The sequence below is a fragment of the Triticum urartu genome, chromosome 4 (assembly GCF_003073215.2).
Source record: "Triticum urartu cultivar G1812 chromosome 4, Tu2.1, whole genome shotgun sequence".
NCBI classification, from domain to species: Eukaryota; Viridiplantae; Streptophyta; class Magnoliopsida; order Poales; family Poaceae; genus Triticum; species Triticum urartu.
This window is the reverse complement of record NC_053025.1, coordinates 593,287,261-593,358,388: the sequence shown is the minus strand read 5'-3', so window position 1 is coordinate 593,358,388 and position 71,128 is coordinate 593,287,261. Positions and strand designations below refer to the sequence as shown.

The 71,128-nt window shown below is 45.9% G+C and overlaps 4 protein-coding genes across 5 annotated transcripts; 2 read left to right on the top strand and 2 right to left on the bottom strand.

Moving 5' to 3' along the window:
- Window positions 1-33,238: 33,238 nt before the first annotated feature.
- LOC125552975 (huntingtin-interacting protein K) lies at window positions 33,239-36,250 on the bottom strand. The gene is made up of 4 exons (XM_048716700.1): window positions 35,978-36,250; window positions 34,862-34,917; window positions 33,624-33,690; window positions 33,239-33,536 (listed from the first exon to the last, which is right to left on the bottom strand). The coding sequence occupies exons 1-4, from the start codon at window positions 36,155-36,157 to the stop codon at window positions 33,456-33,458; spliced, it is 384 nt and encodes a 127-aa protein (XP_048572657.1). The 5' UTR covers window positions 36,158-36,250; the 3' UTR covers window positions 33,239-33,455.
- A 2,334-nt stretch (window positions 36,251-38,584) lies between these two features.
- On the top strand, window positions 38,585-41,650 carry LOC125552974 (probable protein phosphatase 2C 36). The gene is made up of 4 exons (XM_048716699.1): window positions 38,585-39,096; window positions 39,271-39,638; window positions 39,752-39,988; window positions 41,042-41,650. Exons 1-4 carry the CDS (start codon window positions 38,769-38,771, stop codon window positions 41,252-41,254), a joined length of 1,146 nt encoding a protein of 381 aa, XP_048572656.1. The 5' UTR covers window positions 38,585-38,768; the 3' UTR covers window positions 41,255-41,650.
- Window positions 41,651-42,430: 780 nt separating this feature from the next.
- On the top strand, window positions 42,431-49,156 carry LOC125552973. The gene is made up of 13 exons (XM_048716698.1): window positions 42,431-42,770; window positions 43,570-43,756; window positions 44,431-44,503; window positions 44,664-44,811; window positions 45,234-45,343; window positions 45,925-46,056; window positions 46,126-46,267; window positions 46,339-46,473; window positions 47,113-47,270; window positions 47,375-47,449; window positions 47,556-47,694; window positions 47,936-48,202; window positions 48,603-49,156. Exons 1-13 carry the CDS (start codon window positions 42,534-42,536, stop codon window positions 48,747-48,749), a joined length of 1,950 nt encoding a protein of 649 aa, XP_048572655.1. The 5' UTR covers window positions 42,431-42,533; the 3' UTR covers window positions 48,750-49,156.
- A 2,547-nt stretch (window positions 49,157-51,703) lies between these two features.
- Window positions 51,704-54,971, bottom strand: LOC125552972 (B3 domain-containing protein Os03g0620400-like). Of its 2 annotated transcripts, XM_048716696.1 has the most exons (7): window positions 54,757-54,969; window positions 54,484-54,599; window positions 53,474-53,798; window positions 53,199-53,389; window positions 52,613-53,090; window positions 52,303-52,499; window positions 51,704-52,154 (listed from the first exon to the last, which is right to left on the bottom strand). In XM_048716696.1, exons 1-7 carry the CDS (start codon window positions 54,782-54,784, stop codon window positions 51,894-51,896), a joined length of 1,596 nt encoding a protein of 531 aa, XP_048572653.1. In that variant the 5' UTR covers window positions 54,785-54,969; the 3' UTR covers window positions 51,704-51,893. The 2 variants fall into 2 exon arrangements, with proteins under 2 accessions (XP_048572653.1, XP_048572654.1); XM_048716697.1 differs by lacking the exons at window positions 51,704-52,154; window positions 52,303-52,499 and having other exon boundaries at window positions 52,639-52,933; window positions 53,007-53,090; window positions 54,757-54,971.
- Between the last annotated feature and the right edge of the window lie 16,157 nt (window positions 54,972-71,128).

The window sequence follows — 71,128 nt, the reverse complement described above, 5'->3', positions numbered from 1 at the left end:
CCTTGGGATATGTGGCTGTCCCTCGGTGCACGGTAATCTTCGATGGCACCAACTATGCTGAGTTTGTGGGTTTCATGCGCATCCACATGCGCGGTCTTCTCCTGTGGGGCGTTCTCTCTGGCGAGGTCCCCTGTCCGCCATGTCATGTTGCTCCTGTGGCTCCTATCCCGCCGGTCCCGCCTGTTCTTGCTGCTGACGCTTCTCAGGCTGATCGGGATGCAGCCAAGGCCCTTGATGATGCTGCGGTGGATGCTTATGATCAGCAGGTATCCGCTTACTCAGATGCTCTTTCTGTTTACCGGGATGATCTGTCTGCTTACACTCAGTGGTGCAACGATGATGCTCGAGCGGCTCCGGTTCTCACTGCGAGTGTCTTACCCCAGTTTGCGTCTGAGTTCATGGGTCTTGGTACTGTTGCTGCGATGTGGACCTATCTTTGTCACCGATATCAGCCATCTGGTGATGCTCTCTACCTATCTGTGGTGCGTCAGGAGCATGCTCTGCAGCAGGGTGACTCTTCTATTGATGAGTTCTACTCCCAGAGCTCTGCCATCTGGCGTCAGCTTGACTCTCTCCAGACTGTGGTTTGTGGTACTTGCCGCTGTTGTCAGACTGTGCGGTCAGATTTGGAGTTTCATCGTCTCCACAAGTTCCTACCTCACCTTCGCTCAAAGTTTGAGCCTCGGCGTGCTCACCTGCTTGCTCGTGGTCGTGTTCCTATTTCGGAGGTGCTTGCCGAGCTTCGTGCTGAGGAGACACATCTCCGGTCTGCTGGTCTGCTTGTGGTTCCCACTGTTCTTGCTGCCCAAGGTCTTGTGTCACAAGAAGCGGAGAGACTTGAAGCGCTCTTCCTCTAGTGGGACTCGTGCGTTTTCCTCGACTGCGTCGCTTACTGACCAGGATATTCTGTGGCTCAAGCGCATGTTGGCCTCATCCAGTTCTTCCTCGACGGGTTCTGTTGCCGCTGTGACAACCACCACCACTCTGCCCCCGCCGGAGCCTACTCAGACAGGTACATCCTCGTGGGTTCTGGATTCTGGAGCTTCTTTTCATATGTCTTCTGATTCTTCTGTTTTATCTTCTCTTCGTCCTCCTGATTTTCCTCTTAATGTTCTCACGGCCGATGGCACACCTCTTCCTGCTGCTAGTCGTGGCATCCTTTCCACTCCATCTTTCTCGGTTCCTAGTGTTTCTCATGTTCCTCGTCTTACCATGAATCTCTTTTCCGCTGCCCAATTTACTGATTCTGGTTGTCGTGTCATTCTTGATGCCGACTCTTGTTCCGTTCAGGATCGTCGCACTCAGGCTCTGGTTGGCGCTGGCCCTCGGCGTCGTGAGTCTGAGGGCCTTTGGGAGGTTGACTGGCTTCGTGTTCCTTCCGCTGCTACCACATACGCCAGCTCCCATGCTCTTGCTGCCTCCTCTTCTGTGTCCTTCCAGCAGTGGCATCATCGACTTGGTCACATCTGTGGCTCTCGCTTATCCTCATTAGTACACCAAGGCGTCTTAGGGTCTGTCTCTGGTGATGTTTCGTTGCATTGTGATGGTTGTAGGCTTGGCAACAGACCCAGTTACCTTATCCTACCAGTGAGTCTGTATCTCAGCGTCCTTTTGACTTAGTTCATTCTGATGTATGGGGTCCTGCTCCTTTTGACTCGAAAGGGGGTCATCGCTACTATGTTCTATTTATTGATGATTTCTCTCGCTACACTTGGCTTTACTGTATGAAATCTCGCAGCGAGGTTCTTCCCATATACAGGCGTTTTGTTGCCATGGTTCGCACTCAATTTTCCACGTCTGTCTGTATCTTCCGTGCTGGCTCAGCTAGAGAGTATATCTCTCACATGTTGCGTGGTTTTCTTGCAGAGCAGGGCACTCTTGCCCAATTCTCTTGCCCTGGTGCCCATGCTCAGAATGGCGTTGCTGAATGCAAACATCGCCATTTGCTTGAGACGGCTCGGGCAATGATGATCGCCGCCTCTCTTCCACCTCATTTTTGGGCTGAGGCAGTATCCGCATCCACACACCTCATCAACATTCAGCCATCGGCTACCTTGAAGGGTGGTATTCCTATGGAGCATCTCTCTGGTCGCTCTCCTGACTACTCCGCTCTTCGTATGTTTGGGTGCGTGTGCTATGTTCTTCTTGCTCCGCGAGAACGAACCAAGTTGACTGCTCAGCCAGTTGAGTGTGTTTTCCTTGGCTACAGTGATGAGCACAAGGGCTATCGCTGTTGGGATCCTGTTGGTCGCCGACTGCGCATTTCGCGTGATGTGACTTTTGATGAGTCTCGTTTTTACTATCCGCGTCCCTCCTCCTCGAGATTTTCCGTGGAAGATATTTCCTTCCTTCTCCTTCCCGGCACATCTCCCTCTGTGCCCTCTGTTCTACCCTCTCCCAGAGGAGTCTCCCTACACCACGGGTACCACCATCCCCTCCCTCCTCCTCATCTCCCTCCCCACCTTCCTCTCCAGTCTTTCGCCCACACTCCCCTTTCCCTCACTACTACACTCGTCGTCCTCGTGCTAGCGCTGATCCTACTGCTGTGCCTCTACTTTTGGTGCACCACCTCTCACGCCTACGTCGGTCCATAACCTTCGTGTTAGGCCTTGTCCTCCTCCTGATCGCTATTCTCCTGACCGGTATGGTCTCTCTGCCATTGCTGAGCCCACCACCTATCGGGCCGGCATGACTCACCCTGAATGGCAGTTTGCGATGGTCGAGGAGCTTGCGGCGCTTGAGCGCAATGGCACATGGGATCTGGTTTCTCCTCCTTCTGGTGTTCGTCCCATCACTTGCAAGTGGGTCTACAAAGTTAAGACTCGCTCCGATTGTTCTCTTGAGCGCTACAAAGCTCGTCTTGTGGCCCGTGGTTTCCAGCAGGAGCAAGGACGTGATTATGATGAGACATTCGCTCCTGTGGCTCACATGACCACTGTCCGCACTCTCCTTGCTGTGGCTTCTGTTCGCAATTGGTCCATCTCTCAACTTGATGTCTAGAACGCCTTTCTCAATGGCGAGTTACGTGGGGAGGTGTATATGTAGCCACCACCGAGGTACTATGCTCCTGATGGCATGGTCTGTCGCCTTCGCCGCTCCCTCTATGGTCTTAAACAGGCCCCTCGCGCCTGGTTTGAGAGCTTCGCCTCTGTGGTGACTGCCGCTGGCTTTTTGCCCAGTGACCATGATCCCGCATTGTTTGTTCACACGTCTTCTCGTGGTCAGACTCTTCTCCTTCTCTATGTTGATGACATGATCATCACTGGTGACGACTCTGACTATATTGCCTTTGTCAAGGCTCGCCTTCACAACCAGTTTCTCATGTCCGATCTTGGTCTACTTCGCTATTTTCTTGGGATTGAGATCTCCTCGACCTCTGATGGCTTCTGCATCTCTCAGGAAAAATATATTCAGGATCTTCTTGCTCGCGCCACTCTCGGTGATGAGCGCACTGTTGTGACTCCTATGGAGCTCAACATTCAGCTACGTGCCTCTGATGGTGATCCTCTTCCTAATCCCACTCGCTATCATTACCTCATTGGCAGCCTTGTCTATCTTGCTGTTACACGTCCTGACATATCCCATCCTGTTCACATCTCGAGTCAGTTTCTTGCAGCCCCCACCTCTATCCACTATAGTCATCTCCTCCATGTTCTACGATATCTTCGTGGCACGATCTCTCATCGCCTTTTCCCCTCGCTCCAGTTCTCTCGAGCTCCAGGCCTACTCCGATGCTACCCAGGCTAGTGATCCCTCAGATCGACGCTTGCTGTCTGCTTACTGTGTCTTTCTTGGAGGCTCTCTTATTCCCTGGAAGACCAAGAAACAGACTGCAGTTTCTCGCTCGAGCACCGAGGCTGAGTTGCGAGCAATGGCTATGTTGACGGCTGAGGTGATCTGGTTACGATGGTTACTTGAGGATTTTGGTGTGGCTGCTTCTACTTCCACTCCATTACTGTCTGACAGTACCGGTGTTATCAGTATTGCGCGTGACCCGGTGAAGCATGAGCTCACCAAGCACATCGGTGTGGATGCCCACTTTGTGCGTGCTGCTGTGCAAGATTAGACTCTTGCTCTTCATGTGCCCTCTGAGTTACAATTGACGAACTTCTTCACGAAGGCACAAACTCGAGCGAAACATAGCTTTCTTCTCTCCAAACTCAGTGTTGTTGATCCACTATGAGTTTGAGGGGGGGGGTGTTAGATGTGTATAGTCTCTTGTCTGTATATCCCTAATGTATAGGGGGTTCTCTGCACTTTGCCACACATGTATATGTACTGGCCTCTGGCCCTCAGTGAATACTAGTTGCTCATTCATCCAACAGCGCACATTTCTTTCTTTATGCTCTCAAATAATTTTTGCGATGGGGACATCGGCTTCCAAGTCCTGTTGATTGGTTAGCACACACTCTCGAAACACGTTCTGGACGAGTTGAGGCATAATTTTTGCTACATCTTAATTACTCTTATTTAAAAATCCATTTACTTCAATTTTTTAATAAAATCCATTTACTTCGTGGATGCTAGTAAGAATTATCATGGGGGAAGAAGGATAAAACATCACACATGATCGAGAAGGGTAATTTCCTTATTCTTCTTTTTAGGGAAAAAGGGGTGTGCCTAAGTTAACGAGTTAGAGTTGTACTCTAATCAAAGCAATTACAGGTCAGGCTTATAGCCCGCTTACAGGTCATTTTTGCCTATATGGAAGGCAGAGACATTAGAAGATGACGGAAATGGTTCTCATGCAAGAGTTAACTATATGCGTACTTCTACGCAAATACAATACATATGAAGAAAGAGATAGAGAGAAGGTGAAAAGAAGTACTACTCTTGTAGCCAAACTTGTTGTATGAGTGACTATAAGTGATGATACAACATCATATAACTAGCAGTTGATTATACTATTAACCATGCTATAATCAGGGGATGGTATTCCTCTTTCTCCATATGCGGCTGTTATGATCCCGTGCTTATGTGAGCTTGGGTGAACAACAAAATTAAAAAGATAACAATTTAGAAAATTCTGATTTTTTTTGTATGAAACTTTGACAAATGTTTTGATAGCTTGCAAAATTTCATCGCCAGATGAAATTTGTGTAAAATGTGGCAAAAAAACAAAACCGATGCTCCAAAGAATATTATTTTCAAACGCATTTTGGCAATGTTAGTGTCACACCCTGCATTTTGTAACTCTTCATTTGCATTAATAAAGCATGAAAATTTGGACCAACAAAAACTTTTGCATTATTTGGCTTTTATTTGGAGTTGGTTTTCTCTCTGTGTTTTTTTTCAAGTGCTCTTTAAAGTCAACTACTCCACCTTATGTACTTCATTTCCTTGCCCCAAACTTCTGCCCAATGATCATGCCATGTGTATAGAGCAAAATAGTATTTTTCTTGCAAAAATAATTTGGCCAAATAGTATTTTCAAAAATTAGTTTTCCAAAAAACCCCGGATTGAGGTTTGCACTGCAAGTACCTGATTTGGGGTATGAAAAATATTTCAAAAAAGTATATTTGAAACCTATTAGACATAGGATTCCCATAAACCCCAAAAATATAATTTTTAAAAGTTATTTTCCTATTTTATTTAAAGGCTTCTTCTTAAGGCCAGAAATGGTCTTTAATAGGGAAAAATTATTTTAATGTTTCAAAAATATTTGAGAAAATTTAGGGAGACTCAGGGGACATATATTTCCCATATATAAGAGTTTCAACACATGGTCATGTTCAAAATATTGGACAAAACCTCCCAAAACCATTTCTGCCCATTTCAAGGATTTTAGAATATTTCTACAGGAAATATTTCCATAAAAATCCAAGAAAAATCCAGCAAGTCACAAATGCATATTGTGATGATCTTGCAAAGCCTCACTTCAATCAAGGTCATTTTGGTCCACCAAAATGCCCCATAACCCTTTCTGCTCAGAACCTAAATTGAGCAAGTTTGTACTACCAACTTTCTCTCCTTGACCCCAACTTTTGTGAGCATGTTCATATGACCAAATGAGGCCACTACACCAAGTGGTGCATCAAGGAGAAATGATTTACTCAACTAGATCTACACAAGTCCATTTCTGCTCATTTCTAGGGTTTACAAAAGTTGCATTGGCAACTTTGCCCAAATAAGCTCCAAATTGGTGGAAGGCCCTAATTATATGTGTCATTTCACCCTGTGGAGTCTCATGACAGTTGGAAATCATCTGCTGGCCCAAACCATCATCAAACACCTTCTGCCATTTTACAAAAACCACTGTTTTGACCCCTTCCACTATTCTTGATAAGCTCAACTTTTTACCAGAGCTTAATCTAGTCACCTTATACCTCCAGTAGCAATGGCAAGACCTCAGATCAATTATTTGGGGGTGAAACCCTCACTTTCTCTCTCTGGACAGCCCATGTACCCCTCTTCCTCACCTCCCTCCTCACCCCAGTGGCCATCCAGAGCATCCAATGCCCCTCCCTACTTCTTTACTCCCTCCTAGAGCTGCCAGACATCAGTGGCCGCGCCCACAAGGCATATAATATGCCATGGCATGCCATTTGGGCGCTCTGGAGCGCGCTACAGTGCGCTCCCGCACTGTAGCCGCCCCCTTCCAGCCACTTCCGGCCACCTCGGGCCTCCCCAGCACGCCCGACGAGACGCCTCGGCGTCCGGGACACGGCAGCTGGTCGGCCCCCTCCTCCTTCCCTCTCTCCTGCCCCTGCTCGCACACGCACCATGGCCGCCCGAGAGCTCCAATGATCACGCTCACACGCGCGCTGCCCTGACGCTTCCCAGCTCCTCCTCTCCCTCTCTCTGGGTGTAGACCACCCCTACAAACACCCCGGACACGCCCACGTGAGCCCCCGTGGCTTGCAGCGACGGCAACAGCCTCGCCGGCCCACGGGTCTACGGTGAGCCGTGGCTCGCCTATTTAAAGGCCTCCCCGAGCCTCCCAATCACCACCACTCGCCCTCACCTACTCCAAAAAGGCCCCCTGTGCCCTCCACTCTCCTCCAGGATCACCCGAGCTCGAGATCGAGCTCAAGCTCCGCCGCTTCGGCTCGCCGGAGTCTGCGAGGTACAGGCCTCCCCCGCTCCTCCTTTGCCCCGATCTGAAACCGCCTCCTCCCACTGATCATTTCCCCTTTCTTCCCCGCCTCGTTTGCAGCCGGAGTCGACCGGAACGACCACCACCCGAAGCCTCTCCGCCGCGAGACCTCGTCGCCGGCGAACCAGGCAACTCCGGTGACGACCACCACCTCCACCCGAACGGCGACACGACGCTGAGCCCAGCCGTGCCCTCGCCCGACCTCGCCGTGCCCTGCATCATCGCCGGTGAGCTCGCCAGCCGCCTGGACTCGGGGTTAGGGATGACAGGCGGACCCCACCTGTCAGCCTCTCCCCTCCATCGCCCCCTCTCTCTCTCGCTGACGCCTGGGCCCCGCCCGTCAGGTTTAAACCTGGCGCACGCGCGTGCACCAGTGCGCTGGGCCGCCCACAGGCTAGGGCCTGCTGCCCTGCAGCTGTTCTGGCCTGGCAGGAACAGTGCCCTTTTTCTTTTTCTTTTTTCTGTGGCTTTTCCAAAAATTCCACAGGATTAAATATTAATCCAAATGCAATAATTCCAACTCCCATATTTTTCTAAAAATCCCACCTATTTAATGGTGTAACTTTCATAAATATCCATCAAACTTTTCTGCACTGTTCAAATTTAAATTCAAATTTGAGCATTTATATTCCCCTCTGAAAATCCAGTTCTCCTATTATACAACTCCAAATCCAAAACTAGGATTTCCCCTTCTTAGTTTTCCACCTAGTATTTTACAAAAATGAGTTGACAATTTTCTGAGCACTTTGGTTTTTCTGTTTTATTATTGCCTTATTTTCTCGTTATTATTTTGCGACGATAGATTGCGTTGCTGACGAAGGAGTTCGACCAGAAGACTTTGAAGACCCAGAAGGACCTTGTTGAAGCAGGCAAGCAGCCCTTTGACCATGTCTATGAAACCCTTTTTATGCATTTCATATAGCACTTTATTATTGTTGCATCGGAATCATGATGAGAGGGTAGCCACTTTGGTGGGTTGCCTTCATTTCCTCCTTGTTGATACTTGCATTGTGCATGACCCTACCTCCTTATGAGGGTTATGCCGGTGGGAGTAGACAGATGCTAAGTAGTGCTACGCAAAAGGACGGGTATATGCATGGTGATGGAGACAAGTACTTTCAAAAGACTTTTCGAAAACCCCGTCGGGTGCCACTTATGCCCGAGGGAGACAATGAGATGGGTAACCACTTGATGACGAAGTGGTGTACCGAGGCAAGTGTGTGTGTTGTTTTCGAAAACGGATTAGATTTAAGATTTGTCGACTGTCCCAACCTTACATGCGCAACCACTCTACCCTTGTATGGGAAAGGGCATTATTGATTACCTAGGCCGATACTAGCTTGGAGCCCGCATTACTAGTGACGGGAGAGTTGTTGGTGCGCTCTCTCGGATGGGGTCGTGCCAGGTAGGGCGGCCATGACTGTTTTCACAGGGCACCGGATACACCGTTGTGTCCCCTCTCGGATGTTACGATCTCGAGTGAGTCTCGTATGATGTACATCGTGAGGATACGGAACAACGAGTGGACTCCTTGTTAGTGTCGTCTAGGGAAAGATAGTGATCGGGTGCTTACCCCGGGTACTTGAGGTACCGCGGGTCGTGGATGACACGAAAGTTCCCCGGATCTTGTGGGTAAAGTGTGCAACCTCTGCAGAGTGTAAAACTATTCGAATAGCCGTGTCCACGGTCAAGGACAGTTGGGCGGTGCTGCTTAAACTACGTCCACATGTTTTCAAACCGGTGTGTGTTTGGATAAGTGGGAAGAACTACTTGGGTCAAGTCAAAGGACCTGACATGATTGAGTTGGGTTGGTGCCCACTCTTTTTATGTTGATACCACTACTTGGGTCAAGTTAAAGGACTTGACATGATTGAGTTGGGTTGGTGCCCAATCTTTTTATGTTGATATCTGTAACCTGTCCTCGTGGTTACTTGAATTCTCCTGATGCATGTCTTACGAGTTGTTGAACATGTCATTGCACTCAAAAACTAGCTTCCCGCAAAATTTACCTATATCATGCATTGTTGTACCTTGAACCAAAACATGGGTTGCTTGCGAGTACATTCAAAGTACTCATTGGCTTGCCACTGGTTATTTAATTGGCCAGGCATGGAAGAACAGGAGTTCGAAGAAGAGTTCTTTGAAGATGAACATGCGGACTAGGACGTTTCCCAGTCAGAATGCCTGTAGGGTTAAGGCAGATGGCATGGGTTCTACTTATCGACGAAGATTTCCGCTGCTATGTTTCATTTGATGTTCAGCCCTTAAGGCTTTATCTATGTGAGACTTGACCATAATGGTCATAATTTGTGTAAGACGGTATGTATGGATGTAAGACTCTTGTTATTCAGCTTCTGTGTGTTCAGTGAGCATTGATCTCTAGGATCACTGTACACGTGCATTCGGTGATCACGACTTATGAGTCGGGGTCCCCACAGAGCTGGTATCAGAGCCATCCTGACTGTAGGAAGCCTTAGTTAGCACGGGCGTTAGTTAGCTTGAGACCATCTAAACTTCTCTTCTTTTCTAAAGCTTACCCAACCCAAGGTATATTCCCCTTATTGACCTCTCCCATTCAACCTTTGTAGATGGCTGCCGTACCTGAAGACTTCCTGACCACAGGATTTCCCGTGCTTCTCGAGGATAGCCTCAAGAAGTGCCAATTCCACCGAGCCCCCATTTACACCTACCATGAGCATTGGATCAATGACACCAAGACGGAGCATCATGTGGAAGTGATCGTGAAGGCCAATGACTCTCCAACAAGCTAGGTTTTCGAGGGACCCCAGATGGCAACACTAGTCCTTGCCGTCGAGACGGCAACCCTCAAGGCACTCACCCGCCTCCAAGACCTTCTTCGAGAGATGGCAGACGAGTTGGCAACCCGTTTCTTGCCTTATCAAAAGGAAGGTGAGGATGAGAGCATTGCACCAGCTCCACCATTAGAAGAAGGACTTCCACTCCGATTCCAGACCTACTTCAGCCTTTGTGCCGATAGTTTGGCACAACGCTTGGCCTTTGAATCTATGGAACTCCAAAAGGAACTTCATGAGACCAAGGCACTTCTTCTTCAAGCACAAGGGAAGACGGATAGGATCAAGAAGGAAGGTGCTCCCCCTGGACAACCCGCAATCGCATACAGAGGCGAAAGACCCCCAAAGGATGGAGAACCACCGCAGCAACACCGCATGAGCGCAAAGGAATACCGCAAGCTCTTCGCACCACCGGCAAAGCAACGCCGTGTTGAGCTCCTCCACTCCCCCACCCCTTCAAGTGAAGAGGGAAGTCAGGCCACCGATGACGAGGAGGAAGACCCAGAAGAGCCAGACTACGCGACCGAGCATTCCACCACTTAGGCATCATTCGCAACCCGGATATGCCCGTTAGTAACCCCTACGGTAGGATAGGTCTGTTGGAGAACGTAGTAATTTCAAAAAAAATCCTACGCACACGCAAGATCATGGTGATGCATAGCAACAAGGGGGAGAGTGTGATCTACGTACCCTTGTAGACCGACAGCGGAAGCGTTGATGCAACGTAGAGGAAGTAGTCGTACGTCTTCCCGGTCCAACCGATCCAAGCACCGTTACTCCGGTACCTCCGAGTTCTTGGCACACGTTCAGCTCGATGACGCTCCCCGGGCTCCGATCTAGCAAAGCTTCGGGGAGGAGTTCCGTCAGCACGACGGCGTGGTGATGATCTTGATGTTCAACCGTCGCAGGGCTTCGCCTAAGCACTGCTACAATATGATCGAGGTGGAATATGGTGGAGGGGGGCACCGCACACGGCTAAGAAACGATCACGAAGATCAACTTGTGTGTCTATGGGGTGCCCCTTGCCCCCGTATATAAAGGAGTGGAGGAGGGGAGGGCCGGCCCTCTCTATGGCGCACCCTAGGGGAGTCCTACTCCCACCGGGAGTAGGATTCCCCCTTTCCTAGTCCAACTAGGAGTCCTTCCATGTAGTAGGAGTAGGAAACAAGGAAGGGGCGCAGCCCCTCCCCCTAGTCCAATTCGGACTAGGCCTTGGGGGGCGCGCGGCCTGCCCTAGGCAGCCCCTCTCTCTTTCCCGTATGGCCCAATAAGGCCCAATACTTCTCCCGGCGAATTCCCGTAACTCTCCGGTACTTCCCGAAAAATACCCGAATCACTCGGAACCTTTCCGATGTCCGAATATAGTTGTCCAATATATCAATCTTTACGTCTCGACCATTTCGAGACTCCTCGTCATGTCCCCATCTCTTCCGGGACTTGAACTCCTTCGGTACATCAAAACTCATAAACTCATAATATAACTGTCATCGAAACCTTAAGCGTGCGGACCCTACGGGTTCGAGAACAATGTATACATGACCGAGACACGTCTTCGGTCAATAACCAATAGCGGGACCTAGATGCCCATATTGGTCCTACATATTCTACGAAGATCTTTATCGGTCAGACCGCATAACAACATACGTTGTTCCCTTTGTCATCGGTATGTTACTTGCCCAAGATTCGATCGTCGGTATCTTAATACCTAGTTCAATCTCGTTACTGGCAAGTCTCTTTACTCGTTCCGTAATACATCATCTCACAACTAACTCATTAGTTGCAATGCTTGCAAGGCTTATGTGATGTGCATTACCGAGAGGGCCCAGAGATACCTCTCCGACAATCGGAGTGACAAATCCTAATCTCGAAATACGCCAACCCAACAAGTACCTTTGGAGACACCTGTAGAGCACCTTTATAATCACCCAGTTACGTTGTGACGTTTGGTAGCACACAAAGTGTTCCTCCGGTAAACCGGGAGTTGCATAATCTCATAGTCATAGGAACATGTATAAGTCATGAAGAAAGCAATAGCAACATACTAAATGATCGCGTGCTAAGCTAATGGAATGGGTCATGTCAATCAGATCATTCACCTAATGATGTGATCCCGTTAATCAAATAACAACTCTTTGTCCATGGTTAGGAAACATAACCATCTTTGATTAACGAGCTAGTCAAGTAGAGGCATACTAGTGACACTCTGTTTGTCTATGTATTCACACATGTATTATGTTTCCGGTTAATACAATTCTAGCATGAATAATAAACATTTATCATGATATAAGGAAATAAATAATAACTTTATTATTGCCTCTAGGGCATATTTCCTTCAGTCTCCCACTTGCACTAGAGTCAATAATCTAGATCACATCGCCATGTGATTTAACATCAATAGTTCACATCTTTATGTGACCAACAGCCAAAGGGTTTACTAGATTCAATAATCTAGTTCACATCGCTATGTGATTAAGACCCAAAAAGTGATCATGTTTTTGCTTGTGAGAGAAGTTTAGTCAACGGGTCTGCCACATTCAGATCCGCATGTATTTTGCAAATTTCTATGTCAACAATGCTCTGCATGGAGCTACTCTAGCTAATTGCTCCCACTTTCAATATGTATCCAGATTGAGACTTAGAGTCATCTGGATCAGTGTCAAAACTTGTATCAACGTAACCCTTTACGACGAACCTTTTGTCACCTCCGTAATCGAGAAACATATCCTTATTCCAGTAAGGATAATTTTGACCGCTGTCCATTGATCTACTCCTAGATCACTATTGTACTCCCTCTCTTAACACAGTGTATGGTATACAGTAGATCTGGTACACAGCATGGCATACTTTATAGAACCTATGACTGAGGCATAGGGAATGACTTTCATTCTCTTTCTATCTTCTGCCGTGGTCGGGCTTTGAGTCTTACTCAACTTCACACCTTGTAACACAGGCAAGAAACTTTTTCTTTGACTGTTCCATTTTGAACTACTTCAAAATCTTGTCAAGGTATGTACTCATTGAAAAAACTTATCAAGCGTCTTGATCTATCTCTATAGATCTTGATACTCAATATGTAAGCAGCTTCACCGAGGTCTTTCTTTGAAAAACTCCTTTCAAACACTCCTTTATGCTTTGCAGAATAATTCTACATTATTTCCGATCAACAATATGTCATTCACATATACTTATCAGAAATGTTGTAGTGCTCCCACTCACTTTCTTGTAAATACAGGCTTCACCGCAAGTCTGTATAAAACTATATGCTTTGATCAACTTATCAAAGCGTATATTCCAACTCCGAGATGCTTGTACCAGTCCATAAATGGATCGCTGGAGCTTGCATATTTTGTTAGCACCTTTAGAATTGAAAAAACCATCTTGTTGCATCACATACAACTCTTCTTTAATAAATCCATTAGGGAATGCAGTTTTGTTTATCCATTTACCAGATTTCATAAAATGCGGCAATTGCTAACATGATTCGGACAGAATTAAGCATAGATACGAGTGAGAAACTCTCATCGTAGTCAACACCTTGAACTTGTCGAAAACCTTTTGCGACAATTCTAGCTTTGTAGATAGTAACACTACTATCCGTGTCCGTCTTCCTCTTGAAGATCCATTTATTATCAATGGCTTGCCGATCCTCGGGCAAGTCCACCAAAGTCCACACTTTGTTCTCATACATGGATCCTATCTCAGATTTCATGGCCTCAAGCCATTTATCGGAATCTGGGCTCATCATCGCTTCCTCATAGTTCATAGGTTCGTCATGGTCAAGTAACATGACCTCCAGAATAGGATTACCGTACCACTCTGGTGCGGATCTTACTCTGGTTTACCTACGAGATTCGGTAGTAACTTGATCAGAAGTTACATGATCATCATCATTAGCTTCCTCACTAATTGGTGTAGTAGTCACAGGAACAGATTTCTGTGATGAACTATTTTCCAATAAGGGAGAAGGTACAAGTTTTCTACTTTCCTCCCACTCACTTCTTTCGAGAGAAACTCCTTCTCTAGAAAGGATCCATTCTTAGCAACGAATGTCTTGCCTTCGGATCTGTGATAGAAGGTGTACCCAACTATCTCCTTTGGGTATCCTATGAAGACATATTTCTCCGATTTGAGTTTGAGCTTATCGAGATGAAACTTCTTCACATAAGCATCGTAACTCCAAACTTTAAGAAACGACAGCTTAGGTTTCTTGCCAAACCATAGTTCACATGGTGTCGTCTCAACGGATTTAGATGATGCCCTATTTAACGTGAATGCAGCTGTCTCTAATGCATAACCCCAAAACGATAGTGGTAGATTGGTAAGAGACATCATAGATTGCACTATATCCAATAAAGTACAGTTATGACGTTCGGACACACCATTATGCTGTGGTGTTCCATGTGGCATGAGTTTGTGAAACTATTCCATATTGTTTTAATTGAAGACCAAACTCGTAACTCAAATATTTGTCTCCGCGATCAGATCGTAGAAACTTTATTTTCTTGTCACGATGATTTTCCACTTCACTCTGAAATTCGTTGAACTTTTCAAATGTTTCAGACTTATGTTTCATCAAGTAGATATACCCATATCTGCTCAAATCATCTGTGAAGTTCAGAAAATAACGATACTTGCCGTGAGCCTTAACACTCATCGGACCGCATACATCAGTATGTATTATTTCCAAGAAGTCAATTGCTCGCTCCGGAGAACGGAGTCTTAGTCATCTTGTCCATGAGGCATGGTTCGCAAGCATCAAGTGATTCCAAAATCCCATCAGCATGGAGTTTCTTCATGCGCTTTACACCAATATGACCTAAACGGTAGTGCCACAAATAAGTTGCACTATCATTATTAACTTTGCATCTTTTGGTTTCAATATTATGATTATGTGTATTACTACGATCGAGATCCAACGAACTATTTTCATTGGGTGTGTAACCATATAAGGTTTTATTCATGTAAACAGAACAACAATTTATTCTCTTACTTAAATGAATAACCGTATTACAATAAACATGATCAAATCATATTCATGCTCAACGCAAACACCAAATAACACTTATTCAGGTTCAACACTAATCCCGAAAGTATAGGGAGTGTGCGATGATGATCATATCAATCTTGGAACCACTTCCAACATACATCGTCACTTCACCCTTAACTAGTCTTTATTCTGCAACTCCCGTTTCGAGTTACTAATCTTAGCAACTGAACTAGTATCAAATACTGAGGGGTTGCTATAAACATTAGTAAAGTACACATCAATAACATGTATATCAAATATACTTATGTTCACTTTGCCATCCTTCTTATCTGCCAATCACTTGGGGTAGTTCCGCTTCCAGTGACCAGTCCCTTTGCAGTAGAAGCACTTAGTCTCAGGCTTAGGATCAGACTTGGGCTTCTTCACTTGAGCAGCAACTTGCTTGCTGTTCTTTTTGAAGTTCCCCTTCTTCCCTCTGCCCTTTTCTTGAAACTAGTGGTCTTGTCTACCATCAACACTTGATGTTTTTCTCGATTTCTACCTTCATCAATTTCCGCATTACGAAGAGTTTGGGAATCGTTTCCGTTATCCCTTGCATATCATAGTTCATCACGAAGTTCTACTAACTTGGTGATGGTGACTAGAGAATTCTGTCAATCACTATCTTATCTGGAAGATTAACTCCCACTTGATTCAAGCGATTGTAGTACTTAAACAATCTGGGCACATGCTCACTAGTTGAGCGATTCTCCTCCATTTTTTAGCTATAGAACTTGTTGGAGACTTCATATCTCTCAACTCGAGTATTTGCTTGAAATATTAACTTCAACTCCTGGAACATCTCATATGTTCCATGACGTTCAAAACGTCTTTGAAGTCCCGATTCTAAGCCATTAAGCATGGTGCACTAAACTATCAAGTAGTCATCATATTGAGCTAGCCAAACATTCATAACGTCTGCATCTGCTCCTGCAATAGGTCCGTCAGCTAGCGGTGCATCAAGGACATAATTCTTCTGTGTAGCAATGAGGATAAATCTCAGATCACGGATCCAATCCGCATCATTGCTACTAACATCTTTCAACACAATTTTCTCTAGGAACATATCAAAATAAACACAGGGAAGCAACAACGCGAGCTATTGATCTACAATATAATTTGCAAAATACTACCAGGACTAAGTTCATGATAAATTTAAGTTCAATTAATCATATTACTTAAGAACTCCCACTTAGATAGACATCCCTCTAATCCTCTAAGTGATCATGTGATCCAAATCAACTAAACCATGTCCGATCATCACGTGAGATGGAGCAGTTTCATTGGTGAACATCACTATATTGATCATATCTACTATATGATTCATGCTCGACCTTTCGGTCTTCGTGTTCCGAGGCCATATCTGTATATGCTTGGCTCGTCAAGTATAACTTGAGTATTCCGCGTGTGCAACTGTTTTGCACCCGTTGTATTTGAACGTAGAGCCTATCACACCCGATCATCACGTGGTGTCTCAGCACGAAGAACTTTCGCAACGGTGCATACTCAGGGAGAACACTTCTTGATAATTAGTGAGAGATCATCTTAAAATGCTACCATCAAACTAAGCAAAATAAGATGTATAAAAGATAAACATCATATGCAATCAAAATATGTGACATGATATGGCCATCATCATCTTGCGCCTTTGATTTCCATCTCCAAAGTACTGTTATGATCTCTATCGTCACCGGCATGACACCATGATCTCCATCATCTTGATCTATATCAATGTGTCGTCACGTGGTCATCTCGCCAACAATTGCTCTTGCAACTATTGCTATCGCATAGCGATAAAGTAAAGCAGTTATTGGGCGCTTGCATCTTATGCAATAGAGAGACAACCATAAGGATTTTGCCAGTTGCCGATAACTTCAACAAAACATGATCATCTCATACAACAACTTATATTTCATCACGTCTTGACCATATCACATCACAACATGCCCTGCAAAAACAAGTTAGACGTCCTCTACTTTGTTGTTGCAAGTTTTACATGGCTACTACGGGCTCAGCAAGAACCGTTCTTACCTATGCATCAAAAACCACAACGATAGTTTGTCAAGTTGGTGATGTTTTAACCTTCGCAAGGACCGGGCGTAGCCACACTCGGTTCAACTAAAGTTGGAGAAACTGACACCCGCCAGCCACCTGTGTGCAAAGCACGTCGGTAGAACCAGTCTCGTGTAAGCGTACGCGTAATGTCGGTCCGGGCCGCTTCATCCAACAATACCGCCGAACCAAAGTGTGACATGCTGGTAAGCAGTATGACTTATATCGCCCACAACTCACCTGTGTTCTACTCGTGCACAACATCAACATATAAAACCTAGGCTCGGATGCCACTGTTGGAGAACGTAGTAATTTCAAAAAAAATCCTACGCACACGCAAGATCATGGTGATGCATAGCAACGAGGGGGAGAGTGTGATCTACGTATCCTTGTAGACCGACAGCGGAAGCGTTGATGCAACATAGAGGAAGTAGTCGTACGTCTTCCCGGTCCAACCGATCCAATCACCGTTACTCCGGTACCTCCGAGTTCTTGGCACACGCTCAGCTCGATGACGCTCCCCGGGCTCCGATCCAGCAAAGCTTCGGGGAGGAGTTCCGTCAGCACGACGGCGTGGTGACGATCTTGATGTTCAACTGTCGCAGGGCTTCGCCTAAGCACTGCTACAATATGACCGAGGTGGAATATGGTGGAGGGGGGCACCGCACACGGCTAAGGAACGATCACGAAGATCAACTTGTGTGTCTATGGGGTGCCCCCTGCCCCCGTATATAAAGGAGTGGAGGAGGGGAGGGCCGGCCCTCTCTATGGCGCACCCTAGGGGAGTCCTACTCCCACCAGGAGTAGGATTCCCCCTTTCCTAGTCCAACTAGGAGTCCTTCCATGTAGTAGGAGTAGGAAACAAGGAAGGGGCGCAGCCCCTCCCCCTAGTCCAATTCGGACTAGGCCTTGGGGGGCGCGCGGCCTGCCCTAGGCAGCCCCTCTCTCTTTCCCGTATGGCCCAATAAGGCCCAATACTTCTCCCGGCGAATTCCCGTAACTCTCCGGTACTCCGAAAAATACCCGAATCACTCGGAACCTTTCCGATGTCCGAATATAGTCGTCCAATATATCGATCTTTATGTCTCGACCATTTCGAGACTCCTCGTCATGTCCCCGATCTCATCCGGGACTCCGAACTCCTTCGGTACATCAAAACTCATAAACTCATAATATAACTGTCATCGAAACCTTAAGCGTGCGGACCCTACGGTTCGAGAACAATGTAGACATGACCGAGACACGTCTCCGGTCAATAACCAATAGCGGGACCTGGATGCCCATATTGGCTCCTACATATTCTACGAAGATCTTTATCGGTCAGACCGCATAACAACATGCGTTGTTCCCTTTGTCATCGGTATGTTACTTGCCCGAGATTCGATCGTCGGTATCTCAATACCTAGTTCAATCTCGTTACCGGCAAGTCTCTTTACTCGTTCCGTAATACATCATCTCACAACTAACTCATTAGTTGCAATGCTTGCAAGGCTTATGTGATGTGCATTACCGAGAGGGCCCAGAGATACCTCTCCGACAATCGGAGTGACAAATCCTAATCTCGAAATACGCCAACCCAACATGTACCTTTGGAGACACCTGTAGAGCACCTTTATAATCACCCAGTTACGTTGTGACGTTTGGTAGCACACAAAGTGTTCCTCCGGTAAACTGGAGTTGCATAATCTCATAGTCACAGGAACATGTATAAGTCATGAAGAAAGCAATAGCAACATACTAAACGATCGGGTGCTAAGCTAATGGAATGGGTCATGTAAATCAGATCATTCACCTAATGATGTGATCCCGTTAATCAAATAACAACTCTTTGTCCATGGTTAGGAAACATAACCATCTTTGATTAACGAGCTAGTCAAGTAGAGGCATACTAGTGACACTCTGTTTGTCTATGTATTCGCACATGTATTATGTTTCCGGTTAATACAATTCTAGAATGAATAATAAACATTTATCATGATATAAGGAAATAAATAATAACTTTATTATTGCCTCTAGGGCATATTTCCTTCAAGGTCGTGTACCCCTATGCGAAGTCGAGTCCTTGTAATGGTTCATATGAAACCATGTAGTATTGTGATTGCTTTTGATGTGTTTGATGGACGTCGTACTTTCCTTCGGGAACTTGTAAGCGACTACATCACCCATTTGGATTTTAATGAATGTGTTTGGCATTTTGGCCCTTGCATGAAAACAATTAGTGTCATACCAACCCCCTTACTAGGCATCCCATCTACATTGCTTTCCTCATCTTTCCCAATCATGAGACCTTGACCGCTCCAACAGGATGCCTGTTGTAACTCGTACTGGTACCTCTACCCAGCAGCAAGAAGCCGGAGAAGGAGCCAGTCAGGACCAAACCCAAGGACAAGCTCCGCCACCGCCACCACCTCCAAGCATGGACATGGCTTAGCTTCTCCAAGCCTTCCGAGAGGAACGCCAAGCCAACACCGCAGCCCTCCAGATGATTGCTCAAGCTATCAACCGCCAGCCGGCGGGAAACGGCAATGGACGTTCCACATTGGTGGAGTTCAAGAAACATGCACCACCCACCTTCATCGAGACTGCTGAACCCCTGGATGCAGACGACTGGGTCCGCACCATTGAGGATCTGCTGGAATTAGTCGGATGCACTGAGGACCGTGAGAAGGTGGCATATGCTGCTCACTGTCCCGGGGGAACTGCTAGAGCTTGGTGGGATGGATTCAAGGCCATGCATGTTGAGCGAAACATCACTTGGAATGACTTCAAGGCAGAATTCCGCAAGGCCCACATTCCCTCCGGGATCATGGCCATCAAGAAGCATGAGTTCCGAGCCCTGAAGCAAGGTAGTAGCACTGTCAAGGAGTACATGCAGAAGTTCAGTGTTCTCTCAAGGTATGCCCCTGAAGATGTCAGCACTGATGCTGCCAAAAGGGAGCGCTTCATGGAAGGCCTTAACCAGACTCTGCAGTACTCGCTTGTTGTGTGTGACTGCCCGACCTTTCCTGATCTGGTGAACAAGGCACTCATGCTTGAGGACAAGCGACGTGCTTTGGATGATACCCGTAGGCGCAAGATGATCAGCAAGGGTGGCTCCAGCAACCAGAAGCCTCGCCCGTGGCAGCCAACCCCGGTCAAGCCAACCTATCAGCAGCCAAGAGCTCCCGCACCCCGCACCAACTATCCACCTCAGCAGTACTCCAACCCCAGACCAGCTTACAACAACCCCAATAACAATGCCGCCAAGAGCAGCAACCCCAATCAAGTCACTTGCTTCGGATGTGGTCAGGCAGGACACTACTCCAAGTATTGCCCCAACAAGAAGCCCGACGCCCCGCGCCCCAATGCGCAAAACCCAGGACCACGCCGTGGAATGACACCAAGGAACCAAGCTCCCCGCAACCTGCCCAACAACGGCAAGGGTCGTGTGAATCATGTCACTGCAGAAGAAGCCCAGGAAGACCCGGACGTCGTGCTGGGTACGTTCCTTGTCAACTCAGCACCTGCAACTGTCTTGTTTGATTCTGGAGCCACGCATTCATTTGTCACCCAAAATTTTGCATTAAAAAGTGGCATGACCCCTACACCCCTGAATAACCCTATGGTGGTACAAACCCCCGGAGCAGAGATGAGAGCCAAGATAGGATGTAAAGGAGTCGGGATTGTCATTAATGGGGTAGACTTCCTAGCAGACCTTATCATCTTAAGATCGCAAGGCTTGGATGTGATCTTAGGAATGGATTGGCTCATCAAGCACCAAGGCTTGTTAGATTGTGCCAACCGGACCGTCACTGTGACCAATGACCAAGGAGTCGAAGTTAAATTTGCCTCCAACCCCTCCTCTGCTCAAGCCAACCAAGTCAACTCTCTGTCAGAAGTTGGATTGGAGCAAGTGCCGGTAGTATGCGAATACCCCGATGTCTTTCCTGATGAGCTACCAGGAATGCCTCCTGACCGAGACATTGAGTTCATCATCGAGCTCATACCCGGAGCAGGACCCATCTATAAGAAGCCTTATAGAATGGGATCGGAAGAGTTAGCATAATTGAAGAAGCAATTGGAAGAGCAGTTGAGGAAGGGATTTATCTGCCCTAGTGCCTCCCCTTGGGGATCACCTGTTCTGTTTGTGGCAAAGAAGGACGGTACCATCCACTTATGCATTGACTACCGCTCTCTCAATGAAGTTACAATCAAAAACAAGTATCCACTTCCCAAGATTGAAGATCTGTTTGATCAACTCAATGGGGCCAAGGTGTTCTCCAAGATTGATCTCAGATCTGGGTACTACCAGCTGAAAATCAGACCCCAAGATATTCCAAAGACGGCATTTGTAACCAGATATGGCCTGTATGAGTGCACGGTCATGTCCTTTGGATTGACCAATGCCCCAGATTACTTCATGTATCTCATGAATAAGGTCTTCATGAAATATTTGGACAAGTTTGTCGTTGTCTTCATTGATGACATTCTTGTCTTCTCGAAGACGGAAGAAGAGCACAAGCAACACTTGAGGATGGTCCTAGACAAGCTTCGAGAGCACCAACTGTATGCCAAGTTCAGCAAGTGCGAATTTTGGCTGCGCGAAGTTGGATTCTTGGGTCATGTTTTGACTGAAGAAGGATTGTCGGTCGATCCCACTAAGATTGAAGCCGTGACTGAATGGCAATCCCCAAGCAATGTGAAGGAAGTCAGAAGCTTCCTCGGACTCGCGGGATATTACCGCAAGTTCGTTGAAGGATTCTCAAGCATTGCACGACCCATGACTCAGCTCTTGAAGAAGGACAAGAAGTTTGAATGGACGCCGAAGTGTGAAGAAAGCTTCCAGAAGCTGAAGAAGAGATTGACCACCGCCCCAGTTCTGGCCACACCAGATATACACAAGGAGTTTGTGATATATTGTGATGCATCAAGAACCGGACTGGGAGGTGTTCTGATGCAAGAAGGCAGAGTCGTAGCTTACCTTTCAAGGCAACTATGGCCTCATGAAGAGAACTATGCTACTCATGACCTTGAGTTGGCAGCTGTAGTTCATGCCCTGAAAACATGGCGACATTACCTCCTAGGGAAGCGGTGTGAGATATACATGGATCACAAAAGTCTGAAGTATATTTTCACTCAGAAGGAATTGAACATGAGACAGATAAGGTGGCTAGAGTTGATCAAGGATTATGACCTCAGTGTTCAATACCACCCTGGGAAGGCTAATGTGGTAGCAGATGCATTAAGCAGGAAGGCTTGTTCCTTGAATGCTATGCATAAGGAAAGGCTACCCGCCTTGTATGAAGAACTTGAAAGCTTCGGGTTGGAACTGGTTGCACCAGGATTTTTAGCCAACCTTGAAGTTAAGCCTACCTTGATGGATGATATTAAGGAAGCTCAGAAGGGACACGAAAGTATTGAAGGCATCAAGAGGAAGATCAAGGCAGGCAAGGCCCCAGGATTCTCTGAGGATGAGCAAGGAATTGTTTGGTTTGGGAATCGCATTTGCGTACCCAACAAGATTGAGCTCAAGAATTTGATCTTGCAAGAAGCTCATGACACCCCGTATTCCATCCACCCCGGAGGAACCAAGATGTACCAAGACCTGAAGGAAAGATTCTGGTGGCATGGCATGAAGAGAGAGATAGCCACTTTCGTCGCTAAGTGTGACATATGCCAAAGGGTCAAAGCTGAACATCAGCGGCCCGCCGGATTGTTACAGCCTCTCAAGGTGCCTGAATGGAAATGGGATAAAGTCGGAATGGATTTCATCACTGGACTACCTAGGTCAAACAAGGGACATGGCTCCATCTGGGTCATAACCAACCATTTGACTAAAGTAGCCCATTTCATTCCTGTGAAGACTACCTATGATGGCAACCAGCTAGCGGCTCTATACATCAACAGAATCGTAAGTCTTCATGGTGTTCCCAAGGAGATTGTGTCAGATCGGGGAACCCACTTTACCTCAAGATTCTGGAAGAAGTTCCAAGAGGCAATGGGGACCAAGTTGTCCTTCAGCACTGCTTTCCACCCACAGACCGGAGGTCAGACAGAACGAGTGAATCAGATACTCGAAGACATGCTCCGAGCCTGTGTCTTAGCATATGGAGCTAGGTGGGAAGATTGCCTCCCTTTCGCCGAGTTCTCCTACAACAACAGTTATCAGTCAAGCCTCCAGATGGCACCATTTGAGGTATTGTACGGTCGGAAGTGCCGCACACCCCTCAATTGGTCAGAAACCGGAGAAGGACTAGTATTTGGGCCTGAAATCCTCCGTGAGGCAGAAGAGCAAGTTCAGCTAGTCAGAGAACAACTGAAGACCGCTAAGTCCAGACAGAAGAGCTATGCTGACACTCGTCGCCGACAAGTAGACTTCCAAGTCGGAGACCATGTATACCTGCGAGTAACTCCTCTCAAGGGAACCAAGCGTTTCCACGTTAAGGGAAAACTCGCACCAAGATTTATCGGCCCCTTCGAGATCACCGCACGACGCGGAGAAGTGGCTTACCAGTTGGAAATGCCACCTAAACTATCCGATGTACACAACGTATTCCATGTGTCACAACTCCGGAAGTGTCTCCAAGTTCCAGACAAACCTAATCTTTACAAGGACGTCGATCACCAAGCCATTGACCTTCAGCCTGATCTGACTTACCGTGAGAGGCCCATCTGCATTTTGGATGAGGCTGAGCGACGCACTCGAAGCCGCACTATCAAGTACTTCAAGGTCCAGTGGAGCAACCACACTGAAGCAGAAGCAACCTGGGAACGTGAAGACTACCTTAGATCCGAGTTTCCGTATCTCTTTAAAGCCTAGTTTAGGAATCTCGGGGACGAGATTCTTGTAAGGGGGAAAGGTCTGTCACACCCTACATTTTGTAACTCTTCATTTGCATTAATAAAGCATGAAAATTTGGACCAACAAAAACTTTTGCATCATTTGGCTTTTATTTGGAGTTGGTTTTCTCTCTGTGTTTTTTTTCAAGTGCTCTTTAAAGTCAACTACTCCACCTTCTGTACTCCATCTCCTTGCCCCAAACTTCTGCCCAATGATCATGCCATGTGTATAGAGCAAAATAGTATTTTCTTACAAAAATAATTTGGCCAAATAGTATTTTCAAAATTAGTTTTCCAAAAACCCCTGGATTGAGGTTTGCACTGCAAGTACCTGATTTGGGGTATGAAAAATATTTCAAAAAAGTATATTTGAAACCTATTAGACATAGGATTCCCATAAACCCCAAAAATATAATTTTTAAAAGTTATTTTCCTATTTTATTTAAAGGCTTCTTCTTAAGGCCAGAAATGGTCTTTAATAGGGAAAAATTATTTTAATGTTTCAAAAATATTTGAGAAAATTTAGGGAGACTCAGGGGACATATATTTCCCATATATAAGAGTTTCAACACATGGTCATGTTCAAAATATTGGACAAAACCTCCCAAAACCATTTCTGCCCATTTCAAGGATTTAGAATATTTCTACAGGAAATATTTCCATAAAAATCCAAGAAAAATCCAGCAAGTCACAAATGCATATTGTGATGATCTTGCAAAGCCGCACTTCAATCAAGGTCATTTTGGTCCACCAAAATGCCCCATAACCCTTTCTGCTCAAAACCTAAATTGAGCAAGTTTGTGCTACCAACTTTCTCTCCTTGACCCCAACTTTTGTGAGCATGTTCATATGACCAAATGAGGCCACTACACCAAGTGGTGCATCAAGGAGAAGTGATTTACTCAACTAGATCTACACAAGTCCATTTCTGCTCATTTCTAGGGTTTACAAAAGTTGCATTGGCAACTTTGCCCAAATAAGCTCCAAATTGGTGGAAGGCCCTAATTATATGTGTCATTTCACCCTGTGGAGTCTCATGACAGTTGGAAATCATCTGCTGGCCCAAACCATCATCAAACACCTTCTGCCATTTTACAAAAACCACTGTTTTGACCCCTTCCACTATTCTTGATAAGCTCAACTTTTTACCAGAGCTTAATCTAGTCACCTTATACCTCCAGTAGCAATGGCAAGACCTCAGATCAATTATTTGGGGGTGAAACCCTCACTTTCTCTCTCTGGACAGCCCATGTACCCCTCTTCCTCACCTCCCTCCTCACCCCAGTGGCCATCCAGAGCATCCAATGCCCCTCCCTACTTCTTTACTCCCTCCTAGAGCTGCCAGACATCAGTGGCCGTGCCCACAAGGCATATAATATGCCATGGCATGCCATTTGGGCGCTCTGGAGCGCGCTACAGTGCGCTCCCGCACTGTAGCCGCCCCCTTCCAGCCACTTCCGGCCACCTCGGGCCTCCCCAGCACGCCCGACGAGACGCCTCGGCGTCCGGGACACGACAGCTGGTCGGGCCCCTCCTCCTTCTCCCTCCTACTGCCCTTGCTTGCACGCGCGCCGGCCGCCCGAGAGCTCCAGTGAGCGGCCTCACACGCGTGGCGTCCCTGACGCTTCCCCGCTCCTTCTCCCCCTCCCTCTGGGCGTAGACCACCCCTACAAACACCCCGAACACGCCCACGTGAGCCCCCGTGGCTTGCAGCGACGACAACAGCCTCGCCGGCGCACGGGTCTACGGTGAGCCGTTGCTCGCCTATTTAAAGGCCTCCCCGAGTCTCTCCCTCACCACCACTCGCTCCTAACCACTCCAGATAGGCCCCCTGTGCCCTCCACTCTCCTCCAGAGCCGCTCGGGCTCGAGATCGAGCTCGAGCTCCGCCGCTTCGGCTCGCCGGAGTCCGCGAGGTACAGGCCTCCCCCACTCCTCTTTTGCCCCGATCTGAAACCGCCTCCTCCCACTGATCATTTCCCCTCTCTTCCCCGCCTCGTTTGCAGCCGGAGTCGACCGGAATGACCACCACCCGAAGCCTCTCCGCCGCGAGACCTCGTCGCCGGCGAACCAGGCGACTCCGGTGACGACCACCACCTCCACCCGAACGGCGACACGACGCTGAGCCCAACCGTGCCCTGCATCATCGCCGGTGAGCTCGCCGGCCGCCTGGACTCGGGGTTAGGGATGACAGGCGGGCCCCACCTGTCAGCCTCTCCCCTCTCTCTCGCTGACGCCTGGGCCCCGCCCGTCAGGTTTAAACCTGGCGCGCGCATGCACCAGTGCGCTGGGCCGCCCACAGGCTAGGGCCTGCTGCCCCGCAGCTGTTCTGGCCCGGCAGGAACAGTGCCCTTTTTCTTTTTCTTTTTTCTGTGGCTTTTCCAAAAATTCCACAGGATTAAATATTAATCCAAATGCAATAATTCCAACTCCCATATTTTTCTAAAAATCCCACCTATTTAATGGTGTAACTTTCATAAATATCCATCAAACTTTTCTGCACTGTTCAAATTTAAATTCAAATTTGAGCATTTATATTCCCCTCTGAAAATCCAGTTCTCCTATTATACAACTCCAAATCCAAAACTAGAAATTTTCCCCTTCTTAGTTTTCCACCTAGTATTTTACAAAAATGAGTTGACATTTTTCTGAGCACTTTAGTTTTTCTGTTTTATTATTGCCTTATTTTCTCGTTATTATTTTGCGACGATAGATTGCGTTGCTGACGAAGGAGTTGGACCAGAAGACTTTGAAGACCCAAAAGACCTTGTTGAGCCAGGCAAGCAGCCCTTTGACCATGTCTATGAAACCCTTTTTATGCATTTCATATAGCACTTTATTATTGTTGCATCGGAATCATGATGAGAGGGTAGCCACTTTGGTGGGTTGCCTTCATTTCCTCCTTGTTGATACTTGCATTGTGCATGACCCTACCTCCTTATGAGGGTTATGCCGGTGGGGAGTAGATAGGATGCTAAGTAGTGCTACGCAAAAGGGACGAGTATATGCATAGTGATGGAGACAAAGTATTTTTAAAGGACTTTTCGAAAACCCCGTCGGGTGCCACTTATGCCCAAGGGAGATAATGAGATGGGTAACCACTTGATGATGAAGTGGTGTACCGAGGCAAGGGTGTGTGTTGTTTTCGAAAACGGATTAGATTTAAGATTTGTCGACTGTCCCAACCTTACATGCGCAACCACTCTACCCTTGTATGGGAAAGGGCATTGTTGATTACCTAGGCCGATACTAGCTTGGAGCCCGCATTACTAGTGTCGGGAGAGTTGTTGGTGCGCTCTCTCAGGACGGGGTCGTGCCAGGTAGGGCGGCCATGACTGTTTTCACAGGGCACCGGATACACCGTTGTGTCCCCTCTCGGATGTTACGATCTCGAGTGAGTCTCGTATGATGTATATCGAGAGGATACAGAACAACGAGTGGACTCCTTGTTAGTGTCGTCTAGGGAAAGATAGTGATCGGGTGCTTACCCCGGGTACTTGGGGTACCGCGGGTCGTGGATGACACGAAAATTCCCCGGATCTTGTGGGTAAAGTGTGCAACCTCTGCAGAGTGTAAAACTATTCGAATAGCCGTGTCCACGGTCAAGGACAGTTGGGCGGTGCTGCTTAAACTACGTCCACATGTTTTCAAACCGGTGTGTGTTTGGATAAGTGGGAAGAACTACTTGGGTCAAGTCAAAGGACCTGACATGATTGAGTTGGGTTGGTGCCCACTCTTTTTATGTTGATACCACTACTTGGGTCAAGTTAAAGGACTTGACATGATTGAGATGGGTTGGTGCCCACTCTATTTATGTTGATATCTGTAACCTGTCCTCATGGTTACTTGAATTCTCCTGATGCATGTCTTACGAGTTGTTGAACATGTCATTGCACTCAAAAACTAGCTTTCCGCAAAATTTACCTATATCATGCATTGTTGTACCTTGAACCAAAACATGGGTTGCTTGCGAGTACATTCAAAGTACTCATTGGCTTGCCACTGGTTATTTAATTGGCCAGGCATGGAAGAACATGAGTTCGAAGAAAAGTTCTTTGAAGACGAACATGCGGACTAGGACGTTTCCCAGTCAGAATGCCTGTAGGGTTAAGGCAGATGGCATGGGTTCTACTTATCGACGAAGATTTCCGCTGCTATGTTTCATTTGATGTTCAGCCCTTAAGGCTTTATCTATGTGAGACTTGACCATAATGGTCATAATTTGTGTAAGACGGTATGTATGGATGTAAGACTCTTGTTATTAAACTTCTGTGTGTTCAGTGAGCATTGATCTCTGGGATCACTGTACACGTGCATTCGATGATCACGACTTATGAGTCGGGGTCCCCACGGTGAGCGAAGGAGGAGGTTGTTGAGAACTTGCGATGGAGATGAGTGCAATGAGGCATTTTTTGTTTTTTTAGGCCAGTGAGGACCAAGCAGCCACTGGCCGCTGGGACGCCACAATGGGCCTTCATCATTGGCAGGCAGGCCCATCGATTCTTTGTCCTTTTTTTTCTCTGACGTGAAACGGAGATCCAACTGGCCCATGAGACGGAAAATCTGGCGATCTTCCTTTACGGATCTGGGCGATTACCTCTGTAAACACGGCCCCCTAAACCCTTGCTCGATCTCCCCCAAATCCCAACCGGCCGATCATCATGCCGCCGTCACGGCCGCCACGTCGCCGCTGCGGCCGCCGGCGACGCCCGGCCACCGCCGCAGGGAAGGATCCCTCCGCAGGCGGGGGCAGAGGGTGGCTCGCCGCCCGCCGCAGGCCGTTCAAGCGGCACGGGCCCGAGCACGGCGACCAGGCGCTGCCCCTGTGCGACGAGACCCTGCTCCTCGTCTTCTCCGCCCTCTCCGACGCCGGGGACCTCGTCCGCTGCGCCGCCGCCTGCAGGCGCTGGCGCCGCCTCGTCTCCTCCGACGCCGCCTTCATCTGCCGCCGCGGGCCCCCGCGCTGCGACCGCTTCGCCCGCCGCCTCGCGGTCGGCGTCTTCCTGCACGGCGACGGCTTCGTGCCCTTCACCAAGCCCGACCTCTCGATCGCCGACGGCGGGGTGCCGGGCTCGTCGTCGCGCGTCGTCGCGTCCCGCAACGGCCGCGTCGTGATGGACCTCCGCCGCGCCAAGAGCGCCTGCGTGCTGCGGCTCTGCGTGTGCGACCCCATGACCGGCGACGCCGACCTGCTCCCGCCCCTGACCGGCAAGGACCGCCCGGGGCCGTACGCGTGCGCCCTGCTCACCGCCGACGACGGGCTCCACCTGTACGACGCATGCGCGGCCACGTCCACGTCCCCGTCCTCGTACCGCGTGCTGCTCCTCTACAACCACCGCAGCTACACGGCGCTCCGGCGCTACTCCTCGGAGGACGGCAGCTGGGGCCCGGAGGTGGAGGTGACTGGCGCCCGGATCGCGAGGGGGCGGCAGCTGGGCGTCAGGGCGCACGCGACGCTGGTGCGGGGCGGCGCCGTCTGCTGGTACGGGCTCGGCATCGCCGTCAACCCGGCCACGCTGCACACGTCCAGCTTTGGCTACACCGTGCAGGCCTTCGAGTCGCCGCCGCGCCGCGCCAAGGCCTCCCTCGGCAGCGAGGTGGACCGGCTGCTGGGGCTGATGCCGGACGGGAGGCTGTGCGTGCTGGAGTGCAAGGCCGACGCGGTGCGCGCCTACGTGGTCGTCTACGCCGACGCGGTGAGGAACGGCGGCGTGTCGGGGAGGAAGGAGTGGCGGTGGACGCTGAACGCGGAGCTCATGGGCCTGCAGGCGGTGAGGCTGAGGTGGTTCTGCGAGAAGAGCGGCGTGGCGCTCTTCACGGCGAGGAACAGGGGCGGCAGGACGCAGGTGTACGCGGTGGACGTGGAGACGATGCAGGTGGGCAGGGTGGACTGGTCGGGGGACGGCGACGGCGACGGCGACGGGGACATGGACGTGTGTGGGTACGAGATGGACCGGGTGGCCATGCTCGCCGAGCTCGACCGCTCCGCTGAGCTCCATCCTGCTCCTCGGCAGCTCTGATTCAACATTCTTTTCCTTATTTTCTCCTTTTTTTTCTACAAAATTTCATTGATTTCTTCAATGACTGCAAATTGTAGTATTTGTACAGGAGTATTATAATGCTTTTCGAAAAATCAGTAGTAATACTGCAACCCAAACTGGTTCGATTATCGTCACTGTCATTGCTCTCGCGAAAATTTCATCTGGATCTCCAAATGAACCAAGCATCTCATGAAGGCACATGGATTGTTTGCATATAAACATCAATGACCTCCTGACTAAAATTTTCAACTTTTAAGGGAACTGAAACCACTTTGCAGCATCGTAGAAATATAAGTTCTGCATGTACCCTCGTGAACAATTAAATTGAAACAAACAGTAACACAAAAAATAAAAAACATGATTTCTTTGCCAGCAAACATCGGTGAATATTCTACTCCCTCTATAAAGAAATATAAGAGTGTTTAAATCACTACTAAAGTGCTGATTTTATGAAAAAAATAACATTGCTAATACTCTGTCAAAAGAAAAATCAATGCTCCAGAAAGAATATTTTTGAAAGCGTTTTGAGTTGCTGATTTTGCGAAAAGAATTCTAAACCTCCACGAATGTAATTTCATCACGAAATTTGCATGCACATGGAAAACTAAGCAGTGTTGGTCGTAAAAAAATCAGACTTTTACTGTTCATAGCAGGAGCTCTTGAGCTTGAGATTAGAAGGGAAGACTTTCGCCCGGCATCGTTTACACACCAAACACAATCATCATTCATCAGCGAAGCAAGAACTGAACTGCAGCAACATCGTCGCCTTGTGTTCTCGAGGGTCCTCTCTGCAATCTTCTTGTCCTACTGCACATTCAAATACTCCCTTTGCCTCAAAGTGTAAGACATTTTTTTGACACTTGAGACGAAGCGAGTATGTTTCGGAAGGGGCATTTGGAGCATTAGAGCATCTTCATTAGAAGATGTAAAAGCAAGTGATGTATAATTTACATCAACAAAAAGTTCTTGAAGCAAACATAGTTATTAAACATAATTAAACATACTTCAAACTACTACATGCATCAAACTACTACTACTCCGAGCCTACTCGTCGTCGCTCTTGAACTGCTCCCAGAACACCTTCTTCTTGGGGTTGTCGCACTCGTCCTCCTCCGAGTTATCCCAGTCCGACGAGTCGGACTAGACGGGGATCACCGCCGAGGCGCCGGCCTCCTCCACATCCTTCCTCGCCGCCTTCTTTTGCTGCTCGGCCTCACGCTTCCTAGAGAACTCGTGCTCGGTCTGGACATACTCCGGATGCTCCCGCGTGAATCTCGCCTTTGCCGCCTCGTCACTATTGCCGGGAGCAACGATAATCACTGGCTTCTTCTTGTTCTTCTTCTCCTCATTCTCGTCCATCCGCCAAATATTGTGATTCTCCGACCCAATTAGCTCCGTGTCTGCCTGAGTCTTGATCTCCGGAAAGTTCATCTCGCGCCTCGGCCATCAGAAACGCCACATGGCGCTTTCGTACGCACGCGCGGGCATGTTGACGAAGTCAAACGTGTCGATCCAGTAGCGATAGCCATCGCACTGGAACTCCACACCGAAGTTCTGACGGCTTCTTCCGCACCCCTAAGAAGCCGGTCTTGCTCTTCGACACTTTCTTCGGCAGCATGGCGGCGGCTGAGCGTCGAGCTGAGACGGGCGCCGACGGCGGAGCTTGAATCAGGCGCCCGAGCTTCAAATCGAGACAAGGAGCGGGGCGGGGCGGCGGCAGAGCTCGAAACACGCAGGTGAAACTCGGATCGGGCGGCGGGGGAGCTTCAACTGAGGCGGGGTGGGGCGGCAGCGCTCGGCATGTTGCTATGGGGGTGGGAATCGGGTGGCGGAACGCGCGGGGGGGGGGGGGGGGGGGGGAGGCAAAATGCGACAGGACCAGCGGCGGCGAGGTGGGCTATATACATCACCAGGCGGTTGGTGATGCAAATTTTCATCTTCAAGTTTTGTATTTTACATCACTTAGAGGAGGTGATGTAAATTGTTTTACATCTATATGATCTGTTGGAGATGAGTTTTTAGGCCTCGGGGATTTAAAAGTTAGCTGTTTTTACATCTAAATTTTCTATTGGAGATGCTCTTAGGGGAAAAACGAAGGTTTCACAGGCCGCCTCAAGCTCGTTACCAAGAAAAGTGCTAAGCACCATATGTTGGTAGCTCAATAGAATTTAACTTCTCTATAGGTGCGAGCAATGTATGAAGCTAGACACATGGACGTTTTTTCAGAAGAAGTTCATATTATACCGGTAATTCAAAACGGTGCCCAGGCTCATCTACTCCCGATGAACAATAAATTCAAAAAAATAGCAATAAATTCAAAAATATCTGAAATTTTTACACATGAAAATTCAGAGAATCTTCTAGATGCGTGCAAAATTTCAAAGTGTTTGGACGTTTGATGAGCTCGTCACAAAAAAAAAACCAGTCCACACAGTGCACTTTTTGAAAGTTTCTTTGACAGGCCAAATTTGTTATTTTTGACACGAGCTCCTAAAATTTCCAAACACCTTGAAATTTGGCACGCACATAGAAGATTCTCTCAATTTTCATGTATAAAAATTTCAGGTTTTTTTATTTGTTTACTATGTTGTATTATACGCCTTTTTTACGTCAGAGACCAGGCCACCAAGTTTCAACAAGGGCAAGGTGCTCAGATCGATAGCATTCACCAGAGAAGCATGGGCAAAGTTTTTTTTTTTTGAGGTCTTGAAAGTCCCAACAAATTATTATCCCCTGAGTTTTGAAACCCCTGTCCTATTCTATGGTCAGGGCAAAATCACTGTTTTGATCTTCGGTGACAAGTTTAGCACTGAAACTATTTTACGACTGAAGTACTGAACCCCTCTAATCTATCACCGAACACCGTGGCAACAGAGTAGACGAGCTGCCATCATAGTCAACAGTGGTAGCCCATTTGATCCGTCGACGTCGACAAAAGCAAAGCATGGCAGCCTACCTCCGACGGCATCGGCGGTAGACTTCTGCCGGCGGTAGAGTCTCAAGGCTACCCTGCAACGGCGTGATAAGCACGACCACGAGAAACATGCATCCCGTGTGTGTGGGGCACGCCTGGTACCAAACTCACTGACCATTGTTCTCGGGAAGATAGCATCTGGATCTCCAAATAAACCAAGCAACTCATACGGGCACATGAATTATGGAGTCAGATTCGCCCTCGCGGAGGCATGATGACCATGACGCCAGACTGCAACCTTGACGGCCATTTTCTCCTGCATGTGCGCATTGTCCTGTATGCCTTGTTTTCACAGGCATGATGTGATGGGTTTCACCCATTTTTCGTTAATTAACCAGACAATTCTCTTGAACCATTTTTTAATGAATCGGGCCCTAAGGGACGGCGTTTTGAAAAAAATACAGGCACATCTACTGTATGGATATAAAACACCATTCGACCTATATTTTTCAACTTTCTAACTTCTTTTCCAAGGGAACAGAAACCAGTCTGCAGCACCATGGAAATATAAGTTTTGCATGAGTGACAGAAACCATAGTTTCACTGTGATACAGGAAGACAAAGTACAGCCCCATTCGCATGGTTTACAGATCAAATGAAATCACGTGCACGCAGGCAGGCGGCATGTGTCGGAATCAGCGAAGCAAGAACCGGACTGCGGCAACAGCGTCGCCCTTGTGCTCTCGGAGCGTCCTCTCTGCGATCTTCTTGTCCAGCTGCACATTCAGAGACAATGTTTTAGAAGGGACATTATTTAGAGCATTAGGGAAAAAATAGCTGCAAGCGAAGGTTTCAGATGCCACCTCAAGTTCATTGGCAATGATTTCAACGTCGGTAGGGTTGATCTTGACAGCAGCTAATTCTTTCTCCCTGGTGAAAGAGCAAAAAGAAACACCCGTTATGTTATAACAATGCCATGAGTGGGATGCAAGCGGGCGTCCCCGCATATCCTGCATAAGTAGAGAGAGTTAGTTCAATCTAAGCTCAATCTGGGTGGGAAAGTTATAACTAACGTGATCCATTTTGACTATGAAGCGGAGCGGATCAGGCGCCGCTCTGCACACCCCTAATCATGAGTTGTGAACAACATTTTCAGGAGAAGAAGGCCAAACCCATTTATCTAAAAATGAGGATACTATGTACTTCCCAAGGCCATTGTCTTTGTTTCAAATTGGAGCTGATATGTCATGGAAATACTATGGTTGAGTTTAGTTTATGCCCAAGGTTGCCCTACCAAAAAGTTTGGTGTGCGATACCCATGGATTGGTCAAGATTGGCCAGAAAAAATAACTAGAATTGGCAAATGAGCATTGGCATGCCAAACAGCTAGCAACTATCTAAACATAGAACAATTTTTGTTATGGTAAAAAAACTGGTAAGGTGCACTTTGGTAATAATCCAAACATACCATTAACCAGAAACATGGAATCCCCAACAAAATAGATCATGGGATATTGCAAACTCGAGCGCAAAAATTACAAGGTACTCCCTCCGTTCACAAATATAAGATTTTCAAACTTTTTTCTGAATCGGATGTATATACACATGTTTTACTGTGTTTGTTCACTTATTTCAGTCCGTATGTGGTCCATACTGAAATATCCAAAACATATTATATTTGTGAACGGAGTACAAAGGATCTAAGTTCCACTGCCATCATGCTAGATTTTCTTGTCTTTCCCGTTCACTTATTTATCCTTACTTGTTTTCTTTTTCTTTCATCAAGTTGAAAACCTATGTGATGACAGGATATTGAGCAAAACTGCAACCTGCCTGTGTCGCTGGTTTGTTCTCTTTTTTGTAAAATGCTAACCGATCTGTTAATGGACTCTATAAAAGAAGCTAAAATTTATAGCAGGGAAAGCTGTTATTCAAACTGAACATCACATTTAAAATTTCCATGTGCAGTTGCTAGTAACGTCTGTCATTCACTAAAGAGGTGGTAGTTGTACAGTCAGCAAAAAAAAAAAAGAACAGTGCGTTGATGTATTGCAAGTTTCTTGAGAGCAAAATAATAGCCATGAATATTTTCCACACCAACCTCAGTCTCATGGCATTCCAGTCAGCCTCTTTAGATGAAGCAAGAGCTGCCATGGCCTGTAAAAGAAAGAAAGATATATCAGCATCACCAAGGTACTCCCCAAAACATCTCAATTAAACACACACACTTCTCTACGAATCTACCTTCTACATTCCTGATATCCATGTTTTAGCACGGAGTTACTATACCAAGGGCTCATTCAACTGCTAGTAGGTGTCTCTTTCAAAGTCATTTATATAGCCCCTTCAAAATCATTTGATTAAAACACTTGTTGATCAGACTCGAAGTTGAACTGTATATCTGCCCAAGCGGCACTTTTCAGAGGCCATACTGATAACTTAATAAATAATTTTCCAGAATTGTAGAAAAGGTGGGTGCCGAAAAACACACTTTCAAACTTGCAAGCTATTCACATGACATGGAAATAATGGAAATTCTACTCAGGTCACCGGACCTCTGGATAATATTGCAGTTAAGCAGTGAAAACTTGCAATTGATTAGCAACACATCTAATAAAATGTTATATCCTATAAGAGACACACAAGCAGAAGTACAGAGATTTTATGGTGGGTGCACAGATTATGAGGAGCTGCTACCAAATGTAGGTTGTGTGTACTGCACGCCACCGTCTGATGTCGTCATTACTGAATACAGATAGTGTCTTCATTACTGAATACAGATACTGTATCTAACAAAAGCGTTCACTGCTTGAACTTTACACCCAACAGACATGGAACGTACAGTATGCTCAACCAATAACTAATGGGCCAGGAATCTGATAATTGTTGAAATGATTCTGACTGGAAACGACAAAGGGAGTAACACCGGTATAAACACGCATCCAGGAACAGGCTAGTCATGTTTGGAGGATTAAGCTGAAGCATGTCATCCCTGCAAAGCAAAGCAGAGGGGGTGGCACAAAACTAATTCACGAGACCGATTCATAGTGCACCCATGGCTCCACCAATGTCGACCAGATCCTCCAGCTCGTGGCTCCGATTGCTCACTAACGGGCCAGTGTATCACGAATCTACACCTAATCCTCACTAACGACGCGGCGGAATATGTGAATCCGCGCTCGCGGGAGCGCGAGGTTGGGGGTCGAGCAGGACTTACGGATTGGACGCGGGAGGAGTCGAGCTGGCGATCCTCGACGTGGTCGGTGAGCTTGTCGAGGGCCTTGCTCTGCTGCTGCAGGTCCTTGGAGTCGGCCTCCGCCGCGGCGGCAGCGGGGCCGCCCTCCACCGCCGCGGCGGCCGCGGCCGCCGCCGCCGTCTCGTCGACCGCCGCACCCATCGCCTCTCTCCGACCCGCGCTGTCTAAAACCCTAGCTAGAAAAATTCCCCTTCTCGCTGTCGTGTGTGGTGGGACTGCAGAGCGGGTCTGCGTGCGAAGCGGCTAGGGGGTTTTGTTGTCCGCCGATACGGCCTTGAGATTCGTGCGTGACCGGTCATGGCCAGTTCATTCTTTATTTTTTGGATTTTTTTTGTGGAGGGGGAGTTTGGAGCAATTGATTTTTTTTTTCAAATAGGACAATTTGGAGGAAAATCTGCTCGTGACATTTTAGAGATGGATTCTTCTTTAGAATACGAGATGGATTTCACATGGCATGAAAGTTTTGGGCATGTACTGGAGAAGTGTTTGTTGACATAATGGAACGTCATTTTACAGCTGTAATGATATTTGGCAAATGTTCGCCAAGAGTCCAATCCTGACGAGTGCCCCAGAACCGTCAGATCTGCATCTAGGTGGCAGTTTTTGAAACTGTCACGCGGACGTTCACAAGTGACATGTCCAATGTTCACCGAGATTGACGTCCTTTTACAATTCCTTTAGGAGTTATCATCATCTCTACTGCTATAGAAGACTCAGTTGGTGATGACGGTGTGTCTGTCATCCGTCATTTTTAACCATCAGATATGCATCTAACGACTATGATGTAAGTCGTGGCTTTTTGCAACAAGACCCCACTTCTCTGCTCCAATTTGCAAAAATCCCTTAGTATATTAGAACCAACCACATCCCTCCCGCACCTCATCAAAACAGCCACAAGGAATATATTTTGAGTGAAACCTAATACGAGTATATTTTTAGTGATATATACACCAAACTAGAGTATTTTTCTTTCAAGTTTGTGAACATGTATTATTATTTTTTGAATCCGTTGCAAGGCACGAGCACATTGCTAGTAATATGTTATATATTTTCTCCCCTTGTCGAAACCAAATAAGCGTATGTATAAAAGTAAAAAAAACATGAGTATTATCGTGACATTATTCACTTATTTAAACTTTATTTATCAACAACATAACAGAGAGAGCTCTTTAATATTTATATTTCACGTCCACATGTCGTGAAAATATTTTATACTTTGTTTGGGTTTTCAAGAAGCACTTTTTGCGGGTAAGGTTTTCAGGAAGCATTAACTCCTTTTTGGGTATGAATTAAAAAAACTCCTTATTAGGTATGGATACAAAGAGATATGAAATAGTCGACCCTACATAGTTTTTTGTTGTAATAAAAGTAGCACCGCCTATAAAAAAGACGCATGACGACTTGAGTGCCTGACCCTAACTTTGGATGTGTTGCTAGTGCAATTATTTTACTATTTAAACACGAGCAACACCATAAAGTAAATATGGTTTTTACTTGTTGTGGAGGGGGAGTTTGAAATGATTGATCCCCGAGAAAGGTAAACATACAAGTTAAAACGTATGTACAAAAGTGAAAAAAAAACATGAACATTGTCCTGACATTATTTGCTTATATTTGTAGTTTATTTGTAGACAACATAATCGATGGTGCTATTTGATGTTTATATTCCACGTTCATATGCCATGACAAAGTTTCATACTTTGTTTGGAACCTCAACACGCATTAGCTCCTTATCATGGCTTTGTCATTCTCAAGGTATGCCGGTTCACCCTATCGATTATCAAAAGGTGCTCACAGAAGGTGGAGCATGCGTGTGTTTGTACAGACGAGCATGGCATGTGCATGTGAGCGTCTATGTTCGCAGCGTGTTTAAAGAAAAAGTTTGAGATACACCCACACCCCAAAAGCTGTGATTATATGATGGAAAGCCGGGGCGGGGCTAGCTCTCGTCTAAACGAGAGATAACCACGTCTCATCTAGCTAACTCCTACGTCGTCGCTGGATTTTACGCGGAGATTCGTGAAGACATCTTATTTGATCAGTCAAATCCTCGAAAAAGTTTTTAGAAAACGGTGTTTTGCGTGAGCGACGACCCTAAGATTGGCTTCATTCTAAAAAAAAGGTTTATATTATACTTTCTCTGTAAACTAATATAAAAGTGTTTAGATCACTATTTTAGTATTCTAAACGTTTTTATATTAGTTTACGGAGGGAGTACTATACTACTGCGGAAACACACATACCGCGATGAAACCAAAGCGGCTCCACGCGACAAATCTGATGCGGTGAAAGCTCCACGAAATCGGATCCAGAAGGAAACGTTTCCCGGCAAGTCCACGAGCCCTCGACCGGTACACACGGCACCGTGCACGCCCGCCCGCGCCGCACGCACCAGGCGCGCGCAACAGTCCAACACGCTGACCGCACCGCACCACCGTGATGGCGCCTCCATCCGGCCGGACCGAAAAGGCGCCGGAAAACGACGGCCGCCCAATTACTCCGCCCCTCCCCTCCCCCCACCGAGCTAGCGCGGGCAGGCGCAGGCACCGCGTCGCACCAAACCGACCCGACCCGACGCACGCCACCACTCCTCCCCACTCTCCCCCCCTCCTCCCTTCCCCACCCGGCGGCCTTTTCCCCTCTCTTCTCGTACGCGGCCGATTGCGACCGCCCGCACGCGCATCGCATTTGCTGCTCCGCCGCCGCCGTCCGCGCGCATCGGGGGCGGCCCGGTCGGCGATGTGGCGGTGCTATGCTGGGCGGGCTCCTCAGGTTCCTCTCGGCGTGCGGCGGGTCCTGGCAGACCTCGCCCGCGCCGCCCCACGCCGCGCCCCCGCCGCCCTCCGACCCCTCCTCCGACGCCTCTGAGGGCCGCGACGGCCTGCTCTGGTGGCGCGACCTCGCGCGCTGCGCCGCGGGCGACGTCTCCGCCGCGCTCGTCCAGGCCAACCAGACGCTCGAGGACCAGTGCCGCATCCACTCCGCCCCGCCCCTCGGCACCGTGCTCGCCGTCCTCGACGGCCACGCCGGCCACGCCGCCGCCCGCTTCGCCTGCGACCACCTCGTCCCCACCCTCCTAGGTACCCATCCGCATTCGCTCCCCCTTCTATTATATACAGCAGTATATTCTTCCACCCGCACCCGCACGCGCGCGCGCACGGATTGGCTTGGGGGAAATGGATGGGATGGATTGCGGCGACGAGAGCTAGCTAGCTAGGTTTGATCTAACAATCCGCGTGCGTCCCTGCCTGCAGAGGCCGCGTCGGGCCCGGGGGGCGTCACGGCGGACGCCATCAGGGACGCCTTCGCGGCCACGGAGGCGGCCTTCATCGCGCAGGTCTCCAGCCAGTGGGACACCAACCCGGACCTCGCCACCGTCGGCTCCTGCTGCCTCGTCGGCGTCGTGCACGAGCAGATCCTCTTCGTCGCCAACCTGGGGGACTCCCGGGCCGTCCTGGGGAAGAAGGTGGGCCGCTCCGGCCAGATCGTCGCCGAGCAGCTCTCCGCCGAGCACAACGCCAATGACGAGGCCGTCCGGCAGGAGCTCATGGCCCAGCACCCCGATGACCCGCAGATCGTCGCGCTCAAGCATGGGGTCTGGAGAGTGAAGGGCATCATACAGGTTGGTTTTAATCTTTTAAGGGGTTTGGTTTCGCGTCGCTGTATTCGTAATTCGTTTGCAGCCTATATATATGTATGTTTGGTTGGTGCTTACGTAGTGGGTTGGTTATGCAGGTGTCGCGGTCACTCGGTGATGCGTACCTGAAAGACGCAAAGTATAACACGGACCGGATCAAACCCAAGTTCAGAGTCTCTGAACCATTCAGCAGACCTATAATGAGTGCCGAACCAACGATCGTCTCGCACAGCCTTGAACCGAGTGACTGTTTCGTCATATTTGCCTCAGATGGCTTGTGGGAGCACTTGACTAACCAGGAAGCCGTAGAGATTGTTCACAACAATCAACGCGCTGTAAGATCCCACACAGCATTTTCCTCTTTATATTTCTTTTAGCTTTGATCTTAAATCGACCAACTGTGAAATGCCATGACTTTAATTATGTTCATTAGACTGAATGTGTATCATGGCGTTCTGCTTTCTCATACTTCCATTTACCTAAGCAAAGGAGAATTTATAATCTGAATTTTGTGTACTAGAAATCCAAATGATGTTCTCATGTTTTGTCGACACCAGCATGAATAGTTAAGTTAAGTACAGAACAGGGTCCTCACTATGAAACTAATAATTGTTGTTTCCTGGTGATGGTAACGTGCTGGACGTGGAGTATTTTCTGGTGTGTGACCGCGTCAGTGGTTTTGGATTCTCACAGTTACACAAGCTGGCAAAACTTCCAAGTCAAGGGTTTCCCCTTGAATGCTTTGAGTTAGAACCATCCTATTACCATAGGAAGTTTGAGGCATCTCCTATGATGTTTTGCACCCACTTAGATAGATAAAAAAGTTATCTGTGCCTATGGCTCATTCCCTTCTGTATTGCTGGCACAATCATTCATGTCATGATAGCTATTGTAATTATGTAAATTCTCTACTGTATTAGTGTAGGTCCACAAGGACCATACCAATAATAAAATGTCACTGCCTACATGGAAGCAACAGCAATTTTGTGCTATTCTTCAAGCATTGGGGATTCATTACTTGCTGTAGTACCTTGACTGAGGTCTCTTTAGCCACTTGTTTTCTTGGCTGTATATATATTTGTGTTTGATACCCTGGATATTGGATGTCCCACAAGCTTGCATTTATTGCTATTTCCAGACATAAACTGGATGCATATGTGTGCCATGGGTGAAGCTACCAAGTAATTTTGGGTATACTTTGTTGCAAAAAAATAGTAATCGTTGGACACTGTTGACAGTTTGACATGGTAGTTTTACCAAACTAGTCGAAGTTGGCTCACTCAGCATAGCTGCAAGGGTGATTTTGATTTCTCAGCTGTAGGTAAATGGTTAAAACTGCTTGGATTAATTTTTCTCTATCATGACTGGCACACTCTGTCTTTGTTCAGGGGAGCGCAAAAAGGCTCATAAAAGCAGCACTCCAAGAAGCAGCGCGGAAGCGTGAGATGCGGTACTCAGACCTCATGAGGATCGACAAGAAAGTCCGCCGGCATTTCCACGACGACATCACTGTCATCGTCCTATTCATAAATCATGAGCTGCTAGCCAAAGGAAATGCGCAAGTGCCGCCCCTTTCCATCAGATCCGCCTTAGACCACTGATCATGAACCACTTCACCCATGGATGCTCAGTTCCTGTGAGCAGGAATCGCCTGTGAGATAGATGGCTTCTTCAACAACCAGTCTCTGTGAACAGTGCAGAAATCGCCCGCCTGCAGCAGTTTTCTTTTCCTCGTCTTACTTTTCTCTTGGTTTTTGCACATAAAATTTGACTACTTGTTAAGTTGCCAGTTTTCCCCAAAGCTGTCGGGTCCCCCCTCGTATCGTATCGATGTCGGATAAATGTTGATAGTCTTCAGGCCTGGAGATTTGCCTAGAGTTTATGGGGGAACCTCTTCCTTCCCTCCTAGAAAAGATGTTGATGAGGGAGCCTTGTTAAGGATGTTGTAACCGTAAATTGATTCATTCTCGCAGCTTACAATAATCTGTTGTTATCTCTGTCTACTGTCCCATGATGAGATTTTATTATACTTCACAATCTTGTTATCTCATCTGGTTGTTGCAGTTAACTGGAGATTGGGGAGCAATGCAAAAAAAAAAAGCCCTTAATTATGCCTGTCACTGATATATGTTCAGGTAACGTCACTAGCCTCTTGAAAAAGAGGGGAACACCATCAGCGGACTTGATGATGTGTTTGAGATGTACCTGCCGAACCAGTTAGAATTTGAAGTTCTGAACTATGGAGTTGGAGAGAAAATTTCCGGCAAAACCCTAGCTATTGTGAAAACCAATCTAAAACTGGAGACTGGAGTACTATGTTACTACCTTTGTAAACTACTAATATTGTATAAGACGTTTTAGGTACGTCTGATATTAAGTACTCCCTCTATAAACTAATATGTATAAGAGCATTTAGGTCACTACTTTAGTGATCTAAATGGTCTTATATTAGTTTACGGAGGGAGTAGTGACCTAAAACGTGTAGTTATATTAGTTTACGGAGGGAGGAGGGAGTAGTGACCTCAAACGTGTAGTTATATTAGTTTACAGAGGGGCTAGTGACCTAAAATGTGTTATACACGGAGGGAGTAATTTTTGAAAGAAGTTTATGAAAAAACGGAGTATGTTGGGTTGGTGTTGTCCTAGTAATGTGTACATTTTCAAATTCAAAACCAAATTCATTTAGTAGAAGCTCTTAACAATTTATGACGTCATTTTCTTACTGAAAAAGTAGTGGAAATGCCACCGATAGCCCAAAATGGTGCTGGGCTGCGACCCGGCCCCACCCGTCACGGACACAGGCGGAAATCCCCGCGCTCGTCTTCAATCTCCGGAGTCTTCCCGCCCACCTCCCCTCCCCTCTCCCCGGCCCAGGGTTCCATGGAGCCAGCCGCCGTCACCGCCTCCGCCTCCGCGGACGGGGGCGCCTTCCTCGAGTTCATCGACTACGCCATCTCCGTCGTCACCTCGTCCGGGGGCGACGGCAGCGAGTCCCCCGGCGCGGGGCCGGCGCCGGCGCGGCCTCCGTGGGGGTGGACGGTGGCGCAGGTGCTCAAGTCCTGCCGCGCCTACTCCAGCGGCGTCACCGCCGTCATCCTCCTCTCCGACCTCTTCCAGGTCTGTCAGATTCGCCGCCACCACTCCCCATTTCTATATGTTCTACTGATTAGGCGGCGTCTCCGTTGAATCGCTCAGTTAAGTTCACTGTACATTTACCCAGCCTTCAGTAGCCAGTAATAGCACATGGCTCTTTCTCTAGTTATCATCTATGTTTTGTGTGCGCTGTTTTCTAGGATTGTGTTGTTCAATTAGCTCCAATTTGAAAGCAAGCACACCAGTTCATGGAAGGATTTGAACAATGCATTGGTAATTAACAATCAACTACGCAGGACATACACAAAATTAAAATTATGTGAACTAAAAGTGGATCTAATTGGCCGTATACTCATCATCCGTATGCTAGGAACGAACGGTGCCCTATCCACCTTATAGTTACCAGTTAGGATGTACTGCATAATACTCCCTCCGTTCCAAATTACTCGTCGCAGAAATGGATGTATCTAGAACTAAAATACATCTAGATACATCCATACCTGCGACAAGTAATTCGGGACGGAGGGAGTAGTTACTTGGTGTTGATGTGGTGGCCGGCTGAGTACCAGCTACTGTTTATGGTACCTTGAGTTGCTCACTTCTGTAGCTTCCCCGTTCTGGTTTAAAAGGGTTTGGTATTGGCAACTGATGAGTCCTGCTTGTTGGCTGTTCCGCATATATGAACATGTCGCAAATCTATGTGCTTACATCGTATTTACTGTTTTATCATCATTTCTTCTACCAATTGGATTGGAGGTTTCTTTTGTGTTTTCATGAAATGTATGGACGCCTTATAGGGTTAAACGTTTGCTGCTTTTGATAGTCATGGACAGAGCAGCGTAAATCTCTTACCGCAAAGACGAAGGTTGAGGTGACTAGCCTTCTAAACACGAGGAGTAAGAGAAGGAGGCTTCCCAGGACTGTCACAATCGATTCCATCCATGAGAAGAACTTCCTTTCTCCCAAGAGCGTCCTTGAGGCAGTCGTCATCGATGTTTTCGTTCTTCCTGGTATGCTTAAGCACCTTGTAATCTCCTTCATCCAGTGAACAAAATATGCGTGTTAGGAATTCCTTGATCGGTTTTAGAACATCTAAGCTTTAAAGAGATCTTTGCTAAAGAGGACGGCAGGCTAGTAACCTAGTACTTCTCTAGAACTGTCTCAGTAAGTGAACATAAGCCCAATATGAGAGCAGGACCCCCTTCAGGCTGCTGGCAGTTCTGGAAGCACATGAAATGAGTTGGTGTTCCTGCCCTTGTCTCCATCAATGGCACTCGTAAGGGTGATCTGCAGAAACAACGCAATCCTCTAGAGAGCCCACATCCCTCCTGGCCTTTGGCACTATGCCGATGCTTGGTGGGTTTGCCCTGCCTCTGGGCCCCATTACCTTTATTTCTTCTTTCTATCAAGGTCTATAATAAGCTGTAAACTCTGGTTCTTGTCTCAATGAAAATCTAGGTGGGCAATATCTCCCTCCTAGTGACCATTCAGAAAAAGAATAAAAGCAGCCCCCTCCCATTTATCACAACTTCCATTATTAATTGGTGATATCCATTCATTCAACATTATCCGTGATTAAATGCCATAATTTTTAAAGCATTTACCATTTGAACGGTCATTTTGTTACATGAATTCTAATCTGCATTTTCGATGGCACCTCCTCAATTTTGCGTCTTTCTTATAGGTACAAATATATACATGCTTACCTTGGGAGACATGTGGAGTACATCCACTATTGATCTGTATCTACACCGAAGGTAGGTCTGACTAATTGCTTAGTTGATGTTCCATTTTGTTAGACTGATATCATGGTAAAAGTCAGTAACAAATGCATAAAGGAAATGTAGAATGGACGAGGATTGATTTTTCATTGGCCTGACTTTCATCTATATGCGGGCTCTCAAACTTCCATGCCAGGTACTACAACTATATAGGACAACATTGTATCTTGAAGAAGGGTCGAGAAGTTGTGCTCACAGGATGTTGTCTTCGCACAGCTGTTGTTGAGGGATCTGGCCATGCTCGTATTTTGCCAACAGAATACATGGTGATATTACTTGATGAGGTGACCATCCAAAGTTTTTAGGTTGTATTAAGGAACTTGTCAGATTATATGCTGCTGTTTAATTGTATTTTGATCCCTTAAATGACTCTTCATACCCTGGTAGTTGACTAGAAATCAGGAAAAGTTTATCATAATGTGAAACCACGCCGTCTCTACTTATGAGATCAACTGCGATATTTCATTTTGATCCCTCAAATGACTCTTCATACGGTCATACCCTGATAGTTGACTAGAAATTAGAAAAAGTTTATCATAATGTGAAACTATGTCATCTCCACTTATGAGATCAACTGTGATATTTCACTTCTGTATAGAAAAATAGTTAAGCCTAAGCTGTTATAATGTGAAACCATGCCATCTTCACTTATGAGATCAACTTCCATGCACATTCTTCACTAGGAGCTTACCTTTGCTTTATATAGGAGCAAGATGAAGATGCCATGCTACTTGCTGCACAGTTCTGCACATATTCTTTCTCCTCCATGATGGAAGAGAAAAGTAGAAATGATGTTGTATACTCATTTTATGCCAGGTAAAATAAGATATCTATCACTTCTGATTAGCGATCTCTTTAGATAGTGCTTGCTGGTATAGTTTCTTGTAGACTTGATCAGGTTTGATTGAAGCTTGAGTATTCTATAGTCTCACCTAAATAGCTTGGCGTAATCATGGTCATAGCTGTTTCCTGTGTGAAATTGTTATCCGCTCACAATTCCACACAACATACGAGCCGGAAGCATAAAGTGTAAAGCCTGGGGTGAAGATAGCACCGAACTTAATCTGAATGCTCGCTAGCTCTTTTGTGCTCAGCTCTCCACTATTGACATGAACAGGACTCAACAGCTGAAGTTTCCTTCTAAGTATTATATGTAGAATCACTCAGATCATCGAAGCCATTTGATTTACTGGTGAACATGTATAGGGGAATTCATCATTTAGTGGTATTAGAACTCTGTCAATACATGTTTGCTCTGTGGTATAAAAAAAGACTCTCCTTTGGTGGTGAGAATAAAAAGGAAGAAATTTACTACTCGCAATAAAATTGAATTGGATGAACTGTAAAAGCCGACTTTGTTAGAGAAAGGTTCAGAACCCACCCTTTCTTTCTTGCAGGATTGAGAAGATTGAGACCTTGGAACCTTTTGGATGTACAGAAAGAAAGCAGATTGTGCTTGTAGATAATGATGATGAGAAGATCAAATTTATTTTATGGGGAGAGCAGGTTTCACTTGCAAATCTTTTCAGGTTCATTTCACTCGATACAAGTTACAACTGTTTAAGTCAAGTTATAGCAAGCTAAACATTGTCTTTCAGTGTAGGGAGCATGCTTGCACTGGACAGTCCTTATATTTCCAATTTTGCGCACAATAATCATGAGGAGCCTCAGGAATTGTGCCTTGAGTATGGTAGTGCAACACAGGTTTACTTGGTGCCAATTGCTCAACACGAGGAACAGGTTGGTTGGAATATCTTGGTGCTACTTTTTTCTGCAGTACTGTTGACCAAGACATAGAGACTATGTGATAGGTATTCCTCACGCCTACTCAAGTAAGGAGCCAAGGACCTCGTCTGTCATGTGTTCCAGTCGATAATATGGCTTCGCAAGTAACATTACCACGGGACTTGCATGGTGCAGTTGACTTCAGCAAATATCCGTTTCGAGTATGTAACCTAATCTTCATTTGTTTCTGTTTCTTTTCAGAAGATAACTTTTGCCAGCCATTGTGTTGCTTGCAACCCGATTACTTCTTGATTTAGTTCTCTCACCACTGATTCTGCTGAAGCTTTAATTTGTATTGAGTTATAGTGTGAATCCTAATATTACTATGTAACCTAATATGTTGAGTCTACCGCAATGAAAACAAAAGAATTTAATATTGTATAAGGTGTTACATGTCATAATATGTTTAGTTCCTGTTAGTTCTGTTTATTTGCATCTTCTGCTTTCAATCCATGGACACATGCAACATTATGTAGAACCACAAACTAGTAATCTGATATTCCCTTGGTAGAACCTGCTTTGAGAAAATAATACCCAATGTTTCACCTTGGTAGAACCTGCTTTGAGAAAATAATAACCAATGTTTCACGCTTTCCACTATCTTTTTGGTGATAATTTTGTGATTCTGTAAATAAAGGGAAACTGTGAAGAACACTTCAGATCCCCCATCCCACACTTCACTCCCTACATCATACAGTTCGATACAACTTGTGATATATCTTGTACCTTTGCACGTGTGGTGTAAGTTCCTGCAATGTATTTTTTTTTTCTGGTAGTTGTATGACATGCCTCATTTTTAGGCGTATGTAAGTGATCTTCATGGTAAAATGGTGGGAGTTAGTCTGTTTGGCACTGTAAGAAGTGTTTGCAAAGTAAGCACATCTGGCACTACATTCTATTTGGAGATAGAAGACGCAACAGGAGTTGTTCTGACGAAGCTTATCTTTACTGGACACTGGTACCACTATCTGTTGTTGTTCTTACCTATTATTGTTTGCAACGTCGATTTCATTGGTTCTGCCATGCATCTGAAACCGTTATATTGTATGAATACCTATGCAGGTCATTAGGTAGAGTTGGAGTTGGTCATATGGTGTATATCTCTGGTCTGACTTGTAGTTTGAATAAAATAAACATGTAAGCAGCATGTTCTTTTATATTTCATCTATATGCATCTCTATGTTGTATTTATTGCCACAATGAGTGCAAAGTTCTGGTTGATGGCTTATTTTTGTATCAACAGCCTTGAAGTCTCGTGGAGCGAAAAGGAGCCAGGATCACTGTTTGTTAACTTGAGCTTACTGCCAGCGTTGTTGAATTCAACATGCCTGCATAATATATCACTCTTGTCAGATCTGCCCCATTCAGCAAACAGAACACATGTAACTCTTTTCCACTAGACAATTACTGCTACAAGATCTCTTCTAAAGCATTTCAAGTTTAGATACTAACATACTTCAGGAAACAACCACTGACCATAGGTTGAAATCTGTAAAAGTACAATAAAACCAGTCATCAGATACCACCATTTTTTTTACTGATGTTTCTAAGAACTTACTGCATTCTTCAACTGCAGTCAATTCTTTGTGCTGACAGCCTGCATTTATTTGACATCTTGTACAGATATGCCGTGTTCGACTTGACCACATCGATTGCGACAGTTTAAAGTTGTCGTTATTCCACAATCTCTGTGGTTATGTTGTGGATGAACTGCCAGATGGGCTTCAGTGTTCCTTGTGTAAAGTGGCCTGCCAGAATGGATGCACGCCTGGCTTTCAGTTGCACTTGACCATTGCAGACGACAGCGAGAAGGTCTTTGCATGGTGTGTTGGTCAAACGGCTGTAGAGTTCCTTCAGATATCTCCTGATGAATACATGGAACTCCCTGAGGTATTAACTGGTGAACTTACCATACCACTCATATAATATACCTAATATTTGAGGTAGTGCTTTTCAACATCCCTTTCGAATATTTTACCGACAACTTCTAAGGTGGACATTAACTGGTGGCATTTCACGTATAGTTACTTAAATTAATTATGGTTGCATGAGTGCTTCTGATTTTTCTAAAATGGCAGCAATAGTGTCCTCATTTCTTGAGCGAAAGTATGTATTGTTAATCACGTCTCAACATGAAATCATGTGCATAAACCATAATTTCCATAATTGGAACATTGCCCTGGTGGTCTCATTTGCTATCGTGTCTGCCAGTTAGGTTGCTGCTGCTACTAGCTACTACTACTAACTACGTTCTGACTGAAGTTTTTTCTTTCTGATGATAAACGACCAGGACGAACAGGCGATGTATCTCTTCACCCTCCAGAACGAGAGCTTCACGGTCGCCATCGCCAACACCAGCAAGCAGGTCGATGGGTACGCCGAGAACGCCGAGGCCCTCCCTGTGTGGGAGATCGCAAGAGCCCAGAGATGCGAATGAGCCCGGAAGACGAAATGTTTGTGTTGCAAAGCTGGCCATAGAACCTGTTTGGGTGGCTCGGGAGTCGGGATGGATCATGGCCTTGCCCGTTGTGGTCATCCGTCGAGCATGTTATGTAAGCAGAGTGTTCACGCATCTGCCGCTGGGAGCCATGTGTTTTACATCCTTGGCGAACGTTTTTTACTCAAGGTTCTCTTCTCGGATGGCGTGTGGTTCAGTCTGGCAAAAGACAGCCTTTTTGTGACATTGCTTTGTGGCTGTGGCTTCTACTCCCTCTGTAAACTAATATAAGAGCCTTACGGAGGGAAGCAGATTAGGAGCACTCGGGTGCTCCACCCCTCTATATTAAAAAATAATGTAATAATTCAAAAAAGCCAAAAAAATCTTGAATATATTTTTGAACCAAATTTGACTAGGTATTGTACTCATATAAAATGTTTGGCCAAGGAATAATTCTCGTTGTCTTCAGGGCAAAAAAAAAACAACAAATTTATGACGACAATATAGCATGAATAGTACTTGTTTCTAGCATTTTTTGGGAAATCTTTGACCCTGGATACAATAAAAGTCATTTCCTGTTTAAATCTTTTTATACGAGTGCAATACCTGGTCAGGTTTGATTCCATAAAAAGTTCCGGGATTTTTTGACTTATTTTGAATTACTAAATTATTTTTGAATATAGGGGGGCGTAGCACCCGAGAGCTCCTATGCATTTTCGCCTTACGGAGTGAGTACTTCCTTTCTTGGTTCCTTGATCCACCTACTCGTGGAGTCGAGTGACCAGCGGGGATCCTATTTGGCGTGCGGTTCGCTGGTTAGCGACCGCGTGTGCACCCCTGGCTTCTGGCTGCATACATTTCGGCCAGCACAACTAACTCAGTTTTAGGAACCATACCAAACCGGGTTTTCAATTTTTTTGGGTTTTCATTTTCTTTTCGCTTGTCTTTCTTTCTTTTTCCCTATTTTTTGAACCATTTTCAGATTCATGAACATTTATTAAATCATGATATTTTTGGAGATGATGAACATGTTTTAAATTTCTGAATATTTTTTTGAATTCATGAACATTTTTTAAATTCACGATTTATTCAAAAAAATCCATGTACATTTTTCTGAAATTGTGAGCAGTTTTTTTAAATTTGATAACATTTTTGAATTGATGTTTTTTAAAATTTTGGAACAGTATTTAGAAAATCACGTTTTTTTTCACTTTTGTGAACATTTAAAAAAATATGAACATTTCTTGAATTCACGAACATTTTCAAAATACGTAAACATTTTTTTTACAAATTCGTGAATATTTTTAGAATTTGTGAACATTTTATAAAAGTTCATGAACATTTTTTGGAACTCGTGAACATTTTTTAGATATATGAATATATATTTTAAAATCATGAACATTTTTTGAGTCCGTCAACATTTTTTTAGATATGTGAACTTTTTCCATGAAAAAAACCGGATGCAAAAACCGAACCGAGAGCACGTTTTTTTCCTTTCCAAAAAAGGCATGGCCGTGCCTTTCACGAAAGCATAATTGTGTCTCTTGCGGAAGAAAAAAAACAGAAAACATGTTTTTTTGTTTCCGAGAGTCACGATCGTGCCTCCCGAGGAAGAAAAAAGAAATAAAATACGCGTTTTTTTTTCAGTTTTCAAGATGCATGACTGTTTCTCCTCGCGGAAGTAAAACCGTGCCTCTCTAGGAAGAAAAAAAAAAATAGAAAACATGTTTTTTATTCCATTTCCGAGAGGCAGGAGCGTGCCTCTCATGGAAGCAAAACCGCGCCTCTTGTGGTTAAAAAAACGTGTTTTTTGTATTTTTTTGGGTCCAAAAGCTAAGGAAGACGGATGAAAAACCAAAACGCAAAAAACCCCCCAAAAAACCCGTTTAAAATACCGAAAACGCGTGTGAAAAATAAAAAAAAACCAGAGGAAGCACCAGCGCGCGACATGTGGCGGCGGCTGAGAGCGCACCAAGTGACGTGTTCTCACCCCACCCCAAAATGATTGTTGGGAGGCTCCCGAAGGAGCGCTCGCCAACTAGTTGCTCCCCACTTCATTTGAGCTTAATAATTGCGTCGAAATAAGGTCTAACGAGGGAAGTGATGAGGTTATCTCTCACCAGGTAGGCCCATGGCGACGTAAATCCCAGATAAGGCCTATGGAGGCCCAACCCCACAGTCGTTATGGCCCAGATAAGGCAACATATCAGTGCTGCTTGCTAGGAAGATTTTGCCGAATTTGAGAAGGTTGGAGACAGACTATGACAATTATTACAGCAATGGAAGATGGCACGGTGAACAGATAAAAGATGCTGGATGATCCGTGATGAAATCGGTGCCGCTTGCTAGGCAGCATTTTGCTGAATTTGAGCTTGGTAAAATCGGCCGAGAATGCAACATGGGAGCCCACGAAAATGGCTGCCCCTTGAGATTAGATTGAGGAACCGAAGGCCAGCCCCCCGCAAAGCTCAACCTCGTGCTTGGATGTTTGGCTCAGCCCACGCCGTCAAGCGCCCTTCCTGAGAACCCTGTCTTCACAACCGGTGCTTCGCTGACCGACAGAGCAGGAACCCTAGGTTGGGTTGGTTATCTTCGACTTGGAGGCATAATAAGAAGCCACAAGAGGCTGGCAAAAGATGTTTTTTTTAAATAAATAAATAAAAACTAGTTTCACCCTTCTGCACTTATTGTATGCATGTGCCTTTGGAAAGAGCTTTTGATTTCACTGGATCTGCTTGTCCTATACTACTGTACTGTATATGTAGCTTCTGCACCACCAAACTTTCTGAGTATGTAATATATGCACCTGAGATGAGATGGCCTTTTTCTTTGTGCATGCAGCAGCACAAGCAAGTAGGGAACACCAACACAATGCCGAAGAAAATTTTGGTCAGCTGGAGACACCCCAATCAGCAACAAAATAAGACTTGTCTCAACAAGAAACAATAAAGAAATCAGCAATAAAATGAAACATCTCTTCAGCAAGAAAAACTGATCAGCAGCAGCAGCAGTACTACAGGAGATGAGGGTCAAGGGTTCAGTGTTTACCCAAACTAACACCAGGTTGTTCAAAACAATCATCAAGCAATGCATACAACAGCTGAGTTAAAAGCCATCATAGTACAGACCACACACAAACTAGAGCTAGAGCTTGCGGATCAGATGGACCGTCATCGTGAGGCTCTCGCTGCTCCTGTCTGCCAGTTCAACGAGGCAGATGTCTCCTACCTTCATCCCGGCCAGCAAGACAAGGTCCTTCCAAAATGAGCTAATATGCCTCACATCCTTATGTTTCTGGGCCACCATCCTGCTAGACCACTTCATGTTGCTACCCTCCAGCCCAAGTATGACATGTGTTTGTTCAAGTGGGAGACGACACGCCGAAGCATATTCCAGGCTGAAGCTCTGTTCAGTAAAGAGCGTGTCAAGATGCATGGCGATCGAATCTCAGGCCGACGGTTAATTCAACAAGAAAATGGTTCTAAACTTGCGAGCTTTTGGATGAGAAATGGACTATACATATTGCCTGTGGTATCTGAAGTTCTAAACTCACCAGACGTTTTGGGCTCCAAACATCGCGTTCATTCATCACCTTCACAAACACAGGGAATTCAGATCCAATTGCCTGGACTTTCTCCTCTACTTTCTCCTCTTGTCGCCTAGTTAGCTTCGTCCCACTGGTTGATATGTAAGGCTTGTTAGACATAGGAGCTTCTAGACTGGCTTTCTTCGACTTGTCAGCTTTGTGTCCTGAAAAACATGCCATACTTTCTTGTGGTGAGCATACCATAACCACAAGTCGATCGTCTAAAATATGGTAAATGGAATGAAATGCACAGGGTAACTAACTACAATACTATCACCTGACTTAGTACGACGGGAGGATGTCGAAGCCATCTTCTGAGCTTCTGCACGATAGCCTCGTAGTGGCCGCTGCTCCCCCCTTGATGTTGCCGTGCCTTTTTCCACGACTTCATCGTCATCAGAACTCAAATCAATAACAGTATGCTGGGGTGGATCAACAATCTCAACCGGATCTTCACGCACTTCTCGGGCATTTGAAGAGTTTCCCATGGCAAAACAAGTTTTCTCACAACCGATCGGGTCAAGGACAAAAACTTCAAGGCGATCTTTCCTCATGCTTCTGAAGACGAGGAGGTCATTGTCTTGTATGCGGAGAGAAGCTACAAAATGACTCAACTCAGATTCGAGGATTATTTGATCGTCACGTTGCTTGCTTGCGGCAACAAAGTATACCATGCCGTTGCCATGGGCTTCGAGCTGAATGGTAGTTGCAGTTATCCCCTCTTCGAAATTGTCCAAAAGCCCCAATGGTATGTACTGCAAGAACATCGGAAAAAAATACAAGCAGGAATTAATAGCCTATGGATCGGAGTGACATACAGTCATACACAACCAGGAAATTATCTGAGGAAGGATGCAACTTACAACATAGTAGTCCTCATTGGCATTTCTTTTGTTCATAGCTGCCACATGCAGAGGAATTTCAGACCTCATGCTGCTATCAGCTAGCTCTAGCACTTTCTTCTCTTGTGCTTTGGTTAGGCAGGTCCCGGGGAACATGGTATAGCCAAAGTCGGTTGACGTCCGAACATGTGCAGGATCAGGCACCACTTGTTCTGCACATCAAGAAAGAACACTGTTATAATGATCAGAAAAGCATTGCCAAAAGCACTCGACTCGAAGGTCCTAATTCACTTTACCATTCAGCACGTGATGATCACGAGGAGGAATGGCTCTAAAGATGTTGGGAGGCTGTTGAGAAGAGGGCAGAGAATTCTTGTGACCGGATGAAGTGCCCTTGAAGTGGACCTTGAACGTGGAGCGCCCACAGTAGACGAACGTGATGGGGTCACCTTGTCGTATATGATTAGCATCCACGAAGTGCCGCCACCCAGTCGTAAGAGTTATCAGGCCGAACTTGACGAATTCAACACTGTACACATGGCCATCAGGAGTTTCAAGTTTGATAGGCTCAGAGTGGGCGATCATATTTCTCAGCTGTCTTGTGACCTCCCACGGTATGCACTGTCAGAAATATTCAGTTTGGTTAGAGTGAGATATTAGGTTTCAGCGTTTGTGGGCATTGAGTTTCACACTGCACTATTTGAAGAAAATGCCGACACAATTCAGATTGCATGCAGTAGCAGAGGGTATGGAACAATTCTAGCATGTATATAAACGCCATCTATTTCAGGCACACAACATAGGTAAGAACAAAATGAAACATTGCTTTTCAGTGAAATCTGAACACCCCAAAATAATACTGGCTGAAAAGCCCTCCCTTTCTAGGAGCAGCAACAGAATGAATTAACTAACAAATGGGAGGAAGGGAAAGGGCAGGGGCTATCTCTTGTCAACATTAGCAGCATTGGAAGGGAATCATTCTTTTCACTTGCAAAAAGTACTCACCAATAAACACATACTGTAAAGACTTGTTCCTGCCACCTCCTGGTACATTACATACATATGTTGTGAAACAAATTTCCCCCCACCCAAGGCAAAATGTCATGCTCTATCCATTCCCCCAAGGCAGATTTTACAGCAACATTTTAAGCCAAGGATGAAATTAGGCATTTTTTTCAGTCCCAAAAAACCCTCAAATTGAACCCACCCTTGTGTCTGGAAGGAGGAAATGTAGAGAGGAAACTCTGAATCGATCGACGGGATCAGAGCATAGAGAGAGAGGAGGAGGAGCAGGAGGGGTTCTCACCAGAAAATCTTTGTTGTCGGAGGTGAAGAGGACGAAGTGCTTGGTGCGGCCGTGGTCGTGCCTCCGCTCCTCGCAGTCCCCGCAGTCGCAGCCGTCGCCGGCCGTCCCGGCGCAGCCTGGGCATGGATGGGGCCACGGATCGATGTAAGAGAAGGCCGCATTTTTCTCCGGCCGGCCGGCCGGTCGGGGGGCATGAAGGAGGACGGAGGGGCAAATCGAAACAAAGAAAAAGAAAAAGAAGGAAGGACGGACGGGGAGGTGGTGGTCACTCACCTGGGTTGAAGAACTCGTCCGTGTCCATGGGTGGAGTGGACAGATCGCCGCCGCCGTCGCCGCCGCCGCCGGCCTCGGGTGCTGCCTGGGGAGGGGGCAGCGTGCAGTGAGCTCCGTCCCAAGCCCGAAAGGGAAGCTGCGGCCGCTGGCCACGGAGCGCCCGACGCGTGGGATGGTGGAGGCTCCTCCCTCACTCCCTCCTCAATTATTTGCTACACCGACCAGCGGTACAGCGGTAGATAGATAGATACGCACGCACACGAAGTCGAAATGCGCTGCGTGACCAGCCCACACATGCGATGCACGCTGGTTTGGTTACGTGAGACAAGCCATCGAAACATATGAATGCATCTCTACTTCTAATGAAGCAGTTAATAAATAGTCTTCACGATTTATTTTCGTTGATTTATTTTCGCTGATTTATTTTCGCTCATTTTTTCCGTCTTTCCTTCCATCACCTCCTTCCACCCTGGTTTATCGATTTATTTTTCTCTCCACTCTTTATTACAACCAAAACTTTCCTAACATATAACAGATTTTCAGAAAACAAATAATATATTTTAATCTAACTTTCCTAACTTATCTAAATCCCCCCGCAAAAAAAAACTTATCTAAATCAATTGATTTCTCTCATTAGTGAAATTTGTTTTAGGAAACAAATAACAAACACGTCACAAACTTTCCTCCCAATAAATAGTTTCTTAATATTTGCAAACTTTCCTAATCGGACACGTTACAAACGGGCAGGTACTGATATCACGTTACCAAACAATAAAACCCCATTTGCATAGAAATCAGTTCAAAATCCTAACTTTCCTAAATTTTTACCTTTCCTTGATAACAACCAATATTTTCTATGTTTTTCACCTATAGAAGGAAATCACCCCTCCATCAATATTAGCATTTTTTTGGAATGAGATCTTCAGGTTATGATTTTTTTTTGCGATTATTTCCAATTGCGACCTCTCCTTCTGCTCCGGCTCCTTCTCGCATAAACACCTCCACCACAGCCAGTTGACGCCACCCCAGACCTCCTGCCTCTCCACACCTTCTTCGCCACCTCCTCCTCGTACTCCATTGACAATCCCTCCGCATGTTTGTCCACGGAGCTGTCGAGGACATGGCGCAGCAGCGTACCAGTGGTAGAGAAGCGCATAGCAGCACGCAGCAGGCAAGGCAAGCGGCCGGCATGGCCGAGGGGGCGGCCGGCAGAAGATGGCCATGAAAGGAGGGGGCGTGAGGCAGGGGCGCGACTGCGGGGCGAGCGAAGGGATAGGCGGCAGCAGACGGGGCGAGCGCAGCTAGCGAGAGTGTGGCGCGTGGCCAGGGTGTGCGTCGCGCGGGTCACAGTGGTGTGGTGGCTGCGGCGAGCGCGACGGCAGTGGACGGCGTGGCCCCGCGGGCGCGGAAGAAGAGCAGCAGGCTCGGGCATGGGCACGCATAGGAGCGGTCATGTGCCGCGAGGTCAATCCGAGGAGCTCGGTGGCTACCCCTGCAATGGCCATGGCAGACGGCGGTTCTCGGCCACAGCGAAATACCTAACGAGAGAAAATGAGAGGGGAAACATGGGAAAAGGCAAGAGGAGATCACGACAGTGTCAACGGCGCCCTAGGGGAAGACAGGGGAGCTCAGGGCGGCGCGGATCGAACGACAATGTTACGGTGGCTGATGGTTGAGGAAGACGACAGCGACGTCGATGCGGGGGTGTTGGACTTGATCTCGTTGGCGCAGACGAAGTAGCGGAGGAGTTCGGAGCTCTGATAACCCACAAGTATAGGGGATCGCAACAGTTTTCGAGGGTAGAGTATTCAACCCAAATTTATTGATTCGACACAAGGGGAGCCAAAGAATATTCTCAAGTATTAGCAGCTAAGTTGTCAATTCAACCACACCTTGAAACTTAATATCTGCAGCAAAGTGTTTAGTAGCAAAGTAATATGATAGTAGTGGTAACGGTAGCAAAAGGTCAATAGTAAAAGTAATGTTTTTGGTATTTTGTAGTGATGATAGCAATAGCAACGGAAAAGTAAATAAGTGGAGAACAATATATGGAAAGCTCGTAGGCAATGGATCGGTGATGGAGAATTATGCCGGATGCGGTTCATCATGTAACAATCATAACCTAGGGTGACACAGAACTAGCTCCAGTTCATTGATATAATGTAGGCATGTATTCCGAATATAGTCATATGTGCTTATGAAAAAGAACTTGCATGACATCTTTTGTCCTACCCTCCCGTGGCAGCGGGGTCCTTACGGAAACTAAGGGATATTAAGGCCTCCTTTTAATAGAGAACCGAAACAAAGCATTAACACATAGTGAATACATGAACTCCTCAAACTACGGTCATCACCGGTAAGTATCCCGATTATTGTCACTTCGGAGTTAACGGATCATAACACATAATAGGTGACTATAGACTTGCAAGATAGGATCAAGAACACTCATATATTGATGAAAACATAATAGGTTCAGATCTGAAATCATGGCACTCGGACCCTAGTGACAAGCATTAAGCATAGCAAAGTCATAGCAACATCAATCTCAAAACATAGTGGATACTAGGGATCAAACCCTAACAAAACTAACTCGATTACATGATAGATCCCATCCAACCCATCACCGTCCAGCAAGCCTACGATGGAATTACTCACGCACGGCGGTGAGCATCATGAAATTGGTGATGGAGGATGGTTGATGATGACGATGGCGACGGATTCCCCTCTCCGGAGCCCCGAACGGACTCCAGATCAGCCCTCCCGAGAGGTTTTAGGGCTTGGCGGCGGCTCCGTATCGTAAAACGTGATGATTTCTTCTCTCTAATTTTTTTCTCCCCGAAACATAATATATGGAGTTGGAGTTGGAGTCTGAGAGGCAACATGGGGCCCACGAGGTAGGGGCGCGCGCCCCCCACCCTCGTGGAGAGGTGGTGGGCCCCCTGGCCTTCATCTTTTGCAGGTATTTTTTATATTTTCTGAAAAGTTGCTCCGTGAAGTTTCAGGTCATTCCGAGAACGTTTGTTTCTGCACATAAATAACACCATGGTAATTATGCCGAAAACAACGTCAGTCCGGTTAGTTCCATTCAAATCATGCAAGTTAGAGTCTAAAATAAGGGCAAAAGTGTTTGGAAAAGTAGATACGACAGAGACGTATCAACTCCCCCAAGTTTAAACCTTTTCTTGTCCTCAAGCAATTCAGTTGATAAACTGAAAGTGATAAAGAAAAACTTTTACAAACTCTGTTTGCTCTTGTTGTTGTAAATATGTAAAGCCAACATTCAAGTTTTTAGCAAAGATTATAACTAACCACATTCACAATAACGCATAGGTCTCAAGTTTACTCATATCAATATCATAATCAACTAGCGAGCCATAATAATAAATCTCGGATGACAACACTTTCTCAAAACAATCATAATATGATATAACAAGATGGTATCTCGCTAGCCCTTTCTGAGACCGCAAAACATAAATGCAGATCACCTTTAAAGACCAATGACTGACTAGACATTGTAATTCATGGTAAAAAAGATCCAGTCAAGTCGTACTCAATGTAAACTAACAGTAATAAATGCAAATGACAGCGGTGCTCTCCAACTGGTGCTTTTTAATAAGAGGATGATGACTCAGCATAAAAGTAAACAGATAGGCCCTTCGCAGAGGGAAGCGGGGATTTGTAGAGGTGTCAGAGCTCGGTTTTGAAACAGAGGTGAATAATATTTTGAGCGATATACTTTCATTGTCAACATAACAACCAAGAGATGGCGATATCTTCCATGCTACACACATTATAGGCGGTTCCCAAACAAAATGGTAAAGTTTATACTCCCCCTTCCACCAACAAGCATCAATCCATGGCTTGCTCGAAACAACAAGTGCCTCCAACTAACAAGAGTCCCAGGGGGAGTTTTGTTTGCAATTATTTTGATTTAGTTTGCATAAAGCATGGGACTGGCATCCCAGTGATTAGCCATTTATCTCGTGAGTGAGGAGCGGAGTCCACTCCTTTTGAGAATAACCCGCCTAACATGGAAGATACAGACAACCCTAGTTGATACATGATCTATTCGAGCATACAAAATAGGATAATTATTTGAAGGTTTAGAGTTTGGCACATACAAATTTACTTGGAACGGCAGGTAGATACCGTATATAGGTAGGTATAGTGGACTCATGTGGAATAACTTTGGGGTTTAAGGGATTTGGATGCACAAGCAGTATTCCCGCTTAGTACAGGTGAAGGCTAGCAAAAGACTGGGAAGCGACCAGCTAGATAGTGACAACGATCATGAACATGCATTAAAATTAATCAACACCGAATGCAAGCATGAGTAGGATATAATCCACCATGAGCATAAATATCGTGAAGGCTAAGTTGATTTTGTTTCAACTATATGCGTGAACATGCGCCAAGTCAAGTCACTTAAATCATTCAGAGGAGGATACCACCCTATCATACCACATCATAACCATTTTAATAGCATGTTGGCACGCAAGGTAAACCATTATAACTCATAGCTAATCAAGCATGGCATAAGAAACTATGATCTCTAGTTGTCATTGCGAACATGTTTATCCATAATAGGCTGAATCAGGAACGATGAACTAATCATATTTACAAAAACAAGAGAGGTCGAGTTCATACCAGCTTTTCTCATCTCAGTCAGTCCATCATATATCATCATAATTGCCTTTCACTTGCACGATCAAATGATGTGAATAATAATAATAGTGCACGTGCATTGAACTAAACTGGAATCTGCAGGCATTCAATAAACAGGAGAAGACAAGGCAATATGGGCTCTTTTGTCAGATAAGCAATAATGCATATAAGAGCCACTTCAACAATTTAATTATGGTCTTCTCCTATCGACCCCCAAATAAAAGAAAAGAAATAAAACTATTTACACGGGAGAGCTCCCAACAAGTAAAAGAAGAACAGAAAATCTTTTTGGGTTTTCTTTTTAATTACTACTACAAGCATGGAAATTAAACTGATTAAAAGCTACAACTATTTTTTTTGTTTTTCTTAAGGTTTATTAAACACACAAGAAGAAAGCATAAAAAGGAAAATAAACTAGCATGGATGATACAATGAAAAAGTATGAGCACCGACATCTAGCAATGAGTGTGTGAACATAAATGTAATGTTGGTGGGAAATACGTACTCCCCCAAGCTTAGGCTTTTGGCCTAAGTTGATCTATGGCCACGGCTGGCCTGGCGGATATCCATAATAGTAGTTAGGGTCGTACTGAGATGCAGCGGCTATCGCCTGCTGAGCTGCTGCGTGGCGACGAGCGGCCTCCGCTCTCCTCTCATACTCATCTGCCTCCTCTCTGGTAATGGTATATCTTCCTCTTGCCCGATAATCAAAGAAGGCAGGAGCAGGGAGAGTAATATGGACAGCACGGCGTCTGTCAAAGATTAGTCGATACTGGAGAGGTGATTCATTCCTCTCGACGAACTGGTGGTGAACCATAGCATTAAAGTCTAGGTAAGCAGGAGGTAATTCAATATCATCTTCGCGTATGGCTATACCAAGAAAATTAGCTATGCGGGTTGCATAAATTCGCCCAAAGAAATCTTCATTAAATCTATTAAGATGCAACCTACGTGCAACAATGGATCACAAATTATAAGATTTGTCTCCTAACACAGCACTCCGAAGAATACTGAGGTCAGGGACACACATGTGACATGTCTCATCTTTACCATTAATGCATCTACCTATGAAGAGAGCAAAATAATGTATAACAGGAAAGTGAATGCTCCCTATGGTGGCTTGTGTTATATCTCTAGATTCTCCCACAGTTATACTAGCAAGAAAATCTCTAAATTCAGATTTGCGAGGATCCCTTATACTACCCCATTGTGGAAGTTTGCAAGCAGTGGTAAAATCCTCTAAGTCCATAGTATAGGAATTTTCATAAAGATCAAACAAGACAGTTGGAGAATTACGTGAAGTTGAAAATTCAAACCTCCTCACAAAGGTACTGGTGAGGTTGTGATACTGGCTGCACTTCTCTTCCTCGAAGCTCACAAGATCAGCGTTACGCAAATATGCGTTAAATTCTTCCTTAATTCCCGCTTGATCCATAAAATTCTCATAAGGCCATTCACAAGGATGCACTGGAGCATCTCTTGGTGGCTCATCATCAGCATCACGCATTGCAAGCCTGGGTCCTTGCTTCCTTGAAGAACCACCTTGGAACATTTTCCTAAGCATATTTCTTCCTCTGAATTTTTTTGATTTTTTTAGTAACTTCAAAATAAAGGTAAACCAAACTCAATAATATTGATAGCAACTATTCCTACAAGTGCCTAGGGCCTATATCATGCATCAAAACTACTTGGAACCATATAAATTTGACATGCAAGCTCAAGAACAGGGTCACCTAAGCAGCAAAAATTTGCAATGAATAAAGCACTAGAACAAAAACTAATTGGACCAATGGAGGAGTCACATACCAAGGAACAATCTCCCCAAGCAGTTTTGTGAGAGGTGCTTTGAGCAAGGAGATCGAAAATGGCAGCAAAGTGAGCTAGAACTCGTGCTTGAGCTGGATATTCGTGTTTGTGGGAGGAAGAAGGAGTGTATGGGTGCAGGAATAAGTGGAGGATGGCCACCATGGGCCCACGAGGCAGGGGGGCGCGCCCAGGGGGGTAGGGCGCGTCCTCCACCCTCGTGGGCAGGTGGTTGACCCCCCTGCTATGTTCTTAGTGCCAAATATTCTCAAATATTCTGGAAAAAAATCATATTTAAATTTCAGGGCATTTGGAGAACTTTTATTTTCGAGGTATTTTTATATTGCATGGATAATCAGATAACAAACAAAAAAATATTTATTTTTATTTTATTTAATATAAGTAATAGAAAGTAAAAGTGGGGTACAGAAGGTTGTGCCTTCTAGTTTCATCCATCTCATGATCATCAAAAGGAATCCACTAACAAGGTTGATCAAGTCTTGTTAACGAACTAATTTCGAATAACATGAAACCAGAGAAATTTCGAATAACACTATGTTACCTCAACGGGGATATGCACATCCCCAATAATAAGAATATCATATTTCTTCTTTACAGTAGAAAGAGGAAATTCAAAACCTCCAAATATAATCGATGAAATTTTTCCAATAGAGTTGATTTATCAGCCATTTGTAAAGCACTATGAACTTGAGGTTGTTTCCTCGGAAAGTGTATCGTATGCTCATTACCATTAACATGAAAAGTGACATTGCCTTTAGTGCAATCAATAACAGGCACTGCAGTATTCAAAAAGGGTCTTCCAAGAATAATAGACATACTATCGTCCTCGGGAATATCAAGAATAACAAAGTCCATTAAAATAGTAATGTTTGCAACTACAACAGGCACATCCTCACAAATACCGACAGGTATAGCAGTTGATTTATCAGCCATTTGTAAAGATACTTTAGTAGGTGTCAACTTATTCAAATCAAGTCTACGATATAAAGAGAGAGGCATAACACTAACACCGGCTCCAAGATCACATAAAGTAGTTTTAACATAGTTTCTTTTAATGGAGCATGGTATAGTTGGTACACCGGGATCTCCAAGTTTCTTTGGTATTCCACCCTTAAAAGTATAATTAGCAAGCATGGTGGAAATTTCAGCTTCCGGTATCTTTCTTTTATTTGTAATTATATCTTTCATGTACTTAGCATAAGGATTGGTTTTGAGCATATCAGTTAATCGCATACGCAAAAAGATAGGTGTAATCATTTCAGCAAAGCGCTCAAAATCCTCATCATCCTTTTTCTTGGATGGTTTGGGAGGAAAAGGCATGGGTTTCTGAACCCAAGGCTCTCTTTCTTTACCATGTTTCCTAGCAACAAAGTCTTCCTTATCATAACATTGATTCTTTGATTGTGGGTTATCAAGATCAACAACAGGTTCATTTTCTATATCATTATCATTACTAGGTTGAGCATCATTATGAACATTATTATTAACATTACCACTAGTTTCAGGTTCATTACCAGATTGAGTTTCAACATCAGAAATAGAAATATCATTTGGATTCTCAGGTGTTTCAACAATAGGATCACTAGAAGCATGCAAAGTCCTATTGTTTTTCTTTTTCTTCTTTTTAGACGAACTAGGTGCATCTATATTATTTCTCTGAGAATCTTGCTCAATTCTCTTAGGATGGCCTTCAAGATACAAAGGTTCCTGAGTCATTTTACCACCTATAGTCATAACTCTAACAGCATTATCATTATCTTCAATATTCAATTCATTGAGCAAATCATTTTGAGCTTTAAGTACTTGTTCTACTTGAGTGGTAACCATAAAAGCATGTTTACTAATAAGTTTAAATTCACCTTTAACATTAGCCATATAATCACCCAAGTGTTCAAGCATATTTGAATTGTATTTCAATTGTCTACCAAAATAAGCATTAAAATCTTCTTGCTTAGCCATAAATTTATCAAACTCCTAAGCATGGGCTAGCAAATTTAGTAAATGGGATTTCAGCTTTATCATATCTGTAGAGAGAATTTTCCTTTACTACCTGTGTCGGGTTATCAAGACCATGAGTTTCTTCAATAGGAGAAGGATTTGGATTATATGTTTCTTCAACAGGCGGTAAATTAAGACCATGTATTTCTTCAATAGGAGGTAAATTCTTAACATCTTCAGCTTTAATACCTTTTCTTTCATAGATTTCTTTGCCTCTTGCATATCTTCAGGACTGAGAAATAGAATACCCCTCTTCTTCGGAGTTGGTTTAGGAATAGGCTCAGGAATTGGCTCCGGAGGTGTCCAATTATTTTCATTTGTCAACATATTATTCAATAGAATTTCAGCTTCATCCGGTGTTCTTTCCCTGAAAACAGAACCACCACAACTATCCAGGTAATCTCTGGAGGCATCGGTTAGTCCATTATAAAAGATATCAAGTATTTAATTTTTCTTAAGAGGATGATCAGACAAAGCATTAAGTAATTGGAGAAGCCTCCCCCAAGCTTGTGGGAGACTCTCTTCTTCAATTTGCACAAAATTATATATATCCCTTAAAGCAGCTTGTTTCTTATGAGCAGGGAAATATTTAGCAGAGAATTAATAAATCATATCCTGGGGACTACGCACACAACCAGGATCAAGAGAATTAAACCATATCTTAGCATCACCTTTCAATGAGAACAGAAATATTTTAAGGATATAAAAGTAACGAGTTCTCTCATCTTTAGTGAACAGGGTGGCTATATCATTCAGTTTAGTCAGATGTGCCACAACAGTTTCAGATTCATAACATGTCACATCCCTAGTTCTGGTATGACCTAGACTAGCTAGTAATGTGTGCATCATGTTTAAACTTCATTTAAATTTGAATTTGGAATTTGTGAAACCCTCAGAATTCATTTCTGGAAATGACCCAGATAAAAATTGCTCCAAAAAGGTCCAAGAAAATGTTCATGTTGCTCTCTGAAAATATTGGTCAGAGGTAAAATTCAAACCAATAATTTTAGGAGCCCATAAATATTTATTTTGGCCATTTGGAATTAATGCAATAATTATTTGCCTTGGATATATATATATATATATGTGATATATTTTATATATGTCCAAAAATTCTGATTTTTGCTGAGGGGCTTTGGAATAACCCCTTAGGTCCCTGCAAAAAAATTGTCAGAAGAAAATAAAATGATTTAGTATTATTACTAAATCAGAAACAAATGTCAGAAAATAGAAAAGAAAACAAAAATGGAAAAACGCTTACCTGTGCTTACCTGCAGCCTGGCAGCCCAGTGGCCCAACAGGCCGGCCCAGCCGACTGGCCAGTGCCAGTCGTCCTCCACCTCCCGCCAGGAGGACAGGGGCGTGTGCCCGCGGCGCGCACGCACGCGTCCGGCCACCTCCTGCCTGTCTGCCTCACTCCCCCATCGCCCTGGATGCCCTAGACGACGCCACGTGCCGCCCGCACCTCTCTCTCTCTCTCGGCCTCCCCTCCTCTCCCTCGCTCTCTCGCGCGAATGGCCGAGCGCTGCCCTCGCCGCCGTTCACCGTAGCCGCAGCCACCGCCTCCCCCTCGCCTCTCCAACAAGTCCAACAGCTCTGCGCCATCGCCCTCGTCCTCTCCGTCAAGCCACACATCGCCGGACGCCCCGTGGAGCCGTCACCACCGTCGTCTTCATCATCGGCCGCCGGAGATCGCCACCGACATTCCGTCGCCTCCAAGCCGTCCCCGAGCGCGCTGAGATCACCGAAGGCCTCGCCGTGAGCTCCTCTACCAAACCCCTCTTCCCCCCTCGTTTTGCGCGCTCCAGCTCCATTCCCTGCCATGGCCGTAGCTCCTCGCCGCCGTGGCCAGAGCCACCGCAGGTCGCACCCGAGCACGTCACTGAATTCGTTGCAGCCCCAGGAGCCAAACGCACCTGCTCGCAGCCCCTGCCATGCCCCGTAGTATCAAAACCGCACGCCACCGAACTTCGGCCGCCGACGCGAGCTCTGCTCCGGCGAGCTCCGACCATCCCACGGCCTCCGGCGTGTCCCACTAGATGCGCGCGAGCCTGGGCTTCGCGTAGGTGGTCTCCGCCGCCTAAATGGTCGCCGGAGCGACGATCCCGAGCCCTCTGCCGCGTTCGATCTCGCTGGCGGCTAAACGCCGGTGGGTTGACTGGGTTTGACCCCCCAGTTGACCCAGATTTGACCCGTGTGGGTCAATGACAGGTGGGGGCCCGACCCTGACTAATTTTTAGTTAGGATGATTAATTAACCTCTATTAATTAACTATGACACCGACATGTGGACCCCACGCGTCAGGTTTGACCCAGTCAGCGCTGTTGACTTGCTGACGCAAACATGACGCAGTGCTGACGCAATATATCATTTTCTGGTTTTAAAATAAATCAGGAAAATCCAGAAAATGATATAAACTTCAAAAATTCATAGAAATTCAACCATAGCTCAGATTGAAATAATTTATTATTTATATATGAAAAATTATCAGAAAAATTTAATCTATCCATCTGTACCAGTTTCATGCATGATAAACCAACTTATACTTGCTGTATAGGTGATAACATATAAATGGCATTTATAAAGACTTAACTTGGAGTTGCATTTGAATTCTTGGTTCAAATGGACTTCATCCAAATGAATGCTAGCTGCATTAGCTCAAACAACATCACATCTACATGCCATGATCATGCATCATATTGTTGCATATGCTTGTGTATTGATTGCCGGCACCGTTCTTCTCGATAGGTCCTGCTCCGAAGAGTGTTCGAGAGTACCTGTCTGTGGAGCAGTGCCCCCCTGTTGATCTACCAGGCAAGCAAACCCACCTTGTTCATTCCGATACAATCCCACTCTCTCGCTCCTGCTCTCTTTTATTGCATTGGGACAACAGCGATTCAACTGCTACTTTATGCTGCGGTAGTTGAACCCATTCCTCTGCATGACCTGTCATTGCCACAATAAATAGTTGAACCCCACTAGCATGTGTAGGCGCTGATTGAGCCATGTTGTGTTCCTACCATGCCATGCCTGCTATTGCTTAGAGTTGTGTCAGGGCTGATTCATTGGGAATGAATTGGAGTGTTACGATATGTTCTGGTGCTGAGAGTTAAGTGTGTGAACATGATTTGGTAAAGGTAGCGGTGAGAGGCCCATGTAGGAGTACATGGTGGGTTGTCTCACTGGAACCGTCCTTAAGCACTGAGTTCTGTGTATGTTGTCCAATGACTAGATACTACCACACATTGGGTTCCGGTAACTCGACCCCTCTCGACTTATTAACCGACTTGGTCTCTGTCCAGGAGTTGAAATAGTTTCCGGTGTTTGTAGGTAGTGTTAGTAGTCTACCAAGTGGCACCCGGCAAGGTGGGCTTGGGACAGACTAGGCACAAGTGGCACGGTGTACCAAGTGTAGATCCATTCGGCGAGGTGGGCTTGGGAACCCTGCACACATCGTTTGGGGCCGTGAGCGACCCCCCCGGCCAGATCTCCTTGCGGATGGAACCCGAATAGGCGATAAACATGGACTAGAGTCTTGTGTGGTTAGTTAGGTCGTGGCCGACTCCCTCGCCAGGCTTCTGCTTGAAGGTTGCCGAGATACATGGCGTGTACATGGCGAAGAGTGGCGAGAGTGTGTGTGAAGAAGTACACCCCTGCGGGGTTAACATGATCTATTCGAATAGCCGGGTCCGCGGTTATGGACTTCTTGGATGCTTACGTGGTACATAGACAACTTAAACTGGATACTCTAAAATGCTCAAGACAAGTGTGAGTGCTATGGATGGCCTTCTCGTAGGGAGACGGAAATGAATCCATAGTACAGTATTGATGTGGTGATTAGTGGACTCGTGTGCGCCACCTCAAAAGAGTTACCAGCAGTCATAGTACAGGATAGCCACTGAGTCAAAGCTGGCTTGCTGAAACTAAACTCCACATTACCTTCTTGATACAAATGCATATATGATAGGATTTGATGTAAGTCTTGCTGAGTACCTTTGTACTCATGTTGCTTTATTTATGTTCTTGCAGCGGAGACTTCGGTCTTACTAGTTTACGTGGACTTCGACTAGTAGCTTGTACCTCAGCTACGATCTTGATCGGATGTTGTAGATAGTCAGGCTCTTCAGCCTTTTTCATTTGTAGACGTCTGTACTCAGACATGTAATGCTTCCACTTGTTGTTTGTATGCTCTGAATGATGGCTCATGAGACCCTTGTTTGTATTAAATGCTATGTGGCCCTTCTGGGCCTTTATCTATATGAGTTTGCATTATGTTGTGATGCCATGTTGTACAACACATACTTGCATGTTATGCGTACGTGTAACGTGTATTGCTATGTGTGGGATCCGACAACCTAGTTGTCTATCCTTGGTAGCCTCTCTTATGGGGAAATGTAGTCTAGTGCTTCCACCGAGCCATGGTAGTCCGCTACAGCCCGGTTCACCGGAGTCCTGCTAGCCCAGCACTACTGCTCTGGAACACTTAGACTGGCCGGCATGTGATTCACTTCGTTCCCGTGTCTGTCCTTTCGGGGAAATGTCACGCGGTGACATCCGGAGTCCTGCCTAGCCTGCTACAGCCCGGATTTCCGGAGTCCTGTTAGCCCAGTTGCTACAACCCGGATTCACATGCTGCTGACCGACATGCTTGATGTTGTTTCATGTATGCCTGTCCCCGTAAGTCAGTGCCACTTTGGGTTCATGACTAGTCATGTCGGCCCGGGTTCTCTGTCATATGGATGCTAGCGACACTATCATATACGTGAGCCAAAAGGCGCAAACGGTCCTGGGCCATGGTAAGGCGATACCCGTGGGAATACCGTGTGTGCAGCCGCAAAGTGATATGAGGTGTTACATGCTAGATCGGTGTGACTTAGAATCGGGGTCCTGACAGTTTTGGTATCAGAGCCTGACTGCCTGTAGGATTTCCAAACTAACCTGGTCGAAGTTGAGTATAGAAATTCTTTAGTTATGTAAGGGAATTGATTGTGGAAGGGAACGTAAGGCTCTTTTTACTCCTTATACCTCATGCCCTTCTGATCTGAGTCATCCTATCTTTCCTACGGGGTTAAGGAACTAGGATTTCTCTTCCGTCTATCAGGATCACGTGTTACTATTCCGTAGTCTCTTAGGATTGGTTGATCAGAGTCATATCCCAGTTCGAGTACCTCCGGTGTAGCATGTTTAGTACTATCTCAGAACCTTGAGTGATGATGTTGAGTTGTGGTGCTACCTTGTTTTTTGCAGAATGTCTCATTTTGAGCATTTTACTCCCGTTATGCCGCCAGAATTGTCCTAGGAGTTTGAGAGATACTAAATTTCCTTGTGCTACATGTTGCATCCTATAGTTGTTGACCTCGTCCTTGGTTCCGCTTCTCAGGATGTCGTCAGTTAACCGAAGTTCCGTTGCTCGTTACCTGAACCACGGAGGTGGTAGGGATGAGGAGGATCCTCCCGACCAACCTTTGTTGGCAGAGTTCATGTTAGAGATGGAGAGGAACAAGCGTGAGTCTAACCGCTTGTTAGCACGTATCGAGGAGAACACCGCACCCCAGTGCAAAGAGTCAGCGACCATCCATGATTTCATTGGTCTGAAACCACCCACCTTCCATCATTCCATTGAACCACTCGATGCAGATGACTGGCTCCGTAGTATCACTCTCAAGCTGCGTTCTGCAAACATAGCTGAAGGTGACAAGGTCACCTATGCTGCATATCACCTGGAAGGTCCTGCTAGTCTTTGGTGGCAAAACTATGAGGCTATGCTTCCAGCTGGACAGATTCCTACCTGGAAAGATTTCACTGAGGCTTTTCGCGAGCATCACATTCCTGAAGCCCTCATCGATCGCAAGAGAGAAGAGTTCTGTAGTTTCAGCCAGGGTACGATGGCTGTTGATGCTTACAGTAGAGAGTTTGAGAACCTCGCTCGCTATGCTGCAGAAGAAGTGTCCACGGACGCCAAGAAGCAGGCTAGGTTCCGGAAGGGTCTCAACCCCAAGTTGCGTCGTGATCTCCACTTGCATCATTGCAATACATTCCAGGCTCTTGTGAACAAGTCCATTAACGCAGAGACAACTCAGCTCACTTACAAGGAGTCTCGTAAGCACAACCGTGATTTGGATTCTTCCTCCGGTTCTAGTTCTCAGAAGCGTCGGATTTGGGTTCCGAACTCTGCTCTTCCACCCGGCTACACACCGACGCCATCTTATGTGGCGCCTCACCCAGTTCAGCCATATGCTCCACCCAGGCCTATTGGTGGACCGCCTGCCAATGCGGGTCCATGTCCTACCTCCAAGATTTGTTACAAGTGCGGAGAGCCAGGCCACATTCCCCGTATTTGCACTCAGACCAGTGTTGCTCCATCCCAGCCCGAGAAGTCTGTTGGCCGTGGTAGTAAGCCATCACACAAGATGATCAGTGCCAAGTCAGCTCCCACTGAACTTGGACATGTGCATCACGTCTCAGCTAAAGACGCTCATGATGATCCAGATGATGTTCTTGGTACACTCCTTGTCAACTATCATCCAGCATCGGTTCTATTCGATACTGGAGCATCTCACTCCTTCATTTCCGAAAGTTATGCCCGCTTGCACGACATGTCATTTTGTGATATGCCCTCCCCACTACTCATTCAAACTCCTGGATCCAAGTGGCAAACTTCTAGGATAAGTTATGGCAATGAAATACATGTTGACAAACTTGTATTCCTAGCTTCCTTGATATCCCTTAAGTCTTCAGATATTAACATCATCTTGGGTATGGACTGGATGAAAGCTCATTATGCCAAGATTGACTGTTACACCAGGTCTGTTCAGCTCACACACCCCTCTGGCAAGATAGTCACTATCTCCACCAGAGTTGCAAAGCGTCAGCTTTATTCTCTTAATGCCAGCCCTCTTCCAGACCTTGAGGATATCCCGGTAGTCCGTGACTTTCCGGATGTCTTTCCAGAAGAACTACCAGGTGTTCCACCTGACAGAGATGTAGAGTTTGTCATAGATCTTATCCCAGGAACCACCCCAATTTCTAGGAGACCTTACAAGATGGCACCCTTAGAGCTAGCCGAGCTAAAGAAACAACTTGATGAGTCCTTGCAAAAGGGTTTCATCCGTCCTAGTTCTTCTCCTTGGGCTTGCCCCGTTCTCTTCGTCAAGAAGAAGGATGGTACGGACCGGATGGATGTAGATTATCATCCCATTAATTTGGTCACGATAAAGAACAAGTATCCGCTCCCCAGGATCAACGACCTGTATGATCAGCTCACTGGATCCTCAGTCTTTTCCAAGATGGATTTGAGGTTAGGCTACCATCAAATCAAGATTAGAAATGGGGACATTCCTAAAACGGCTTTTGTCACTCGTTATGGCTAGTACGAGTACACCGTCATGTCCTTTGGTCTAACCAATGCTCCAGCTACATTCTCCCGCTTGATGAACTCGATCTTCATGGAGTACTTAGATAAGTTCATCGTGGTTTACCTCGATGATATCCTTATTTACTCGAAGAACGAGGAAGAACATGCCGAACATCTTAGACTTGTGTTAGAGAAACTCAGAGAGCATCGCCTTTATGCCAAGTTCTCCAAGTGCGAAGTTTGGTTGCCAGAAGTGACCTACCTAGGCCACGTGATCTCTGGTAAGGGCATTGCTGTCAATCCCGAGAGAGTTCAGGCCATTCTTGATTGGACTCCACCTGAAACAGTTAAACAAGTTAGGAGTTTCCTCGGTCTAGCCAGTTATTGTCGCCGCTTCGTTGAGAACTTCTCCAAAGTGGTCAAACCTCTCACGGAACTTCTCAAGAAAGATAAAAAGTTTGAGTGGTCCCCACAGTGTGATTACAATTTTCAGGAACTGAAAAGATGCCTGACTTTCGCTCCCATACTTGT

Coding starts and splice junctions, on each gene's coding strand:
- LOC125552972 (XM_048716696.1), bottom strand. CDS start 54,784: ATGGACACGGACGAGTTCTTCAACCCAG. Junction 53,091..53,198: donor CCAATGAGGACTACTATGTT/GTAAGTTGCATC, acceptor ATGTTCTTGCAG/TACATACCATTGGGGCTTTT. Junction 52,500..52,612: donor CTCCCGTCGTACTAAGTCAG/GTGATAGTATTG, acceptor CATGTTTTTCAG/GACACAAAGCTGACAAGTCG.
- LOC125552973 (XM_048716698.1), top strand. CDS start 42,534: ATGGAGCCAGCCGCCGTCACCGCCTCCGCCTCCGCGGACGGGGGCGCC. Junction 43,757..44,430: donor CGATGTTTTCGTTCTTCCTG/GTATGCTTAAGC, acceptor TCTTTCTTATAG/GTACAAATATATACATGCTT. Junction 47,695..47,935: donor ATTCAGCAAACAGAACACAT/GTAACTCTTTTC, acceptor CATCTTGTACAG/ATATGCCGTGTTCGACTTGA.
- LOC125552974 (XM_048716699.1), top strand. CDS start 38,769: ATGCTGGGCGGGCTCCTCAGGTTCCTCTCGGCGTGCGGCGGGTCCTGG. Junction 39,097..39,270: donor CCTCGTCCCCACCCTCCTAG/GTACCCATCCGC, acceptor CCCTGCCTGCAG/AGGCCGCGTCGGGCCCGGGG. Junction 39,639..39,751: donor GAGTGAAGGGCATCATACAG/GTTGGTTTTAAT, acceptor TTGGTTATGCAG/GTGTCGCGGTCACTCGGTGA.
- LOC125552975 (XM_048716700.1), bottom strand. CDS start 36,157: ATGGGTGCGGCGGTCGACGAGACGGCGGCGGCGGCCGCGGCCGCCGCG. Junction 34,918..35,977: donor ACTCCTCCCGCGTCCAATCC/GTAAGTCCTGCT, acceptor TTTCTTTTACAG/GCCATGGCAGCTCTTGCTTC. Junction 33,537..33,623: donor TCATTGCCAATGAACTTGAG/GTGGCATCTGAA, acceptor CTGAATGTGCAG/CTGGACAAGAAGATCGCAGA.